The 72,089-nt window shown below is 32.0% G+C and overlaps 2 protein-coding genes and 1 long non-coding RNA gene across 3 annotated transcripts; 2 read left to right on the top strand and 1 right to left on the bottom strand.

The window, feature by feature from the left end:
* Positions 1-7,592: 7,592 nt before the first annotated feature.
* LOC131604833 (uncharacterized) lies at positions 7,593-8,067 on the bottom strand. The gene is made up of 3 exons (XR_009284648.1): positions 8,001-8,067; positions 7,826-7,882; positions 7,593-7,686 (listed from the first exon to the last, which is right to left on the bottom strand). It is a non-coding gene; the product is annotated as an uncharacterized LOC131604833 (long non-coding RNA).
* A 2,314-nt stretch (positions 8,068-10,381) lies between these two features.
* On the top strand, positions 10,382-12,066 carry LOC131604825 (myb-related protein 306-like). Its single transcript, XM_058877244.1, has 3 exons — positions 10,382-10,706; positions 10,795-10,924; positions 11,108-12,066. Exons 1-3 carry the CDS (start codon positions 10,574-10,576, stop codon positions 11,895-11,897), a joined length of 1,053 nt encoding a protein of 350 aa, XP_058733227.1. The 5' UTR covers positions 10,382-10,573; the 3' UTR covers positions 11,898-12,066.
* Positions 12,067-45,999: 33,933 nt separating this feature from the next.
* LOC131620095 (uncharacterized) lies at positions 46,000-47,320 on the top strand. Its single transcript, XM_058891136.1, has 2 exons — positions 46,000-46,518; positions 47,078-47,320. Exons 1-2 carry the CDS (start codon positions 46,000-46,002, stop codon positions 47,318-47,320), a joined length of 762 nt encoding a protein of 253 aa, XP_058747119.1.
* Positions 47,321-72,089: the final 24,769 nt, after the last annotated feature.

Here is a 72,089-nt window from a genome sequence, read left to right as displayed (position 1 = left end):
AAATGCTATAGGGATTTGTTATTATTTGTAGTTTATAATGTTTGTCGAGCCGAAGGGTAGAGATTGAGACATACGTATAACTGCTTTTTTTTATAGTTAAGAAAATGGGCTATTGGACTCATGAGATAAATCAATTGACATCAAAATGTCATAACATCAAACTCTATCCAATTCTATTTATTTATTATTATTAATTTAAATATTAAAATAAATTTTTTTAAAAAGTTTATAGGTTAGTTTTTAAGTGAAGATATCTTAACCTTTAAATTAGTAATAATAATAAACGGATAGGATTTTGTGTCCTGACACCTTGATGCTATCTCCACCTTATATATATATATATATAATTCGTCTATACATTCACTGAGCGCAGGAGAAATACTAAAAGAATATAGGCGATTCAAGTTTCAAATACATCAAACGACTCTACGCATCACACTCCTAGCATATTGCGGGTTGTTATAACGGTCTCATTATATATAGAGTAGGCGAGGTATTCAAGTACACAATTTCAAATTCAATTTTCATTTACTCTTCTTCTTTACATACTGACTTAAGCATTTCTAACCATGTGGGGCAACCCCCTCTCCACGGAAACAGAAGTTCAGATCTGTTGTAAATTGTAACCCTCCACACCCACTAATTCTCCATCTAATTCTAGTTCTGTAACAGAACAATGACGCCATTTGTGGGAATCGACTTCTGATTCCCGTGTTTTCCACAATTGAACATCCGTTCGTCGATTCATCAATTCGAAACCTTTACACTTTATCAGATCAAGAGTCATGAAAATCGAACACAAAGATCCTCCACGTTCAACCTGATCAAGTACCGTATCAACTTTGATTTCCTGAATTTTCAGATCCCTAACTTTCATACTTTTCAACAATGACTCGATCTAGAGTTGTCGTTGTCACTCAAGGGTGATCAATCAACCTCCTCTGCCCGGTCCTCAATGCGTAACAGGTCAAGTAGCAGACACTCCACTGCATCCAAATCTACTCCAACATCCTCAAATCGCAGGACCTCCAAATCTACTTCGGGGTCTCCGATCAGAACTCCGATACCGCCACCATCTTCACAACCAGAAGCATTGCTTGGCCAAGTGATTCAACTCTAGGTAGACACCCATTATAACCAAGAGGATGAAGATTAAAAACTCGAATCCCTCCCATTCCTTAAAGAAGAAACTACTGGAGAACCATATCTAGTGCTACTATAAATAACGCGTTTCACCTCGGAAGCGAAATGCATTTAATCTCGGCTACAAAAGCGAGGTAACGAAGAGCATCATGAAAAGTATCAACTTTACCCCTCGATTTTTAAAACACCGAGGGGAAAATGTTTATGCAAATGGGTTTGAAACCTAGCTTCTGGACTTTTAATATTTTCAAAACTAGTGCATCAAACCTCCCGGTTTTATCAATAACACCGAGGGGGTAAAATTGATATGTATATTTTTTTAACTCGTTACAAACTACAGAATGTTAATAAATCAATTGTTTACCCAAAATATTACATTGCTTACACAGAATATTTATGTAAATATATTTAAAAAAATTGATTTCGACTCATCGTTATTACTGTTGGTGAAGATCAGATGTTGGATCCTCGTTTCACTGAAATGTCAGGGAAAATAAAATGTTAGATGCAATATATTCCAGATCCCTTTTGCATTTATTTTTTTCTGATGTAAAACAAAAAAGGTTAGTTAAATGAATGAATATATGATTATTGAAGAACACTGTAAAAAAATGATTATTGAAGAACACAAAACTTAAACACGATTTATTTTCTTCTCTTGCAATCCATTTGTAGAGAAATTTACCAAGTTTTTTACAATTCGAAGTTTTATAATGGACGTTTGTTATATTTCACACAGATCACTAATGGAAGTGTCTGGAGCATTGATACTCATGAAATAGACGATAAAAATTTGTTTAAGGATGGTGATCAATATCCTCAATAATCACGCCAAAAATATACCATCGGTTTTGTCAAAAACCGTGGTAAAAAATGTTTATCCCTCGGTTTCATTAGAAATCCAATGTTTATAATCTTTCTTTTTAACATTACAATGTTTAAACAAAATATTAAATTACATTATTACAATAAATGCAATATTATCATAGTAGCTGTTATTTTTGAAGAACAACACATCTTTGATGTAATTCTGATCCTGTTGGATATATTTTCCGCTCATTATTTTAAATTTCTATGGATTGCATGCAATCAACTTCTAAGGAGCTATCCTCTCCAAGTAAGGGGTTATTAGTTCCAAAGATTGAAAATGTTTTTTTTTCCACTTGCAATCCATCATAGAGAACTTTTCTAAGTTTCTTTAAGTTCCATAATTTCATTATCTTAAGAAAATGTTATCAAGGCAAATGCTTTCACATGAAATATATATATATATATATATATATATATATATATATATATATATATATATATATATATATATATATATATATATATATATATATATATATGGTGGATATAGATAATATGTTATGGATTGATGTCTTGGCAATATCTTGAGTGTTGTTCAGTTAAGAATGTAGGATAAAGATTCGTTGTTATAGCTGTGTAACATATTCCCTCGATTTTTATTAAAAAACCGAGGAAAAACATATTTTCTTTTTTAAATAGAAAAATAAAATAAAATAAGCAAGCCTCTCGGTTTTAGAAGAACATCGAGGTGAATAATATTTATTTTTTAAAACATTACATTGTTCACACATAATATTAAAAAATTCAAATTCGTCATCGTCGCTGCAATTTCAAATTTTATTGCATATATCTTTTCAAAGGTTAAACAACCTTCTTTGTTTAACCTAGAAACATGAATAATTTTTACACTTGCAATCTATCATATGGAACTTTTCCAACATTCTTTAACAGAGAGTTGTTCCAAAATACAACATCAACACCATTATGTGAGATATATTGCAAGGGTAGAAAAAATGTTATGTTTAGGGATAGAAGAACATTGAAGGTTTAGAGCGACTAGTTTAGAGCGACCACATATAAGTTAGAATTAACGTAAAATCTGTTTAACGATTGTTTTTATAGCAAAATCTTATTATTTTATCCCTCGGTTATTAAGGAAATCAAAGGGATAAATTATTTAGTTTTCACTTATAAACAAATAAAAACATAAATTGCAATAGCTGAGATTCGAAAGATAAGCTAAGAGAAGAGTATTATCTGCATAATGAGGATGGAGCACAACTAAATTAGTGGTTCTTGTAACACCCCCAATTCTATACTACACAAATAAGGTATACATTCGCACAAATCAGAGTAAAGAAGCATGCGTCTCATGAGGGCATTACACATAATTACCATAATTATAAAACATTTTAAACTTTAACATGCAATGGTCACATATGAGTAGGGGTGGCAAACGGGCATGCCCGGCTCATTTAGGCATGCCCCTCAAAAGCCCAAAAAAACGGGGCGGGGCGAGATAGATATATTTGACAGTGCGGGTCTAAAACCTTGCCCTGCCCCACGAAAAAGTAAGGGCGGGGTGGGGAAAGCCCACGGGCATTGAACCTTTTAGGCCTAAAAATAGTAAAATTGTATGAAAAAACTCATACCCGCAAAAGCCCACAAAAAAGGGGCGGGGAGGGCACATTAAAGGGAGTGGGCCTAAAACCTTGTCCCGCCCCGCGAAAAAGTGCGGACAAAACGGGCTTTCCCCGCGGACCGGGCCCGTTTTGCCACCCCTACATACTAGTAACACAAAAATTAAGGATTTATAAATAACATGCAAAACCACAAGGGAATAATTAATCATTTCATCAATAAAATGGTAAAATCGGATGATTTCCATACATCATCCACCATATCTCAACATCTCGGCTCAAAGGCCGCTCATCAACAAAATAACATATCCAAATATGAAATACAATATGAGTAAACAAATATCTCATAACATCATGTCATAACAATATAAACCCAATCCCCATGTGTTACATATGACCAAAGCCCCATAAGACTACCTAGCCAAAACACGCTAAAGAGCTCTAAAACTCCAAGCTAAGCTTCCTCTGAAGCACCACTAATCTTCGAAACATGCGCGATGTCACAATGAACATCATTCAAACAGAAGGGTGAGAATTCAAATCATTATGAATAAGCATAATAATGGGAAATGTAAAACACAACAAGAATACATTTTAAGAATTCATCACTCTTCACATAAACATGCATCTTATATAATATATCAAGATTCACATGTTTAGCTCATTCGACAAAGTTCCATAATTCAAGTAATCATATCCAATTACTGCAATCAACCATTGTATCCAATGATGAATACAAATCGAATATACAATACCAAATCGCAACATCCACATATACACATATCAATCCAAAATCATATCCACACAATCATATCACATAATCACATAACAACAACAATTCACACCGACACGTGCGACTTAAGTGTGACTCAATGCGATATGCATGTGGATCCCTCGATCCGTTATCATTTCTGGCAAGCCGATTGTCCATCTCTCGAACTCAGTGTTTTAAAAACCAGACCGGTCATCAAACCAGTGAGGGTACTGGGTCACTGGTTCATTGGTCGAACCACTGGGTCACTGATTGAACCACATGATTAAACCGGTTAAACCGGATAATTCAATTAATAGACCGGTCACTATAACAAAATTATATAGGTATAAAATCGGTCGAACATGATGACTCGGTTTCTAAAATATATAAGTATCACTTAAATTTTTAGAATATATCATATCATAATTTTAAAAGTTCATAATTTAAATTCAAATTTTAAATATATGTATCATAAATAACAAAATAACTAGAGAACTTAGCAATGTAGATATAGTAATAAATTAAAATAACAAAATTGTATAAGTAAAAACCACTTTTACCCTCAAAAAGTAAATATCATTCCTCCGTTAATAAACTTAAAGATCTTATTGTCTTCTTGCAATTTGAATATGATAACCATCCTTGCTTAACATCTTCATCTTATTGCTTTGTAATGTGAAGATAAACTCCTTTTAAAAATTCATTTTTAAGGATTAAGATTCTGTAGACAAAGTGTGTAGCAGAAAATACAAAATACAATGAATGCCTTAGTAAAAAATTTGTGATGGTTTGATGCATCCAAATAAAGTGCAGCTGCTTTAAGTTTTTTAGAGATAAAAATTGAAAAACATGTGCAATGGAGGAAGAGGAACGTCACACAATATTGACTATCAGGTTTTTTTTTTATTAAAATAATAAAAAAAGTCATTTTGATTTTAAAAAATAAAATAAAAAAATAAAAAGCATTTAAACCGCCAGTTTAAGAAAACCGCCGATTTTTCCGGTTTTACCGGTTTTTTCCAGTTCACAACGGTTTGATGACATAAGCGATCCAACAATTGAACCAGGCCGGTTACTTGGCCGGTTCCCAGTTTAACCGGTCCGACCGGCCGGTCCGGTGCGATTTTTAAAACACTGCTCGAACTAGATAACCACCTCAAAGCCCCATACTCGTTAAGCTTTCAAATCCCATACTCGTTAGATTTGGGACAAGCAATTAATCTCAACGAGATTACCCGATATTTCCTCTTTCAAAGACTCATGCTAGTGTAAGTGTGCAACAAACAAGACTTATGCAAATAAGATGATTCTCAACCTCTTAAACTAAATAATCACATCTCTTCCAATATTGCACCATATTACACAACATGACTTCAAAGCAATCACCAAAGCATCAATTAGTATATAACAATTCAATCACATGTATTCAAGCATCTCATAACATGTACTGTGTCATTATTCATCAATTCACACCATAAATACATACATATTCAAGTATAATGTACATGTATAAATTCCATCCAAAACCTATCCAAACATCATTGAATAAATTATTAAAATACATGGAAACTCTTCTAAAATCACAAGTATACAGACCCCCTAGCCAAGAACCAAAATCACAAAATTTTCATAACAAACTATCGCGGCGCGTCACGCCTCTCCTGCGACGCGATGTCAAGTCAGAGAGTTTCGCGCGGCGCGATTGTGTGAATTCTGCATAAAATAACCCATTTTTGACAGCATACGGATTTCATTCCAATCCCACTAAAATCTCATTCCAAACAGAAATTCGACACATATATCAGGTTTCTAACATGTTACCACTCATGGGTTAACATTATAACATCATTAAACATATTTTTGATCCACAAAATCTCACAAATCTACAAAACCCTAACATATGAAATTGAGAGAATGAAGATTATACACATAGCATATCATTACCCACAACATTACCCAATCATACTACCCATAATCATTTGGATTCAAACCCTTACCTTGAATCTCTAGTCCTCCCTCTTAAAGAATCTCCTCCCATCTTTCTCTTCTCTTCTTTCTTGCCTCTTTTCTTTCTATCTCCTCTAATTCTAGGTTTTTTTCCTCATAATACTCTTACTAACTCTATTTTGTCATATTGGGCTTAACCCACTAAATTCTATATTCTACTTAATTAGGCCCATTAACTATTTACTAGTCTTAACATATCGATTCAATTATTCAAATATCGCACATATTCAAATAATCACAAAACACACCAATTCACTACAGAAAAAAAGGCCTCCTACCACGCCCAGGAAACCGAGGCTATATGCAAAATAACCGTGGCGTAACGCTGAGGCCACGGTTCGGCCACGGAAATCCAACGGTGGAGTATACGGCCGTGGCCAAAAGTAAAGTCCACGGTTTTTTGGTATAGACCACGCCATTTTTACAACCGTGGCATTTTTAGGCCACGGTTTAGGTAGCTTGATTAAGGCCATGGTTTGTATTTGCCATGACCTAATAACTGTGGCTATATTGTAAAGCCACGGTTTCATTTTAACGTTTACGATACAGTATTAGTTCAAGATATAGCCACAGTTTGATTATGACCACCTATTTAAAACCGTTGTTATATGTTATGCATTCTAGCCCATTTATCTTGCCACGATTTATTTCTGTATCATTACATAAATATGTCATTATATATATATATATATATAAAATTAACAATAAGGAGAACCCACTAATAAAGTTATGGTCAAGCAATAAGGAGAACCCACGATTAATCTCATCAGAACAATTGAGCTAATAAAGTAAAGGTACTGATAATCAGTATCTACCTTCAGAGTGAGATCTAATGCTCCACTGATAATCGTCGCCTCATCATCTGTGAGTTCACCTCCTTTACCAGCCTATAACAATCAACAGAATGAAAATTACCAAGATTGAAATAAAAGAACAACTTCCGAGTATGTCATATAGTATTTCTTATTGGACTTCTCAAATGCTATACAAGTGCTTATACCATAAGATAAGTTCAAATAAATAGTTTAATAAGAACTTCAATTAGAATATGAATACAAAAATATACCATTACCATCAATGCATATTAATAGTCATAATGAGTAAAAACAGACTAACAGACAGGGAGCCGTGACTATAATAACTAATAAATATTTATAATCCTTGAATGTGGGACAAGACGGAATGGCTATATAAGGGATACTACTAACACAGAGGAAAAGAAGTAGTAACCCAATAAATTTTGTTAATCACCTCTATTTTTTCCAAGAAAAATGGAACTTCATTTACCTCATCACCAGCTTCATCGTTGCCATCCTCTTCATCAAGCTCCTCCTGTTCCATTACAATCAACTACAGTTAGAAACACAATGGAAGAAAGATATGGCAAAGTAAAATGAAAATGATGTGAAATCCGAGAAAGTATTTGGTATTCATCAAATCAAAAAGATATAAAAACTAAAAGTTGACTTACATTGTTGAAATAAATAAGTGGGTTTGACCATAAATCATCCTTGATTAATTCTGCAACCTGCAATATAGAGTGAAAATTATACTAGGACTAATGTGAATATCAGAGACTGGCGGAAAACTAAGGCGGGAATGGATGTATCTAGAAACAACTCGAGAAGACCAAGAAAATGATATACCTCATCATGAATGTCAAGCAGATCATCGTCTTTCTGCTCGCAGTCACAAAACCAGCTAAGGAAACTGCATTCATTAGCAAAATAAATTGAAGACTTTAACCATTTGTTCCATGAAAGCTTCTATCCTCAAATATGAAAGTTTGATTGAAAACTGTGATATTTGCTTTGACTACTTTACTCTCTGTCTTGCTAAGTCACAACAATCATGTGGTTAGAAACTGATTTTTACATGACAGGGTTTTGGCAGAGAAATGCACAGTCAAGCATAAAGACTTTTCAATCAAATCCTGAAAGGTCACAGATTTTCAATCATATCGTTTAAAAAGTTTTAGATCGCTCTAAATTACTTCAAACATAAGATCCTCAATCTGGGAGTAATACAAATTAGCAGCCATCATTCTAGCCAATAGGCAAACATCTCTTGTCACTTCAGGAGTTACTCTTGGATTTCCTGCATCATTTTGTGCATAGTTAGACATGAGAGAAAGGACTTCGCTACAACAATAGAATCTCCAGCATCCAAACTATCAGGGTCAAAAGTAACTCCACGATGAACCTACACATCTGACATTGTTTAAAAGAAAATGCATTGTTACAAAATAAAACAAAACCATCATCTTCATTCTCAAACCCCAAACTACTCAACAACATTCTCAAACCCACAAATTCTCCACTCATTCAGTTTTCTCTTCAAATTCAACTCAGACCTCACAATAACACCCTCAACCTCACGAACCTAACACCAACAACCTCATTACTCAGCAAAGTAACAAACCCAGCAACAACAACAAAACCGACACAATAACCACTCAAAATACACAACCCTTAACTCAGTGTTCAACCTACCCTCACGACAACCCTCACACAACCGCAACACCACGCACACAGTATCCAAACACACAACACACACGAATCGCATACGCTGAGCAAGGAGAAGAAGAAATCAAACCCAGAAGCAAGTCGGAAGAGGAAGAAGGTTACCTGAGGTATTCAAGTCGTATTTTCGTTGATTTGTAATTGTTACTTTCAAATTTCACCATGTAACTTGTAAACTGTAACCCCATGAGCATAGTGAAATCGATTTGGGGCTTAGGTTATTTTGCTTGAGTGTTATTGTTTGTTGTGTTCAAATGGATGATGAACGAAGCGGCGAGAATGGTGAGAAGCAGAGAGAAATAGAAACGATTGAGAGAGTACGTGAAAGAGAGAATCCGAATCGATAGAGTGAGAGAGGTTTCACTTGTTATTTGTTTTCGTGAATCAGAGCAGATGGAGGAGAGAGTTTGTGAGTTCCTTCCATGAAATCGTCGATGGGTGATATGAAGGGGTTTGCGAGTAGGCGTGATGAAATTGATTGGAGGGTTTGTGGAGGGAGACTTGATTCAGCAAAAACGTATTTAGGTTTTCAATTTTTTTTCTTTTTTGTTAATCTAAAAAAAAATAGAAAAGAAAATAAATAATGGGAGGGAAACTTAAAAAAAAAAAGAGGGAAGTTTTAGGGGGTATATTTATTTGGATTCGGACCATAATTTTTAGTCAAAATTATAAGGCCGCGGTTTTCTTTTGCAGCTTAAAATATCCGCAGTTGTATAAAGGCCACAGTTTCATACTTTTTATTCAATATTTTACAACATAATTCTACGGTTTGAAAATCGTGGCCAAATCATATATGTGGCCACAGTTTCTGAGCTGTGGACAATTTTAGCGTGGCCGTAGGCCAAATTTCTAGTAGTGATTGATTAATTATCACGCAAACAATAATTAATAAAATAAAACATCTAATAAATAAATATAAAAAATAAAATTGGGTTGTTACAGTTCCCACTTCTACTCCGGAAAGAAGGTCCAGTTTAAAACTTTACTAATCAAACCACTAAGTCCCTCTATAAGAAAAACAAGAAAAGGAACTAAAGGATCACCTTAGTTTTGAATACTAATCTCTTACATTGGAAAATCATTCTTCAACATTGCAAGATTATTACAAACATTAAGCTCTCATTCACAAGCTTCACTTATCATTAAATCAAACTATCATATGCTTTCTTAAAATCTCCTTTTAAAAATGAGACAAGACTTTTTTAGATTTCTTAACCAAGTCAATCATCTCATTGACAACCACCACACCATCTACCAACATTATCATTCATTGGTACAAAATCATGTTACTTTACGGATCAATTAAACTATATAACTAATTAAGTGTGTAAAAGCACTACTAAAAACATAGTACTAGAAAGTCAATTTTGTACATTTTAAACATTAACATGTCTGTTAAAAGTAAAGTAAAAAACATTAATATGATTGCAAAGCAAGAAGAACATTAATAAAAGTGAGTTAACTTATTCTAACAAACTTTTTCCAGCTTTTATAATTTAAACTTGTCCTTTCTATGTCTCTCTCTTTATATATATACATGTACATAGAAGACAATTCATCAAGTTGAGGACGTTTTGTCTCTGCATTTATGAGAAGAAAGTAAGAACAAGAAGCTTATGGAGTCTTCTCCTTCTATATATAATCTATAAAGCAGATTCATCATCTCTTAGATCAGATCAAATCAATTATCTCAGAAAATGGGGAGACCACCATGTTGTGAGAAATATGGGATTAAGAAAGGACCTTGGACTCCTGAGGAAGATATCATCTTAGTTTCTTATATTCAACAACATGGTCCTGGAAATTGGAGATCAGTTCCTACCAATACTGGTATATTATTCATTTAATTTAATTAAACCTAGGTAGCTAGGTTTATATATTTAATTTGATTAATTTTGTTGTTTTTGTGGTATGCTAGGTTTGATGAGATGCAGTAAAAGCTGCAGACTTAGATGGACAAACTATCTTCGTCCCGGTATCAAACGAGGTAACTTCACAGATCATGAAGAGAAAATGATTCTTCATCTTCAAGCTCTTCTAGGCAACAGGTTATACCTAATTCCTCTCTCTCATCTTTTCTACATCTTAATATCTTTTTCTTACCTAATTTCGATATAATCATATGTATATGTATGATCGTGAAAGTGAAATGATAACTAAGTTATCAGATCATGTATTGCACGGATCTAAATACTAGTATATTTGATGGTTGGATTGGATGGATCTATCAGATGGGCGGCGATAGCTTCGTATCTTCCACAAAGGACGGATAATGATATAAAAAACTATTGGAATACACATTTAAAGAAGAAGATGAACAAAGATCAAGGTAATGATAATCATGAAGATGTTGATTCGGAAGGAAAAGCTCGGTCACAGCCGCTAAAGGGTCAATGGGAGAGAAGGCTACAAACAGATATTCAAATGGCCAAACAAGCCTTATCTGAGGCTTTATCCCTTCCACAAAACCCAACAACTTTTCCTCATGAGATGAAACCCTCATCAAGTTTTTGTCATGAAAATCATCCACCAAATTCTCATTTTAATATTCCATCTCCATATGCATCAAGCTATGAAAATATATCTAGATTGATGGAAAACTGGATGAAAACACCTAACTCGTCAGCTGAGACACTTTCCTCATCAATATTCAGCAACAACATGCACGTTACTACCACTGCGGGATCAAGTTCTAGTGAAGGAGCACAAAGCACAACACAAGATCATCATCATCATCAACATCCTCATCATCATGCTTTTGAATCCAATTTGTTCAACTTTAGTAACTCCTCCAAATCTGATCATGCATCTCGAATTAGGTCAACTTATGAAGAGAACAGCAGCTTAACAAAAGAGGGTCTAGATCTCTTCCACCAAGAGAAAAGAAATATGGAAACAAATGTCCCTCTTACTTTGTTGGAAAAATGGCTATTCGAAGATGGGGTAACAACAACTCATCATGAATGCAATGAAGATCTTATAAACATGTCATTGGAGGAAAGTACTTCAGATTTCTTTTAGAAATTGCAGGTTCTTGCAAAAGGAGTCTATTGATGGCACCGTCATTTTAATTATAATTACAAACAAGAAAGGTTGTACATTAGTACTTTTGTATTGTATTAATTAGCCATGTTATGTAGTACCAATTAATAATTAAGTTTAATGTGTGTTTTTTATATTAATTACTTTACCCTTTTGTGTTTGATTACATTTCTTTGCTTTGAATTAACTTTTTTTTTACTTAGTTCATCTAGGGTTACAAAAGATTACACTCTGTCAATGAAAGTAACTTAGAATTTTCAACCTAGCTGTCTCTCTCCTCTCTCAATATTCTTTAAAGAACTTCTTCTTCATAAACTGAATTCGAGACGGGCTGGTTTTGAGCTATTTTTGGCCTCAAATCACCCACATGTATCAGTTTTATTTCTTATTTTACTTAAACAACTAATATATATATATATATATATATATATATATATATATATATATATATATATATATATATATATATATATATATATATATATATATAACAAATCTCAACCGTTAATAGTACCCGATCAAATGGTCATATAAATAGTTACTTTTTAGGCAAAAAATAGGCTATATATATTTTCTATTATTTTAATTTATTTAATATAATTGTTTAATCAATTCTTTTAATGGTTGAGATTGTGTCAAATTAAACTTTAACACATTGATGTCATTTACTTCTATCCCATATATATATATATATATATATATATATATATATATATATATATATATATATATATATATATATATATATATATATATATATATATATGATTTCGTTGTCAAAATGGAGCTTTAGTGTCGTTTAGTTTTCCATTTTACTATGGTGTTTATTTGGTTGACTGATAGATCAACTTTGAGGTGAGAATTATCTATGATTATCTTGTAACTCTAACTTGTTGGATAATAGGTTTGAGCCAATGTTGTGGGGGCACATTAAGATTTGGAAGAGCTAGACGTCTATCATATTGCTTCAGAATAAGTTTGTCGTCTAGGCAAAGTCTTTTTCGGTGTCATATTGTGTCTAGAGTAGTGACGTGGGGTGTGTATCAGACATGTAGAGTAGGATGACCATCTTTTCGTCTTATTTGAGGTTGTTTAACTATCTGATATAGGGTGCTTAAGTGGGTAGGACAGTCCGAGCCTTTACCAAATTTAGTTTAGAGTTAGGTGGGACGAGGATGTTTGGGTTTGGGATCTTAAGTGGATTTTTGGATGTGACACCATATTGATAGTGGAACTTACTCTGTTGCTTTTGGTTATTCTTGCCTGTTGGCTCATGTATTTTCTTTTGACCGTCAGATCACTTCTATGGAGATTGTCCTCCATAGTGTGTTGAGTAGTTGGACTCTCTTTAAAGTTATTGTCTTCTCCTAACACCTCTTTTAGGATTAGATTCCTACTAGAAAAAACGTTCTTGAAAGGGGAGTCTCCATTGGCACAGAGTCACTCTCTTTCCCTTTCTATTTAGTTTCCTCTGAGTCGGTCTCTCATCTATTTGTTTCTTGGGAGGTAGTTGTTGTTGTTTGGTACAAAGTTTTAGGTGGTTGGGGTGATGTGTAGTCGTACCTAGGGATCTTCTGACCCGATTCTAGATGTTTTTCCCACTTAGTGGACTGTCTATGTCTTGAGGGGTTGATGATTTGGCATGATGTGGTAATGATTGATCTGGAAATCTCGTGACGATATAATGTTTTCTTGCTTATTAGTGAAAATAAAAAATATGGAAGACATGAGCATCCTCCTGGCTTGGAAATGTTATCTTGGTAGGTCCATGGGCGACTCTTGTGCTTTCTCGGTATGACTTGAGAACTCTAACCTGCATTTAAGCCAATAAGGACTTGAAAGTATCTGCCTTCCTTAGTTGTGTACTTGAGGTGTTCTCTTAAGGTGTTCTCTTTATTTGACTTTTGTTGGTCATTTTTGGAGAGGTCTAACCTTGCCCTAGTTTTGGTGGTATTCTTTTGTTTGCTTTTGTTTTATTTCCATCCCATTGTTGATGATGAGACTTTTGTGTCAGGATTTTTCATGCCTATTGGTTGGTTATTTTTCATTTTGTTTGATTTATGCGTGTCTGAGTTAGATATAGCTTGTGCTTTTCTCAGCCATTTGTTAGTACTTGGCCTTTGTGCCCCTTGGATATATATCTATATATATATATATATATATATATATATATATATATATATATATATTCTATTTGCGTTTAAGAAAAGTGTAGGAGTGTTCCAAATATTTGTAGGTTTATGTGATGGAAAGATGGCTTCTTTAGGTATGGTCTCGATATGACACTTTGCGGTCTGAACTATTTGAAAAATGTGGAACAAAATTATTTTTAAACTGGAACGCTTGTTGATTAATCACTAGGTATCTTTGATTATCAATTTGACGTGAAAGTGCGTTCAAATCCATGCTCCAAATTTCATCCTCCCTCTTGTTAGCTTTCTCAAGAGTTCTATTTTGCTTGTGGTCGAAGAATAGATCTGATATTGGTAGTTGGTCGACTTTTTTTTTGTAAATTAGTATGATGTCTATATTTATGATTTGTTGTTTTACTCTAATGATAATTTCCCTTCGCTAATTAAAAAATTATCTTGATAAAGTAAAATTTGTTTTATTTATAAAAGTTCCAAACACTTAAAATAATAAAAAAATATTAATATGACATCAGAGAAGTTTATAAATTTTAGAAAGAATAAAGATAATAGTAAAATATAAGAGAATATTATATTTGAGATAAAAAATAACAAATTTATAACTTATTAAAAGAAAAAAGTGAGATTTTTTTATACATAAATTCTATAAAAGAAAAATATTTGTCTCAAAAAATTGTTGAGAAAAGAGAAAAATAAGAGTCACACAGCTTTGAGAAGTCAAATGGAAAAAAAAATTAATTCAATTTTCTCTTCTATAGGAAAATAGAGAGAAGTCAAATGGAAAAAAAATGACTTAGTTTATTTAAAACCAAAACAAAGTCATCAATTATTAGTTGGTTCAGTGGTGATTGACGCTGAACTTAATAATGACTCTGAATTAAACTAAATCGGTGGTGGTGATAAAAAAAAATCTTAAATTTTAAAATTAGAAATAGTTATAAATATGTTTACATTGACTCCAAAGGTTAAAATCCTCCTCTTTCACTTCAATCAATCATACCTACTACTCCTTCCACCTCTCTTGGAATCATCATTACAAAAACGTACAATAGCATCCATATATAACACCTTACATGTTTGGAAACATATACATATCCCAAACACTACCAAATTAACCCCCAACCAACCAACAATCTACGCCTTGGATATCACGACCAAGAGTGGTTTCTGGTTGAAGTATTCACGGTGCATCGCAAGAGGCAGACATAATAATAATAATATTATGGTGGCATGATTTTATAGATATTTTTCTTTTTGGTGTAGTGCTGTCACTATAGGTGTGCTTCTTTGGTGAGTATATGAAATCTTGGCAAGATAGGTTAAGCTTAAAGTAACGTTGCCCAAACTCTCAACAACACATGAAGCCATGCAACAAAGCCAGGGTCAACACGTAGGATGTATAGTAGGCTATTTAAGACTTGCAAGTTAAAACAGAAAAAAGTAAAAAAAAATACCAAAACCATGGACTTGGATCCTCTCCTTCAATTTATTCTCTCCAACTATCTCTTTCACACTTTTCTCTCTATCTCATTCTAATATTTTCTCTCTCTTCTTCTTTTTATCATTTTTCTTAATACCATTAATTTAATTACACTTGCTTTTGATAAAGGAGAGAAAAGGAGGGAAGGAGAGGATCCATTGTGCCAAAACCATAGGCAAGTTAAACAAACTACGTGGAAACAAACAAATACAAATAATACACATAAAATATTGTAATTATTAGACACTTTCAAAGTAATTTATTTAAAATAATTTTGTTAATAATAGTTATTAATAAATTAATAAATAACCAGGATTAATTTTTTCTATTAAAACTCACTATAATTATTAAACTGGTTATTTCTATTAATGCTCTAATATTTATTTAGTAAAAAATTATTTTCAAAAATTATTTTGATCACATGCTTGTCCAACCATTTGTAAAAAGTGAAATGTAAATTACTATTGAATTCATATAATTACATGGTGTACAACAATGAGAGGGTTAATTGAATTTGTTATTTTAATGCCTTGCAATTGATGGTATGTTTAGATAGGACAAAAGTGTGAATTTGTATATATACTTAAAGGTACAACCATTATGATTTTGATTATGACAATAATATGAAATGAAATTTTCATCTATAAAAAAGAATGATAGATCAAAGATATTTTATTAAGAAAATTTCTTTAGCCACCTCCCTATTGGGGTCACCCCCAGCGAAAAACCTAAATTATCCCTGCTTTAGAAATGAACTTTCGAAGCTTTGATTTTTTTAAAAAATTTCCATAATTCGGAAGTGCATCTCCGAAAACACCTCATGGGGGGTGTCTTCGGAGATGAACTTCCGAAAACACCTTTGTTCAGATTTTAGGGGGTTTCGGAAATGCACTTCCGAATTATGCAGAAACAGAGATTTTTTTTTTATGTTTTTCTTAACAGTTTCGTATTTTTAATTAAAGGAAACCGGAAAATAAAATAAGCGACATATAAAGGTGAAAATACTAATATGATAAAAAAAGTAATATATACAACTGATCTGAATCCAAATAATAATAAGGGTTAATGAACTTTTTGGTCCCTCTAAATATTGCAGATTTCGTTTTTAGTCCCTCTAAAATTTTCCTTTAAGAAATCGTCCCTTCAAAATTTTTTGTCTAAACTATTGGTCCCTAACGTCAAATTTGCTAGAGATTAGCTACGACTTTAGCCACCGATTAGCTACGAAATTTGACGTTAGGGACCAATAATTCAGAAGAAAAATTTTGAAGGGACGATTTCTTGAAGGAAAATTTTGGAGGGACTAAAAACAAAATTTGAAATATTTAAAGGGACGAAAAAGTTCATTAACCCTAATAATAATAATGTGCGAAAGATACAATCCGAAAACAAAAAATAAATAAACCCGACCACTACTGGGTGTGCCTAACCCTCTCTCCCTGGGACCTCCTCTGCCGCCTGTATGCCGCCGCACGGCCCGCATCAGTGACGATCATCTCCATCACGGCCACTGTCTCTGGACCGCCTTGCTGAACGACACCTCAATCCAACGCGTCCCGCCCAAGCATCTCTATCCGCTGGCAGATCGGCATGAGATCAATGGCGTGGTCATCCTCGGCCTGCTGGTTCTCCAGGATCTCCTCGTGTGCTGGCCTAGGAGCGTCGGGAACGTCGGGTCTCAGCAGAGGATGTGACACCTGATAGAACCATGTGACGTATCCCTCCTCACTGTGCCAGTCCTGTGTGACCCGAGTGAGACGGTACTCCTGCGGTACCACATGATGCTGCCAGTCCTCCCATATGGCAGTGAGCTGCACTCGGGTCACTGTGTCGGGAGTAGCCTCAAAGGGTGACCTGGGTATCCGTTGCACGAATCCGAACTGACGCATGCACCGCTCAGGGAGATACCGGACCATGATGGTAGTCCCGCATGCCAACCAACCAGAATATAGAGATATGCCGTCAAAGGGGACAATCTGAGCGTAGTCGCTGAACGGCCTCCAGGTGACGTCGTCGTGCATCGTGCGGTCCAGGTATCCACGGTATGGTCCCATCGCATCGTTCCCCTTCTGGAGAACGTATCTGGCGGCCCTGGGCATGGCGTCCACGTACGCAGGATCGATGTGAAAGCCGTGGATGCGGGAGAAGTAGAAGATGATCCAGCTCTGAAACAGAAACACGATAATGTATTAAAAATAAATACGAAACATAAATAAATAAATAAATACGATAATGTATTAAAATAAAACGTACCGTAAGTAGTGTGCAGGATCCGACCAACTGCCTCGTCCTCCAGTTGTAGGCCTCATTCAGCTTCTGGTAGAGGTATGCCAGAGTAGCTGCCCCCCAGTTCCACTGGTGAACGGTATCCAGGTCCATGAAGTAGCGGAGGTAGGTCACGTCAACGTACCTTGCACTCTTGTCCACAAAGCATGCAGCGCCTACCACATGCATGTACCAACACCGAAGAGCGCAGTCGCGGTGATAGTGTGTGAATAGCTCGTCACCCGCCTCCTCAGCCTCGGCCGCCGCGTCCAAGTGGTGCTCAAAATAGCAGCTCAGTATGGTGAACCGGACATGAGGCCCAAATGTCGTGACGCACTCAAAGTGAGCAACCTCGTGCTCCATGCCCAAATAGAGTGTCATCCACTCAATGGCCTCGACCCTCTGGATCCGGGAGTGGTGCAACAGCGGCCCCCTAATCGGCAGGTGAAGAAGACATTGCACGTCATGCAAGGTGATCGTCATCTCCCCAATCGGCAAGTGGAAAGAGGACGTCTCCTTGTGCCAGCGCTCCACAAATGCCCCCTGCATGCCGGTGCTGATGGTGGTGTACCCCGTCATGCAGAGCCCGCTAAGCCCTGAACCTCGCACATGGTCGTTAAACCACTCAGCTGCTGGTTTAAACAGACTGAAAATCTTTCGGGCGTGGTTCACCATTTTCAATGGCTCTCTCTCATGTTACAAAAAAAACAAATAAGCGACATATATTAAATATGCGACAAATAAACGGTTAAATTATAAAAAATGGTGACAAATAAACGGTTAAATTATAAAAAATACCTCTCCCTCCCAGATACGCCGAGCGACGTGATCGTGGTAGTGAATCAGCACGGAAGTGTCAAAGGGCCCTCCCGGATAGCTGTCCTCCTGCTCATCCTCCTCCCCGGCTGAAGGGTCAACATCCGGTACCCCCTCCGGCTCGTGGTAGGACACTGCCGCCACCTCCTCCTCATCCTCCTCCTCCTCCTCTCGCTGCCGGGAAGAAGATACCCGAGCCAGCCGACTCCTAGATCCTGAAGCAGATGTACCCTCTCCCTCGCCCACGGGAACTTGCACACGTCGTCCCCGGCCCTGCCCCGTCCCTGTGTCGACGCCAGCTGCGCCGCCGCCCGCTCGCGTCTAGCCGACGCAGTCTGGGTCTCCCTACCCTGTCTGATGCGTGCTGGTTGGTTGCCTGACATGTTCCTGTAAACAATTGAAATCAATTAATATGCCACACAAAAGAAAAAACTAAACAAATTGAACTTCTGATACAATTCGAAAGTTCATTTCCGAAACTGGGAATGGAGGTGTTTTCGGAAATGAACTTCCGAAACACCCCTGCGAGGAAGTTTTCTGCAACTTCCATGGCAGACCCCTAAACCAAACATTAAACCTATGTCTACACATTCTAAACATCCTAAATATCAGTATAAATCTAACCTAATACATTTTTTGCTATTTGTAATCACCCTAATATACATTTTAATCATAAATCTTAAAATCAAAATGCTTACCGATTGAATAGATTGGAGGACTTTTGAATGTAATAGAGCAAGTAGATGGAGCCTTTGAGGTAGCTTGGAACTGGTTTGCACAAAAATCTCTTGGGGTTGAGTTTGGAAGAAGATTAGGGTAAATGATTAGGGGGAGGGGGCTGTTTTGCTTAATCTGCAAAACGCGCAGTATTTCGGAAATGAACTTCCGAAATGCTGTTTTCGGAAATGAACTTCCGAAATAAGACAATTTTTTTAAAAAAAAAGGCGCTTTCGGAGATGCATCTCCGAAAACACCTTTTTCTTGCATTTCGGAAATGCATTTCCGAAGTTAGGGGTAGTTTGGGTTTTTCACCAAAGGTGACCAAGAAGACATGGGGGTTGATAGAGAAATTTTCTTTATTAAAATCAAATTTTTTTATTCGAGAGATCAAGGTATCAAGTCAAATTTAAGACCTAACGTCAAACAATGTTTGGTGGAGTCTCTTAAGATCTTTAGTTATGCAATTTCTCATGATGATATCTATCGATAAGCTTTATCAAGTTTCATTAGTTAGAAGAAATAAGTCACATATGAAGTGTTGAATCAAGAAAAGAATCTTGAAGTTTCAAAGAATGTGAAAGAGAGAAAGTGTGAGAGTTCATCTGGTTCTTGTCCGAGTGATCAGTGTATTATATATTTATATGAGTAATTCTCAAATTACTAAGGCAACACATCGTTTACTAGTAAATTTGGTAAACAAAGATAAGTTTCAATTCACTTATGGGATCAAACTCGAAAAAAATCCCGAACATGTTGTGCGAAAGTTTAAGTTTGAATAATTGACCCTAAAGTCGAAAACTATACAAAAGGTAATGAAAATGAAAACTTTGAATGTAATAAAGAACTTTGAATGCAGAAGATGATTGAAAAATAAAGAACTTTAATTGATGAAATAGAACGCAGTCACATACATTGTAGATCACTTGTTTCTCTTAACCATTGATAATTTGAGTTTCTCAAGTATGTGCCAAATTGTGTACCCCACCCATAAAACCTTAATAAGCATTGATTATATAATAATCTTGATATAACCGTCCACAACGATCGACCTAGAAAACTTCGCCACGTTTCCAAAACCATGCAAACAAATTTCTACAAGCTTTACACGTATCTTCGAATAACTGTCTATCATTATCCATTCCATCCTTGTTCGACTATTCGTATTTGTTTACCACTTGGAGACTTCAATTTTGTCTAAGTCCCAAAAACATATATCTTTGGCCTGTAAAACCAAGAGTTTCGACCAAAGTCTTTTTCGTCCTTCGATGGGGACGAATAAAAAAAGGCCAAGATTGACCACTTCGATTTGAAGATCGATTTGTTGTTAAGTTAATTCTACTACTAAACCTTGAAGCCATGTGTCAAAAATATGTGATAACAAATTGCCCCTAAAAAATGCCATTTTCGACTAAGTCTTTGTTGTAACAGGAGAAAATTGGCGTTTTTTGAACTATTTTTCAACACTATTTGTCGCGCAGGAAAATTAAGATTAAGTTATTGATTAACTTAACTCGGGAAAAAGCAAGAGCCACCACTGATCTTTATTGTTTCCAAAGGAATGGGAAAAGAGCGAATAAAACCCAAAGAATTTTTAAAACAAAACTAATAAAACAAAGAGAAAAAGGGTATGAGGGTTGGTTATGCAAGGGGAAGATATTAGCACCCCTCACATCTATGGTATTCCACAAGAACCTTTTTGAAAAGCTGTGTTATGAAATAAAGAGTTGTGTGTAAAATATTGACGGGATCAGAAAAAACATTTTTTATGGTTTTTATTTATGCTCGGTAAGACATCGCATCTTGTGCCTACATACCTCCTTTGTGTAATGGAGAAGTCAGAGCATTTGTAGTTCCGTTTATAAAAAAGTAATTGAAGTTTGTTGATTGGTTTTGAATGAAAAGACACTTTGTCATTTTTAAGGAGACAACTCAACTATTCAACCATAAATATGAGAAAGATGGATCTTTGCGTCATAATGAAAGAAGAGCTCCAACTTGGATAGAGATTAACTAGTATGCCACTAGCTCTTTCAAGTGAAAAAGAATCGACACCATATCAATCAATATCATGGGGATAGGAGAATTACATCTAAAATATGATGATTGCTCATGTCTAATCTTTGAGAAAAGATTTTAAATGGAAAAGCCATGTTGCAAAATATTTTAATAAGGTTTTTGTTTTGTTTGGAGAACAATCTCAAGTAGCCCCCTTAGGCAAGGGGTACTTGAACCTTTCCTCCTTTAATTTTGAAGGAGTTTTGATATGCTTAAGATGTCTTAGCATTTATTCAAGAAAAATATTTGACGATCACTTGTGAAAAGTCGAGGTTTATTACAAAAGAGTTTAAATTTGAAAACAAGAAGATTTTTGAAAAGAGAGGAGACTTTGAAATTTAAGAAGATGAGCAAGAGATGAAAGGACTATCCTAAAGTATAAAGTAAAAGCTAAGAACAAGAAAGATCTAACCAAGAAGAAGTCAAACATATTAACACAAGAATTCTCTTCCTTTGGATTAACCTCAAAGCATAACATCAGATGAACCAAAGCACTTGAGCAGATGAATAACCAAAGCCATAAGTTTAAAATAACAATCCAATCAAGCATGTATCAGATAAAACTTGAACTTATCTCAGATGAACTCGCATCAGATGAAATTATATCAGATGAAATTATATATGATGAATTTTCAAAGTTTCAAACCAACAGAACACTTGTATACAAACAAAACAACTAGGCAATCCAACCGATAAAATTCCAAGGTCTCAGATACATTGGTATGAGATGAAATCTCCAAGCCAAGGTGTAGCAACCTGCCCTAAAAATTAAATTTAGAGTTGCCACCTATTCTGAAGGGCGAATAGGAAACCCTACGCAGTTAAGAAATCTGGGTAAGTTATTATAATCAGGTCGAGGGAAGGTGTTAGGCACCCTTAACCCTTTCCTATGGCTTTGAATCTAATGGTCAAGTTTTATGGCTAAAAGTTAAAGTTAATAGCTAATGAAGTGAAAAGGCGAAAATTGAGATTTTAAGTGAATTGAGATTTTAGGGAGGGGGACTCGCCTTGTTGCCAAGTGCCTTCGTATCTCCTTAGGGAGAATCAGAGTCAACGTAGTTCGGGGTAGGGTTGTACGCCTTAGAATTTGATTTGATATGGTTTGAAGGCTTTTTGAGTTACCTTATCGAAGTGATGAAAATCCGTAGTTTTTGAAATGCGAAGTTCACAAGGTATTTTGAATTACCTTATCGTAGTTTTGAAAATCGCAGTATTGAAGAGATGAATTTTGAGTGTTTTAAGTGGCGTACAACCCTGATTTAATATGTCACCATTAGATGCGATGACCAATAGATTTGGTCAGTATAGCTAACGGATTAATGGGGCATTGCTGGTTACTCAGATCGATAGATTCGATCGTCGCGGGCAGCCAATTAAATGTATTTTAAATTATATCTTTTATCTCTCGTCTAATGCGACCAATAGATTTAGTCGGGTCGAGGAGAGAATTAATCGAAGGTTATTGTTTTCGCCAAATGGGCAATGGGATTGGGCAAAACAACCTTTATAGGGTTTTTGTGATTTATAATGTTAATTAAATCAATCAAATCAATTAAATCGATTAAGTCTAAATAATCGAATAATCAGGACAATAATCGGGAAAATAATCATAGCCCTAACCCTACTTATATTATCTAATCCTAATTTTACTATCATAATCCTAATTGGTATTATAATCCTAATATTAAACATAATTATTTAATTTTTAATCTAAACAAATAAATAAATAAAAATATTAAATAGAACCTGGTTCTGATCATGTATGGTGAGCTTCTGAAGGTCTATGGTATGTGTCTCCATCTTGGTGCGTTGGATCTGGATCTGGCATAATCCTGTGTTCGATAACGAGGATGTACGGTGGGCTGGATGAGAATGTGCGCGCTGGATTATCCTGTAATTTTTAATCTAAACAAATAAATAAATAAAAATATTAAATAGAACCTGGTTCTGATCATGTATGGTGAGCTTCTGAAGGTCTATGGTATGTGTCTCCATCCTGGTGCGTTGGATCTGGATCTGGCATGATCCTGTGTTCGATAACGAGGATGTACGGTGGGCTGGATGAGAATGTGCGCGCTGGATCATCCTGTAATACTCATCAAGAAAATTGAATAAAAATATGGCCTCCAGTGAGAATCGAACCCACGTTTTTCCCCTTATACTCAATTGCTCTTTACCACTAAGGCTACATACATTAATTGTTATTGAAATACAACTAAAATTATATAATATAAACAAAAAAAATCACTAAATTTAAATGAAACTGGGTTCGCGCCCAACAATCTTCTTCTCCAATGGCTCTGCAATTTTTGCTACGAACGGGCTGCAATTTTGCTACGAGCTTCACCATAGCCAAAACCTGTGAGCTTCGATTTCAACACCTAAACCGTATAAATCTCAAACAAAAACCCAGATTGATTAAATGTTAGCCACTGAACGTGAAAACACCATTAATTTTGGTTAATTTGGTTCCAAATCATACAGCCCCAAATTTCAAATTCGGAACCCTAGCCATGGTGCTTTGCTAATCCTGCAATGAAACTATAATTAAACAACCCAGAAATCGCCTACCCACTTACCCAAGCACAGCCACACGAGCAAAATCTGTTTATAAAGCGTGAATGATCATGAACGAAAATAAAAAAAGAAAGACAAAATTTTGGCTATGGTGGAACCGATTCAAGATGCTCTGGGCGATGGAGATAAGCGGGAATTCTTCAGCAAGCCTTGATGAAGCTATTTGGAACCTTTGTACTGGTTTAAATCGAGCGAAACCTTGTTCCACGACCTCCTTGCATACCACGAATTTTTGCTCTTCCATGAAGGTCTTGAGGCTGCCGAATCCTTCCCCCTACTTCTGTTCTTGTGCCTATATATCTGAACAAATTAGGTTTACACATTTGATAAAAAAAATCTTCTTTCAATGCAATGATCTTTGATTTTGGAATCAATATCCAATCTTGTTATTTTTATCTTCAATCACTCGGTTCTCTTGCTTCCAATTTTGACTCTTTTGGACCTCCAAGTCATTCAAACAAGGCCCCATGAAAATCTTGTATTTGAATTTTATTTAATATTTTAAATGACTAAAAGGAAAATCAAATAATTAAAAAATAACAATGAAACTAATGATAATCCTATTAATAATAATTAGTACTAATAATATTTAATGATAATGGTAATCCTAATAATATTCTAACCTAAACAATAATATTAATAATATATAATTAATAAAAACCTAATTAATAATAGTAAACTTAATTAATTAAAACCTAATACTACCTAATAATCATTCTAATAATATTAATATTAATAATGAAATTTATAAATGCTAAAAAATAATGACAATAATCAAAACGAATGTCAATAAACCCGTAATACCCCCAAACGGTGATAAAACCCTTGTAACAGTCGGGCCCAACGTTCGGGTCCTAAACATATGTTAATTACGCCCTTGTGTTAACTCAACCTGATTTATAAGAGAGCGAGTTTGACAATAGAAATGTCAAACCCTATGGCTCTTAATTTTGAACCTTGATGGGTTAACGGACGTAGATTTGATCGGGCAAATTTTGGGTATGACACAAGGTTCTAACCCTAGGTCCAAAATTCCAATTCCATAAGTAAGGGATAGTAGCCATAGTCCAAGTCCACAATTAAGTTTTTTAAGGTTTTTTCCTTTAATAATGTTTTAAGACCAAAAAAGAAATGAAATGTCCAAGTGAAGAAAAGGAAAATTGCATAAACATAAACAAATAGAATGAAATATAATGCTAAATATAAATTGCATAAAGGCAGTAATTTAAATGACTAAAATTAAAGGCAAAAATTAAATTGTATTAAAGTAAAATTACTACAATAATATGATTAATTGTTAGCAAGATGATTAATCAACAGTTTTGGGACAATTTAGCGCTATGTTAAGAAATCGTAGATGTACTTATATAGAATTAGCATCTATGAAGTTGGTCAATAAAATTTATGTATCATATTAGTTAGAGAAATGATAGAAATCATTCTCCTAAAACAAATAGTACAAGTCAAATAATGTGATCAAGACTAAGTCAAGAAGATGAGATTATTAAGTCAATCAAATACTTCTTAATACCTTAGGACAAACTTATCATCAACCCAAAGTACTTCACATGATCCTTTGATCAAGTGGAAAGAAGATTTGAATTGTTGAAAGTTCATCAAGTACTTATCCAAACCTAATTGAACAAAATGAATCATCATCATCCAATTGATCCAAAAAAATAAAAAAAGAGAAGGAGAAAGAGAGATGAGACAAGATCAAGCAAAAGATCAAGAACCTAATTATATCACAACTAGGTCAAACTTCATCTAAATCAATAATCTATTTTGGTGGATTTAGTCTTTAGACCTATCAACACCCAAGTTCAATTGATGTTAATGAAATTCATGACCAAATAAGTCACAATCCAAGGCAAATAGCGACTAAACAAGTCCCAACATCATCAAATGCATTTAAACAATTAAAACTATTTTTAATGATTTTTTAAAAATGAAAATAAAGGAGAAAATAAAAAAGTATATTTAAAACATCAAACAAAATTCAAATAAAATCACCATTGGTCAGAGACCACCATTGGATCTTATAAAAAAATTTCAAAATTTTTTTAATGCATAAAAACATTTTTAAACCATTTAAAATGCATGGAAAAAAGATAAAAATATTAACAAAAAATAAAATTCTCAAAAATATAAAATCAGATGAATAAAAAGAAAAGGGAATTTTAGAAATTATATTGGTATTTTATGGAATTAAATGGATTTTATATAAATTTAAAAGTTAAAATAAAAATAAAAAAAGATAAATTGAAAAACCAGAAAAGATGAAAAAAAAACGTGAGTGTTGGATCTTTCTCATTTAATCCAGGTGGACTATCCAATGATCCATAAGTGTTGACTACCATGGAATTTAGTTGGAAAATAACACATGATCAGGAAAAATCACATGGAATTTCCTTTATCTTCACTGAAGCAAACACAATAAGAATCAAGCCTTGAAGTGCACTAAATCTCCCTAGCCAAGTCTATTTTAAGAGCTATTTCATCACACTTTATACATGTAGTTATAGACATCCATTTTCTTTAAACCTTTGGTCATTATGAAACTCTTGACTCCCTGATTCTCATGCTTCTTTTAAATTTGATTTTCATTGAGTTTTCATCATTTAATCTTGTTTTGAACTTTCAAAAATGTCATGAGTTTTCTTTAAATTCTCATAGCTCAGTTTATAAAAATTTATGTGGTTGATATGGTTGAATTCACAATAAAAACATGAATAAAATGATGTTAATCTGAGCATTTCATGTTTTGAGAGATCACAATTTTCAAACATTTTCTAGTTATTTTCGTTGGTGGGAGGTTAAAGATGATGAGGTGTCATCATCAACCAATGAGAACATTCCAAATGAAATGTTCTTATTGGCTTGACTCTTTTTACTTCCATATGTGCGCTTTGACTCAGCTCCACCATAGATCCTAGCCTTTGAGCCCTTGGATCCTCCACGTCATTTGATGAGGAGTGATCTAACGCGCTTGTTTTTTTTCTTTTTATTTCTTTTATTTTGTTTGAATTGATTTTATCTATAAAAAATTAATATCTCTATCTTTTTTAATCCAAAAAATACCAAAATTATTTCTAAAATTTCTACTTCTTTTTCTTCTTCTGATTCATATTTTTGTTTATTTTTTATTTTTTATTTTTTCATGTATTTTTTATTGCTTTCTTGATTTTAAATAGTTTAAATTTTTTCTTCATTTTAATATTCTGAAAAAAATTATTATATGATCCAATAATGGTCCTTGACATATGGTGATTTTTGTTTAATTTTTGCTTGATGATTTGATATACTTTGCTATTTTCATCTTTATTTCCATTTTAAAAAATCTTTAAAAATCTTTTCTATGATTTTAATTGTATTTTAATTCTTTTTATGCTCGATATTGTTGTTTGTCTTGGATCTTGATTATATTTTGATCCAGTTTAGTCTCTCTCTTCATCTCCGTTTTCTTTTTTCCTTTTTTGATCAATGGAATGATTGCTGATTCATCTAGTTCAATTAGGTCTGGACTAGTATCTGATGAACCTTCACCAATTCAAATCTACTTTCCACTTGACCAAAGGATCATGTGAAGTAATTTGGGGTGATGATAAGTTTGTCCCAAGGTATTAAGAAGGACTTGATTGATGTAATGATCTCATCTCCTTGACTTAGTCTTGATCACCTTTGTTTTGACTTGTGCTATCTGTTTTAGGAGAATGATCGCTTTCATTTATCTAACAAATATGGTATATAAATTTTATTGACCGGCCTCATAGATGTTACTTCTATATAAGTGCATCTACGATTGCTTAACATAATGCTAAATTTGTCCCGAATCGAATCATTAACTCTAACACTGACTATTAACAATATTATTGTGCTAACTTTTACTTTATGCACTTTAACTTTTTCCTTTACTTATGCAATTTATCTTTAGCATTACATTTCATTCTATTTGTTTATGTTTATGCTATTTTCCTTTTTTTCCACTTGGACATTTTATTTTCTTTGTCCTAAAATATTAATAAAGGTAAAAGCTAAAAAACTTAACTTCTTCTTTGACTATGGTTACTATCCCTTGCTCAAGGAGTTGGACTTTTGGACTTACGACTAGAACCTTGACTTGGATCTTTTCATCCGATACCAATGTGTCTGAGACCTTGGATTTTTATCTGTTGGTGTTTTTGTCTGGTTGTCTTGTCTGCGTGCAGGGGTTCTATTGATTTGAAACTTTGAAAGTTCATCTGATACTATTTCATTTGATGCAAATTCATTTGAGACAAGTTCAAGTTTTAGTTGATACATGCTTTATTGGATTGTTATTTTAAACTCATGGCTATTGGTTATTCACCTGCTCGAGTGCTTTGATTCATCTGATGTTATGCTTTGAGGTTAATCCAAAGGAAGGGAATTCTTGTGTTAATTTGTTTGACTTCTTCTTGGTTAGATCTTTCTATTCCTTAAATTTTACTATGTACTTTAGGATAGTCCCTTCATCTCTTGCCCATGTTCTTAAATTTCAAAATCCCCTCCCTCTTTTCAAAAATCTTATTGTTTTCAAACTTAAACTCTTTTGCAATAAACCTTGACTTTGTCAAGTGATCATCAAATCTTTTTCTTGAATAAATTCTAAGACACTTAATCATATCAAAACTCTTTCAAAATTAAGGGAGGAAACGTTCAAGTACCTCTTGCCTAAGGGGCTCACTTGAGATTGCTCTCATAATAAAACACAAACCTCATTCAAATCTCTTGCCATTTGGCTTTTCCTTTTAAAATTCTTTTCTCAAAGATTAGACATGAGTAATCATCATAGTTAAGATTTAATTCTCCTATCTCCATGATATTGATTGATATGCTGTTGATTATTTTCCACTTGAAAGAGCTAGTGGCATACTTGTTGATCTCTATCCAAGTTAGAGTCCTTCTTTCATTGTGATACAAAGATCCATTTGTTCTCATGTTTATGGTGGATAGTTGAGTTTTCTCCTTTAAGATGAAAAAGTGTATCTTCATTTAAAATCAATCAAAACAAACCATCGTGTTTTCTTTGTGAGAAAAACTACAAATGTTTTGACTTCTCTATTGCATTCAAGGGGTATGTAGGCACAAGATGCAACATCTTGCCGAGCATAAATAAAAACCATAAAATATGTTATTTTCTCATCCCATCAATATTTTTCACATAAATATTTATTTTACACACAGATTTTCAAAAAGGTTCCCCTGGAGTATCATGGATGTGAGGGGGTGTTAATACCTTCCCCTTGCATAACAAACCCCCGAACCCTTATCTCTTTATTCTATTAGTTTTATTTTAAAAAATCTTTGAGTTGTATTCGCTCTTTTCCAATTCCTTTTGAAATATTAAAGATCGATGACGACTCTTGCTTTAATTCTGAGTTAAGTTAATGAATAGCTTAATCTCAAATTTTCCTCCGCGACACAGTGTGTATTTATCATAGAAATAGACTAAGTAGAAACAATGTAAATTCTAGAAAATAAATAACATACGTATACTATAATAAGAAGGAAAAATGATTAGTGGAAATATTTGGCTCAAATATTACTAGCTGAGGTATCTGGAGATTGAGTACAAGCAGTCAACTTCCCTTTTCTTCATCAAATATCAATGTGCAAGGGAAATTCCATGTTGATCACTTTTATTCTTCCTTTTCTAGTGACTTTTTCTTTTCTTTTTCATATTGGAACTTGGTAAGGTAGCAAATCATAACGGGAAGAAACAATAGAAACAAGAATGTTCATTAATTAAAGCATAGAGAATTAGTTCAGAAAAAGGAAGAGCGTTCTTCTGGTTAGCTACTGCTCTTACTTGGATCATAATACAAAAAGAGAAATAACTGAAATAAAACTAAAATTGAAAAACTCCTAAATCATATGTTGTCGAAGTTGAAGTAGTTTTTCAAACCATTCATGTCATCCTTGAAGTGTTGGTTTTATATTCTCTAGTTGGTCCTCTTCTCATCTTTCCTATGAGCTAAGATTTAACCTTTCTCATTGAAGTAGGTCTCCATATTAGTAGTACTGGTAAAATTCTCCTGCAAGTTTTAGGCCAGCATGTGATCTTTGTGCTCACCATAAAAGGCCTAATAACTCGGTCCAAATCTTGGTGGTTAAGCATAAAAGTTAGGTTAAATCTCATTGACCTAACTCGCCATGCCCATCAAATACTCTTCAAGCCTTTTGAAGTAATCGGGTGCTTATTATTGTTGTTGAGGATGTCCTTCCAGTTGATGAATCTCAGGATGGTAGAATTGATTTGGTTCTTTTTCTTGTGTTTCTTGTTGGCCACTATCATAACTATTTTGTAACACTGAAAGTCCTCTTTTTGATGCTTCAGTGTTTCAAACACAATGAATACATCTTTTTCATTGTTAAACCTCAATATCAACTCTCCCATTGCCACATTGATGAGAGCCTTACCGGTTTCCAAGGAGTAGGTGTTTCAGAATCCTTTAGCATGTCTAAAATTACAAAGTCTGCTTGGAACACTAAGTCATAAAATCTAACGAGAACATCTTCAAGAATCCCATATGGGTATGTGATCGATCGATCCACTAATGTTAGTGTCATCTGAGTAGGTTTTGGTTCACCACAATGTAAATTTATTATCATGGATAGCGACATTAGATTAATGGTAACTCATAAATCACATAGAGCATGACCAATAGTTAGTGAACCAATGGAACAAGGAATATTTGACCTATTTGGATCCGTGAGTTTAGGTGGGAGATTTCTTTGTATGATGGTGCTACATTCTTGTGCCAAATTGATGTTTTCGTCATGCTTTAACTTACACTTCCCTAATAAGAGCTCTTTCATGAATTTAGCATAAACATGCATTTTCTCAAGAGCCTCACAAAAAGGATGTTAACATGTATCTTTGTCAGTGTTTCCATAAACTTTTTGAATTGACCCACTTCCATCTATTTCCCAGGTTTCTTCTTTAGAATCAGGGTATAGTGGTTTAATGTAATCAAGTAGCTTCATATTTGGTTCATTCAAGCTTTGTATCTTGGTTCTTCTAAAAGGTGAGTTCATATCTATGAATTAGTCAAAGGATATATCTTTTAAACCCAATTTCTTTGCAACTTTCATCTGAAATAGCTTGGGTTGACCATTGTTGAGTCAATTCACCGATTTACATCTCTAAATTATTTATTGAAGCTTCGGTTTTTTGTTCACGGTGATTTGATTTTGGGCCATCTTGCGCTTAGTTTTAAATATGTCTTCTTGAGTTTTACTCACCTATTCAAAATATGACTAAGTTGCTTTCATGAAGTTGGACAATGTTTCTTCTAGTGGTGAAGGTTTTCATTGAGGTGTTGGCGGAACCTGTTGAACTCCTTGATTAACATTCAAGGCCTGATTATTGCTCCATTTTAAATTTGGATAATCCTTCCAACCAAGATTGTAGGTATTGGAGTAAGGATTATTCTTTTGAAAGTTAGCATATTGAACTTCATCATTCTTGACCATGGGTACATAATTCCCGTTTGCATGTCCTTCCACACAAAATCAATCTAAGTATTTGCACTTGACTCACATTTGATTGGGATAATTGAGATGAAATTAAGTGTTTGAAAAATGCTTCCACTTAAGCTCGTAATGTTGTGTGAGAATTAATCACGGGAACACCTTTTTGTTTCATTGCTTGATCATTTGAGCGATATTCATTTCCGCAGATATTATAAATTAGTGCTTTTAACTAATCTTTATTCTTTTCTCTCAGTGTACCTCTAGTTGAGGCATTAAGAATCATTCTCATTGGTGTTTTTAGTCTATTAATGAAATGTGTCATCTGCTCCATAGAACACATATTATGATTCAGACACTTACGGAGTAACAAATTGAATCTCTCCCATGAATCAAACAATGACTCTGACTCGTCCTGGTCAAAGGTGGATACTGCGACATTTCTTTCCACAAATTAAGCGTTTGTGTAATACCGCTCTAAAAACTTATCTTCTAGTTCTTTCTAGATCTGAGTAGTACCATTTGGTATGCATTACAACCTATCTTTAGTGTGACCTATCAAAGAAAAACCAAACAAACATAGCTTTACCTGATTGTCAATAATGTTATTCGATAGTTTGCACATTGAGCACATCTCTTAAATTTTTTCAAGATGCTCCCAAAGATTTTTGATTGCTAGCTAGCCCGTCGAATGGGTTATCCTTCAAACCTGAAAGTACAAAACTAATATAGTCATATGATCTATATTTAGATGAAAACACAATGGATTAAAAAAATCATATTTTATTTAAATTATAAATAAAAATAAATATAGAAAACATGATATAAAAATATTTTGTAGAAATTTGGCTCATTGAAGTTTAGTTTTTCGTGTTTTTTACTCCTACCCTCCTCGATTTATCGAAAAATTCATATCATTCAATAAAAGGTAGTAATTCTTTGAACAATTTCAACAATATTAATAACAAAGTGTTTTAATTAATAACAATCAACAATATTTTATCACTAAAATAGGTTAAAAATTATGCTAGAATAGGTTCAAAAATCTTTTAAATCAAATAACTTTATTAATTTATTTAATTTATTTAATAATACTTTAAGTAAAAAAAATAATAATAAATTTACTAAAGTTTTTTAAAAGATAATTGGAAAACAATAGCTACAAATAATATAAGACTGTGTTTCATCATAAACAAGTAATAATAATTGAGATGGGTTATATAATAAATTTTTAAATATTTAATTATAACACTCGTCAAAATGTTAGTATTTAGAATTTGAAGAAATTGAAATAAAATAAAAATTAAAAGATTTTTAAGGTATAAAATATTTATTTCAATAATTTATATTCATATCATTTAATAAAGGAAATGAATTGACTAAGTGGATTGTGTGTGCATATTAAATTTTAAAACAGAATTGGGAGGGTTTGAAACTAGGGGCATAGCAAAATGGGCCGTGACCGGCCTCGCCGGTTTGTGCGCCCGTAAAAAATTAGCGGGTTGAATTAGGATTTAGTGTCCGATGCCCATCAAAATTCGCCCTGCCAAAATCCTCCTTTCGCCAAAGTTCACTACGCCAAAACCCGCCGCCTAAAAACTCGCATTGCCTATTCGTTCAGCCCGACTCGCCTTAAGTCCGCTTTTTTAGTTAATTCTAGTAATTTCAATTCTTGATAATTTTATTTTACATTTATTTGTAAATATATGTATTATTTTTTAAGTAAAATTTGTTATAAAAGCTGCTTTTATAAAAAAAAATTAAAAATAAGTCAATTATAATTAAAAGGTAAAAAAAGTCTATTAATTTATTAAAAAATGAAAAAATATAAATAAAAAATAGGTGCGCAAGACCGCCGCCCAACAATCCGCCATCTTGGCGGCACATACATGATTTTTATGTTCATTTTATTTGGTGGATTTGTCCGCCCCGCTCTTATTTTGACGGACTTAAGGCAAATGAATAGATACAACTACGATCCGGAGAGGGTTGAAACTACTTAATATATAATATATAAACTGATCTTCAAATTAGATTAGACATATTTATGCGGAAAACCAAAAAAAAAAACTTAAAAATTAAAGTTGAAATTTGAACCTGCATAATGCTAACACACGCTCTTAATCACTTGGCTATAATTAAACTAGTGATAAAAATTGGCACAAACCTTATATAATATTTAATTTTATATTTATATGAAGCCCTTAAAATTTGGATACTATGTGCGGTGGCCATGGACCTAATGATCATCCAATGTCTGAGTTCTTGGGTTCATATCCGACACGGAAGAAGACCGGAATGTACAAATACAGAATGCAATCGTGCCAATATCGACATTGTTTATTGTTTGTACCAGAAGTACCGTTTGAAATCCCTGGTGCCAATATCGACATTGTTTATTGGATCCAAGTCGTATGGGAACTAATTAAGGTACCATCGAGCTACTTATGTTTTATTTTATTTTTTCCATAGTTTGCCACCAATCATACTTCAAACTATTATGTGCTTTATTTCGATATGAAGCAGGTTCTGGTGCATGAATGAAGGTTAATTTTTTTCCAAAATTTGGAAGAATAAACCAAACCTCAACTTGCTTTTTAGATATTATTCAGATGGGCTGAACTTCTATACAATCTACAAGTTCAACATCGACTGTATACTTTCAAATAGCAGTGGGATAATGGCAGATGCTGAAGCTCAACAATCATATTCTTCAGAATTGTCATTTATTTAGAAGCTGCTTAATTTCTTGGCACACTAAGAAGTAGCATAGCGTTGCTATTTCTACCGCTGAGGTTGAATATGTAGCCGTTGGTGGTTGTTGTGCACACAAGTTTTATGGATAATGTAACAATTACTAGATTATGGTTTAAAACTTGGTCTCATTCTAATTAAGTGTGATAGTACAAGTGTGATTAGCCTCACTAAGAATACGATACTTCATTCATGAAATAATCACATTGAGGTCGAACACCATTTTCATAGAGATCATGTTTAAAAATGGGATGTTATTTTTTAATACGACATTGACATTAAAAGTCAGCTTGTTGATATTTTTACAAAATCATTATCATCGGAATCTTTTCACAAGATCTGTAGGGAGTTAGGAATCTTACATTCCTAGTACTTTAAATAGAATGAGGATTCTATTTAGTTCCGCTCAATATATATATATATATATATATATATATATATATATATATATATATATATATATATATATATATATATATATATATATATATATATATATATATATATATATATATATATATATATATATATATATATATATATATATATATATATGCTATTTCCACTAACACTATTTTGTATCCAATCATACTTTTGCCGACTACATTAGTATGTATTTATAACTCTTGTATCTAGCTTTATATCACTGTGATGAAATTGGTGAATCTTCGGCCCACTCTCTTTTGTTTTACCGTAAGGTGGGTGATGTTTGGAAAGAAATGGCAATTTGGATATGATTGTTAATTACAAATCGGTCGATTTAAAAAAAAAAAAAAACTTTTGGAGATGAAGTTCCTTTTGTTTATATAAGAAAGTAAAAAGAGGTAAGGTATGGTGTGTGTGGTTGGCTATCATTTAGAGTTTGTGGTTATGTATGAACGATATCATTTTCAAGAATATTGTGTGGAATGTCCGAGATGTTGTTTGGGGTTGCAAAGCGTTGATTCGGAAGTGATCATTTATAGGGACAATCTTTTATCTCAATTGTAACTTTAATGAATTTAGTAAAAACTCATTATTTTACTTAAGCTAGGTTTCAATTGAAAAATAATTTTTCTCTTGAAATCTTTAACTTTTTTTTTAATTAAGCTGAGAACTTTTATTATTTTATCAATAACTTGCTTAAAAATAAATTAAAAACAATATACATTTATCAAAAGAAAAGTTCACACAGGAAAATTTAATTTTCAAGTATATGAATTTATTTCTCAACTCAGCCTTTAGAGTCTGTTTGGATGAAGCATTTTAATGAGGGAAAATAATTTTTTTAGGGAATTTAAAATGATTTGACCAAAATTCATTGTTTGGATACAAAAATGAAAAATTGTTAAAATGATGGAAATTTATGGAGTATTTCATCTAAGTTAAATTTAATCATTTTGAAATGACACCAAAAACCAAAGAATTTGAAATTTCTCTCATGTTCCATAGAATGTATTTGTTATTATTATTTCTTCAAATTTTACAAATTAGTCCTCATATTTTCCAAAATTATAAAATTGACCCCAAATATTTTCAAAAAATTACAAATTGGTCCTTAATAAATTTTAAAATTTACAATTTGGTCCTTCAAATTTTTAAAATTTGCAAATTAGTCTCTACTTTTTCATTTTTTAATTTGGTCCAAAAAATTTAAATTTTATAAAAAATGACACTAAAAATCTAACAATGAATTATCTTAATAATCCATCCAAATAAAATAATTTAAAAATGAATGAATTTGAATTGACTCATTTAAATTGCTTTGAATTTTAAATTACTTTAAAATTTCTAATTACGTCATCCAAACACACACTCGTATGGCATGCTATTCAAACAAATAGCAAAGTAATTGAACAGAACCACTTGTCAAACTATGAAACCTCTTGCTGTCCAACTAGACATCAGATTAAGTAAATCATGTGGCGCAAGGACATCCATTATAAAAGTTGCCTTGTCCAGATGGGTCAAGCACATAATTATACATATCGCCTTCTTGTGTACATATTAACTATATAGGGTATAGAGCCTTAATTATATGCGTTAAAGTCGTCGTTGCCTTACGACCACGACATTTGGCTACATGCACAAGCTAATGTATTAGAGGCCTATATTACATGCTGACTTAATTCAAAATGAAAGACATTAACTATAAGAACTATTTTGGACCCCAGCTAGTACCATGCATTAACTTCTTTTTTTCTTTTGATTTATCTAAACATTAACTTTGGTTCACAAAAGGAATTTTTTTTATTTTAATATGAATGAATGTTTAATGCTGGATATTGTAAACATTACGCATAATTTACATTCAATAGTGTCACATCTGGTCATGTGTGCGAAACGGCTTTGCATCTTTTACGTGACTGCAAGTATGCTACTCGGCTTTGGAAGAATAGAGTTCCGGCTGGTATCATGACTGAGTTCTATAGAGCTGAGTTGAAGGAATGGATTGTTCTTAATATTAGTGCCATTGATCAAGGGAATGAAGACTGGTGTAATTATTGGGCTGTTGGTTGTCACACGCTTTGGGAATGGAGGAACAAGGATATTCATGGGGAAAATTTCACAAGACCGCTTGATGAATGGAAGTTGATAGAAGGCCGTGTTAAAGATTATGCTGCAGCTGTTTTGATTAATAAAAAAGTCATGAATAGCTGCCATGATGATAGCTATGTTGCTTGGTACAGACCGAGGGTAGGATTTGTGAAGCTCAATAGTGATGGTGCGCATGGTAGTGATGGTTTATCAGGTTGTGGAGGTTGTTTACGTAATGATCTTGGCGGTTGGCTAGGGGGTTTTGCTAAGTCTATTGGTAGAAGCAGTCCGCTTATGGCTGAATTATGGGGTGTTCTTGTGGGAATGAAGTATGCGTTTCAATTTGGTCACAAGAAACTTGAGATTGAGACTGATTCTTTAATGGCGGTTAATCTCATCAAGAAGGGAATCAAGGAAAAGAATGGAAATTGTAGCTTGGTAAATCAAATTATTGCTTGGATGGATAAGTTTGAGATGGTTGACTTGCATCATATCTTTAGGGAAACTAACAATTGTGCCCATATGTTAGCCAAAGAAGGGAAGAAAATGATGGCAAGAGAGACCTTTTATCAGGAAGCTCCTGGATGGTTGGGGAAGTATCTTGAAAAAGATAGGGTTGGTATTGTTTCCTCTAGAAGGGTTGTTTTGTAGTTTTGTTGTTTTGGGCTTCGGCCCTCCTTTGTACCAAAAAAAAAAAAAAATAGTGTCACATCTAGGGTATTTTTAATTTTTTTATTAAAGAAAATATTAGAAAAATATATGTAGGATGAATTTTAGCTTTTTTATTTAAAAATAAAGCTATGAAATCATTTTAAAAATAAATAAAATCCATAACTTTTAGTGTTTTATATTTATATTTTATTTAGACTATTATACCACCTTTGTAAAAAAATAAAATGTTAAATCTAATTTCGTTAAGTCAACTCAGTTGGTAGTTGTGCAACGATATCAAATGTAGGGATGTGGGTTCAAACCTGCGACATCTCACGTCACTCTTTAAATAGTTGATAGTTGTGCAGGGATATTAGATGTAGGGATATGAGTCCAAACTCACGACATCTCACTTCACTCTTTAAAAAATGGTGAATTCCAATCACTAGACTACTTAACAAAAAAAATACTAAATCTAAAAACATGCATTTTAAAAATCCTAGTATGTTGAAATTTATAACACTTTGTTGGGGCTATCAATTCAGGAGGTTCACATGAGAGAGCATTTACATTGGGCCTTTTCTATTTTATGAGCAATACATCTTTGTGAGAGACACACCACATATTACCCAAAACCTTAAGATAATGGGTGTGTTGGTTTTCTCACTTATAAATACTCAAGTCTCCACTTTTCTAATTAATAAGGGACTTTCTCACGCTTTGTTTCTAAAAGTTTTCAGCTCACACTCGTTATTCTTAACACTTTCCCTCAAGTGTGAGTCTATCCACAATGATCTCCTTCAAGCGGAAGTTCTTTCATCACATACATTTGTACTGCCGTTGACACTCTTCAACAGAACACTTCTACCCATGACCATGGGGGGATACATTCAATACAAGTAAGTCGGTCTTTTCACTCAAACCAATGACTCATGATACCACTGTTGGGGCTATCAATTCGAGGGGTTCACATGAAGGAGCATTTATGTTGGAGCTTTTTCTTTTTTATGAGCAACACACCTTTGTGAGAGACGCACCACATATTCACCCAAAATTTTAAGGTGATAAGTGTGTGAGTTCTCCCATTTATAAATGCTTAAGTCTCCACTTTCCTAATCAACGTGAAACTTCCCCACACTTAATTTCTCAAAGTTTCTTACTTACACTTGTTATTCTCAACACACTTTAAAATAAAGGCATAAATATTTTTACTTAACTCCTTAGCAGCACAAAACCCATCATTAAAAACTTAATATTTATAGCGTTGTATAAATAATTTACTGGCTTTTAAAACAAAAAAAGTAAAGAACTTCATATTTATAGTATTGTATAAAATATTTATTTTAAAATGATTGGTATAATGTATATTGTTTAATTAGAGAAAGATTTATATGAGCGGTTAGGAGTGAAGCAATTAGTCGTTTCTGGCTTAACTTGAAGATCAAAGAGAATATGATTCTATAAAAACCTAGGTTGAAGTGGGATAATGATGGGGATTCTAATAGTAGTTACTTTCACATATTCATGAAGGAAAGACGTCGTAGAAACTTTATTGGATCAATTCCGTCTTCTAAGGGTATGGTGGATTTAGTGGGGGAGGTTAAGAAGAAGGTTTGGAGACATTTATCTGAGATGTTTAAGGAGTCCAATTTTCATCGCCCGGTCTTAGAGGGGATTCACTTTAAAGAGTTAACGCAGGTGGAGTCCGAATCTCTAGAAGTTAAGTTTTCTGATTTTGAAATCAAAGATTACTTCCCTATCTGTATGGTGGGTTGTATGTATAAGGTTCTTTCGAAGTTGGTTGCTGCTAGGATGAAAAAGGTGATTGGTTATATTGTTTCTTCTTGCCAAAGTGTTTTTATACCTGGTAGGCAGTTGTTGGATGAAGTTCTTGAAAATTCTAGTAACACACGCTCGATGTCAAACTGGATGTTATGACAATCCATAATTACGCAGCACAGATAGTAATAACAGAACAGCATAAAAATAATAAAGAACACACAGAATTGTTTACCCAGTTCGGTTCAAACAACCTACTCTGGGGGCTACCAAGCCAGGGATGAAGTCCACTATTAGTAGTATCAATTCAAAGCTAAACTCCCCGTTTACAACTTCTCACTTAGTCACTACCCAATGACCCTTCTACCTAGGTTCTCCCTAGATATGGAATATCTCCATTCCACTCCCCCTCAATCACAACAGTGATTGCACATAAACAAATAACAATTACAGATAGAAGACACTCTTCAAAGACACACCTTGATCTGCTTAAAAGCTTCAATCAAGAGACACACACTCGTGCTTAAAAGCTTAGAGTGACATCAAACAAACACAAACTATTCCAACGCAATCATCAAGGACAATTGCTTGGATCACACGAGACAGCTACAGAACAACAGTTCTTCACAATACAAAATCTTCTGTCTGCGTTCCAAAATAGGATTGCAGTCCTTTTATATGCAGTCTTGGGCCTTGGGCTTTTTAAGAAACAAATTAGGGTTAACCAAGTTAACCTAATTCACACGCCATCTGTCTGTTACAAAATGTGCTGTCAACAGGATCTTCTGGACGAAATATTCAGCACTCAATAAAAGGTTTCCTAAACTGCTAATTGAGATAAATCAGGAAACACATTTTATAAATAATAACAGCTCCTGCTGTCACACACGGATGTCATGACATCAATCATGACATTCACTACAAAACCTGTATTAGCTTCACACATATGCAACCTGCATAATACAATATAACCAGGTATGTTTTACCATTAATGCAGCCAACATGAAAAACACCTTCAATCTCCCCCTTTGGCAAATTTTTGGCTAAAACAACCTGTCACACCATACCAGAGAAATACTTGCAGCGGACACAAAATAACCAAAACACAATAAAAATAAGCTAATACACAACAGACAACATACATCACCAGTATGCACACAGTGCTTAGACAAACCATACAAACAGCCACAAGAGTAGCACAAGCACAAACAGATCAACACAAAAATAAGCAAATTAGTATTGTTGATCACACACAACCACCATTCTTGTTGTTTTGGGGTGACATGTATTACTTCTCTCCTGTTTGGCCACAAAAGTTGCCAAAGCAAAAAAAAAGTCTTCTCCCCCACCAAGTTTAAATAAGTTCAACAAAAATTTAAACTGAACTAAATCAAATAAAACAGACGGAACTAAATGAAAGAGAACAAATCAAACAAAAACAAAACAAAACAAACAGGACTCCAGCTGCAATTACTTCCCAGATTCAGACCCACTTGAGGTGTCTGAAGAACTTTCTTTCTCAGAGTCATCAGCCGGACTGGCACTTTCTTCTTCCAATTCTTGTTCATCCTTATATTCCATCTCTTCAGTATATGCAAATTCCTCATTCTCATCCATTTCCAGAGTTTTTATCATTTTTTCAAGAGATATTTTTCTAGATTCCAGTTCTTTGCAAGTCTCTTTTAGCATTGCTATGACTTCTGCTTTGCTGACTGATGCTCCAGATTTGGAAGTTTCAGCTGATGTCATGACAATGTCTGGAATATGCTTACCCTGAAACAATTTCTAATGGAAGGCCAAGGGACTTTCTCTTTTGCACACTACATCATGTTCATTGAGAATGTTTGAATACTGATCCAGAATTATACCACACAAGAGGGATGGAAAAGCAACTGGACCCTTAATATTGAAGCTTCCAGCATGCTTCATGGTTTGGTCAAAAATATATGCTCCATAATCAAACTTTGCCTTTGTTCCTACAACATACAGAAATCTACCAAGCACGGTTGAGATAGTGGACTTGTGATTTGTTGGAACCCAATTAGCTGCTCATATCTTGTGAAGCATTGCATACTTGATGCTCAGCTTACTTGCAGTTAGCTTCTCTTTCAGGGGCCAGTTGTTTACCTGCTTGGCTGTGATCAATTGACAGACTTGGTTGTCTGTTACTTCCAGCTCAGTTTGAGCTTCATCTGTTCTTCCCAAGAATTTATTAATCACAGACGGAGAGAATGATACACGCTTACCTCTTACAAACACCTTTATGTAGTCTACACTCCTGCTGTTGCCACAATCTTCAGATAGGTTCACCACAAATTCGTTGACACACTTCTCAGAACATTTGGGAAGATTGCAAACAGTTTTTAGCAGTCCAGCTTCTTGAATCAGCTCTAAGACCTCCTTGTTCTCAATAGCATTTGGAGCCAATTCCCTTTCAACAGCCAATCTCTTTTGGAGAACGTACTTCCATCTGCTGGCACTATAGGCATAGTGGAATGACACATTATTAATGGGAACTTCAGGAATACTAGCAGCAAGCTTGCTGGTTGTAGGCTTCTTCCTCGATGGAATGTCAGGGACACTCACTTCAACATCAGATTTAGGTTCAACAATTTACCGCTCCTTTCTTTTCTTTGGAATGACCTTGCTCCAATATTTTGATGGACCAACCCCTTTACTCTTGGTTACAGCTTTGCTCTTGATAGGACCTGCAGAAGTACTCTTCTTCCTGACATTGTCTTTGGCAGGGTTGTTCACTTGAGTTCTCTTTTGAGGTGATCTTTGGACAACAACTTTGCCTTTTCTTCTTGTCATTAGCATGTTGGCTACACTAGGATTCAAGGAGGTAAGTAATTCATCGTCAGAGTACTCATCTAAGTCTACCACATTAGTATCATATTTAGTATTGGCCTTAGGGTGCTCATTATCATCGATGTCATTGACATCCTTAGTAACATTGGTATTCTTAGCAAACCCTTGTTCATCCTTGTTGTTTTCCTCTTCAGCTAGGTCACTATCAACGGTGTGAACAGCCTCAGCCTTACTGGTGTTTTTGAGGGGATCATCCATTATGGTTTGAAGAGGAATAGATATTCCAGGCACTTGATGATTTTCCTTCAAAACACGAGTAACAATCCTGGTAATTGCGCTATTGACATATTTGGATCCTTCTTTAGTAAGTTCCTCCATGGTAGTAGATGCAGAGGGTTTGGTACCCTTGTTGTGAATACCCTCCTTGGGTCGTTTTGCATGAGTTGTTTTAGGCTTTGTGGCCTTTACTTCGTCACTACTAATCGTCCTTAAAGGTACAACCTTAAGAATCCTATTAGGGTTAGAGGACTCTTTCGGTGTTGCCGAGTCTGAAACGGGAGATTCATCACTCGATTGCTGAGACATTCTGAAACTTTGAGAGCCAGAACCTGTTTCACGCCTGTGAGAACAATTTGAGTAGTTCAACCTCAAAGAGTAGCTAGCAGAACTAATAGGAAAGTTTGCCGTTTTTATAATACTAGGAGATCGAGGGAGCTTTATATGCACACTGATTGAGGGAAATTTCAAACCACGGATTTTTACAAAGCCCAAAAAGTATTCCCTCACGTGGGTTAATTGCTATAATATGTTTTGGTAGCAGATACCCAACATACCCTTTTCTTTCACAATGTCTTTAGATGTTGTTGCAACATTCTCTGCGACATTGCTTTCAGATAGTCTTTTAGGATCGTTGCTCAGATTTGACTTTTCTAGTTTTCTTTCCCGGTCTGTAATGTCCATCACAAGGCTTACTCTTTCTTCTAGCAGAAATATATTGATACTTCTGTACTCCCTTACTTTTGTACACAGTTTCTCATTCATTAAATAGTTCTCAGTAAAACCAGTAGACAGTTCACTTAGGGTGAGATCTCCAACATAGGATTCTTCATCAGATTCATCAGACTCATCAGATTCATCAGATTCATGACGGTAAACTTTTAATTCTTCTTTGATCATGGAATAGTCAGAGGGGTGGACAGGTGTGTCAGGCTTCCATAGATAGCAATTATCCTTAGACCTAAATCCCTTCATGACTTCCTCATTTGCTTCATTAGTGATGATGCACTCCTCTTTGGTGAACCTGACATTAAATCCTTCATCACACAGCTGACTGATGCTTATAAGGTTTGCAGCCTGTCCCTGTACAAGTAGAACATTGTTTAGATTAGGGATACCCACCCCTTCTGTCTTCCCAACAGCTGTGACTTCTCTTATTTCTCCATTACCCAGAGTTACATAGTTGTTTCCTTACAATTTGAGATCTTCTAGAGAGTTCTTCCTCCCGGTCATATGATTTGAACAACCACTGTCAAGGTACCAATCTTCTTTTGCTGGCATCCTTAGAGAAGAGTGTGCTACCAGAGCAACATTCTTAGCTGCCCATCGTTGCTTTCTGTTGTAGGTATTTAATTCAGGTTTGGCTAGATGAGTGTGGTCTGGATTACAACTAGTCTGAAGCAGAACGGTTTTATGTGACCAAATCTCCCACAGTGATGACACTTCCATTTTTGGAATTTCTTCTTTGAATGCCTCCTTCTTCTGTTGTCTTAAAGTTGTGACATTGGTGCTGACATCTGGTCGGTCACACAGGTCTCAGACTTTGCTCTCCTGAATCCAGAGATGAGTTCCTCTTTAGCCACAAATCCCACTCCAGACATGTCTCCTGTTCTTTGTCCAGATTCCAGAGTTTCTTCTAGAGTATCAGATCCATTGTTCAGAATTTTGAATGACTTGGTCATTTGATCAAGTTTGTGGTTCAACATGCTTACTTCACCACTGAGGGAGTCTATGGTTGCAAGATGTTTATTCTTCTCAGTTTCTAGCTCTCTTATGATTATCTCTTGCTTCTCCACTTGTCTGCAAACTTCAGCATTCTTCATAGACAACTTCTTGTATGAGGAAGCTAGTTCATCAAAAGTTAGCTCATCATCACTGGAATCATCATCAGATTCATAGATTCTTGTTGAAACTGTGACATGTCTTGCAGTTTCTTCTTCTGAATCTGAGTCTTCGTCAGACCAAGTAACAATCAGTCCTTTCTTTTGCTCTTTGTGGTAGGTAGGACATTCAGCTCTAATGTGTCCGAATCCTTCACATCCATGACACTGAACTCCTTTCCCTATATTGGGCTTCTCCTCAGATTTGAATCTTTTGCTTGAGTCATAGGTCTGACTGATGTCATTGGAAGTGTTCTTGACATTGGGTCTGGACTTCTGATCAACTCTTTTAATAAGTCTGTTGAATTGTTTTCCAAGCATGGCTATGGCGTCTGATAAATTATCATCACTTCCACCATTGCTTTCTTTTGGATTATCACCTGTGTTGGTGACAAAAGCGATGCTTTTGTTCTTCTTTTCAACAGGCTCACAGATGCTTGACTCAAAGGTTTGTAGAGAACCAATAAGTTCGTCCAACTTTATGTTGCTGATGTCTTGAGCTTCCTCTATGGCAGTTACCTTCATATTAAATCGCTTAGGCAGTGATCTGAGGATCTTCCTTACCAGTTTTTCTTCAGTCATTTTTTCTCCTAAGGCTGCTGAGTTGTTTGAAATCTCGCGGACATTCATGTAAAATTCATAAATGGTTTCATCCTCTTTCATCTTGAGATTTTCAAACTTGGTGGTAAGTATTTGGAGTTTCAACATCTTTACCTTGGACGTGCCTTCATGTGCTGTTTTGAGAATATCCCAAGCTTCTTTAGCCAGCTCACAGTGTTGCACAAGTCTGAATATGTTCTTGTCAATACCATTGAACAGTGCACTTAGGGCCTTGGAATTGCCCAAAGCTAACTCTTCTTCATATTTGCTCCATTGAGTTTCAGGAATTAGAATAGTGGTTCCATCTTCCAAAATTTTATCAGGATGTTTCCATCCGCTTTCAACAGCTCTCCAGACCTTGCTGTCCACTAACTTAATGACTGCTATCATACGAGGTTTCCAGTAGTCATAGTTAGAGCCATCCAGGATAGGTGGTCTGTTTCCAAACACTAACAGTTCCTTCTCCATAGTACCAGAATTTTGTTATCCCTAGATCTCACCCAGATGTAAACAGGCAGGGTGTATGCTCTGATGCCAATTGAAAATTCTAGTAACACACTCTCGATGTCAAACTAGATGTTATGACATCCACAATTACGTAGCACAGATAGTAATAATAGAACAACATAAAAACAATAAAGAACACACAGAATTGTTTACCCAGTTCGGTTCAAACAACCTACTCTGGGGGCTACCAAGCCAGGGATGAAGTCCACTATTAGTAGTATCAATTCAAAGCTAAACTCCCCCGTTTACAACTTCTCACTTAATCACTACCCAATGACCCTTCTACCTAGGTTCTCCCTAGATATAGAATATCTTCATTCCACTCCCCCTCAATCACAACAGTGATTACACATAAACAAATAACAATTACAGATAGAAGACACTCTTCAAAGACACACCTTGATCTGATTAAAAGCTTCAATCAAGAGACACACGTCGTGCTTAAAAGCTTAGAGTGACATTAAACAAACACAAACTATTCCAACGCAATCATCAAGGACAATTTCTTGGATCACACGAGAAAGCCAACATGAAAAACACCTTCAGTTCTTATTGCCAATGAGAAAGAGCATTATGCTTTGAAGGAGAAGAATGAGTGTTTTCTCTTTAAGGTCGATTTTGAGAAGGTGTACGGCAAAATTAGTTGGGAGTTTCTTAGGTTCATTATGAAAATGATGGGGTTCGGTGATCGTTGGTTGAAGTAGATGGAGGTTACTATTTTCTCTAGCCATATGTCGGTCTTGGTGAACATGAGTCCTACAAAGGAGTTTATTATGGAAAGAAGGCTCGGACAGGGAGACCCATTTTCTCCCTTTTTGTTTCTGATAGTTGTTGAAGAGCTGTCAGGCATGGTCAAGAAAGTGATGGAAATTGGAGAATTCTCTGGGTTCATGATTAAGGAGGAACGTGTTATCGATATATTGAAGTTTGTAGACGATACCTTGCTGGTTGATAATGGTAATTGTAGTCAAGTGTGGTCTCTTAAAGCGATTTACATATGGTTCAAATTGGTGTCGGGTCTCAGAGTCAATTTTCTTAAGAGTAAGCTGATTGGTATTAATACTAGCCCTCATTTCATATCTGCTGCTGCAAACTTTTTGTTTTTTAGGATTGAAGAAACAAAATTTTCTTTTCTTGGTTTACCTATCGTTTCAATACCAAGGAGAATCTCATCGTGGCTTCCGTTGATTAGAAAGATAAAGGCTCGCCTATCTTGTTGCAAATGGAGGTTTCTCTCTCTGGGAGGTAGAATTACTTTGCTGAAATTGGTTCTTTGCAGTCTTTCTATTTTTCATCTGCCTTTCTAAAAAGCTCCAAAGAAGGTGTGCCATGACATTAATATGATTCAAAGCAGTTTCTCTGGGGAGGATTAGAAGGAAGGAAAAAGATACACTGGGTAGGTTGGAAGCATCTTTGATAACCTTTAGAGGAGGGGTTGTATGTTTGAAGAACATTTCGGAGTTCATTCGACTTTATTGTCAAAGTGAATGTGGAGTATATAAGAGGGAAAAGATTTCAAGTGGATGGACATTCTTAGGGAAAGGTATGGTAATCTTAGTCTTCACATTCAGAATGAATGAATCCTGTATGGTTCTTCTCCTAAATATTTGTGGTGGAAGGACTATTACTTTATAAAATAGTTATCCAAGGGAGGCTTTCCTTGGCTCCTGCAGGTTCTTGTTAGGCAGCGGAGTTTCAACTTCGTTTTGGAACACAGTTTGGTATAAGGACAAGTGTTTGAAAGTTGTGTTTCCAGATTTGTTTCGTCTTAGTTCTGGTAAGAAGTTCAACATCACAGATTCGGGTTGTTATATTAACGATGTTTAGGTTTGGGGCGACTTCGAGATTTATGATGAGTTTAGTCCGGCAGTGTCGGGTAGTTTGCATGATTTACGGCAACTCTTCTCAGCGGTATCCTTGACGAGAGAAGGTGCCAACTCTGTGGTTTGGAAGTACAACGTGTTGATAGGTTATACAGTTAAATTAGGATATGCTTCCCTGAATGGATTCGTTACAACGTATGATACAAATTATGTTTCTATTAGGCAGAAGGTGTATGGTAAGACTTGAAAAATTTTGGTTCTGTTTAGGATCAAAGCATTTTGAAATTCTCTGGTACAGGGTCAACACATGTTAATACTGATGTTCCACCATAAGAACATGACATCAAGATAGATGTTAGGGCATATGCTCCTGATACAGAATAATAGCATTCACCTGTAAATTTTGCAAACAGATAAATCAAATAATGGAAACCAGCACAAATCACAAGTTAATATCAATGTCTCAACTCAAACAACAATGTCAGGACATATGTCTTGACATCATCTGCTGACAGAACACATATTTACCAAACAAAAAGATATGTTGAAAACAATTGTAGAATGGTAAATAACACAGAGGAATTGTTAATCCAGTTCAGTGCAATAACACCTAATTTGGGGGTGTAGCAACCTGCCCTAAAAATTAAAGTTATTTTAGAGTCGCCACCTATCCTACCAGGGCGAATAGGAAACCCTTCAAAGTTATAGAGATCGGGGTAAGATACTATATTCAGGTCGAGGGAAGGTGTTAGGCACCCTCAACCCTTTCCTAAGGTTTACATTATAAAGTTAAGGTTCATGGCTAAAATAAAGAAAGGTAACAGACAGTTAATAGAGTTAAAGGCTAATTATTTGAACATGATTAGAGTTTGGAGGAGGGGGACTCGCCTTGTTGCCAAGTGCCTACGTATCTCTTAGGGAGAATCAGAGTCAACGTAGTTCGGGAAAAGGGTTGTACACCCTTTGAATTTGATATGATATGGTTTGAAGGCTTTTTGAGTTGCCTTATCGTAGTTATGATAAATCGTAGTTTTTGAAAGGGTTTTAGGATTGGGCGTACAACCCTGAGTTTTAAATATGTACTATTAATCGCAATGATCAATAGATTTGATCACCATAATTAATATATTAGTGGTGTATTATTACCAATTCTAATTGATAGGTCCAATTATCACTAATAACAAATGAATATGTTTTATAGAATTAATTATTTAATTTTTATCATTATCCCTCGTAATCGATAGATTTGATTATAAATAATAATGAATTTTTAGAGAAAAAATAGGCTAATCATCGCAACCAATAAGATGGTTGAAACCCTTTAACCAAATAAAACTTATTTTTATTTAAATAAAAAAATATTCAAGAAATCGATTATTACCCATCACGATTAATAGATTTAATCGGAACGAATAATAAATTAAAATTTAACATTTATAATATTTTAATTTAAAAAGAATTTTAGATTTTATTATTATAAATAAATGTCAAAAGGTAATTTAAGAAATATTTAAATAAATAAAATAAAATAAGAAAATTAGTGGTTTTAATTCAAGGTGGCAATCTTGGAGGTTCATGGTATAAGGATTAGGCCTGGGGTGTTAGATCTAAAGGGTTTGAAGATCCAAGGGCTAGATCATGAGGAATATGGTAGATTGCTATACTAGCGCAGCAGGTAATCAGGAAGCAAATGCGTTCATAAAAATATGTTGAAGGGGGGTTCGAACCCACGCCCTTTTGTCTACACACACCCACACCAACCACTCAACCAAACGCGCCCTTTGATATAGTAAACGCATTCAATGAATAATATATAAAAAACAAGAAGATATGGAAACCAAACGCGCGCGAAGTTTAAACAAACCAATGACACGCTGCCACGCAATCATCTTCTCCACAAAGACCTGTAAATTTCTGAAACTTTTAGCTACGAATTAGCTATGGTTTCGTTTGTAGCCAAAACACCTGCACATTTTAAATTCCACATACGCACTTATAAACGTTTCGCGACCCCATCAATCCCTTCGTCCAAAATTCCTAAACCCAGATATAGCCCTAATTTCATCTAATTTCACCCCTAATGGAATGCCCCAAACCAAGCTCGTTAACCCTAACATGACCATTGGCCGTAAACACACATGGAAACCAAATTAAACAACCAGATAGCATCTAAATATCATCACAATCCAGAATATACCATTAAATTTCATTGAGAATGGACATATGGGTGCAATCGAGTTCAAGAAGATCACGACATACCTGGGCTTATACGGAGATAATTTGGGAGTGTTGACGCAGAGCAATGATCCATACACCTTCAGAATGCTTTAAGGAATCTTTTGCAATCCTTAAATCTCTTTACCACTTCTTAATTCTCCAGAACCGAATTCAAGGTTCTTGATGAATTTTTGAGTTCTTGAATATACTTTTCTGCCCAGAATTTCGTTCCCTAATTCATTGCTTTATGTTGTATATTTATAGAGGCATAAATTAGGTCAAATGAAAAGCCCAAAAAGATCCTTGAATCCCTTCTTGCAATTTTGTGAAAATTTGATTTGTAACTTTCTATTTTTGATCAAATTTGCTTCAATCCTTTCCAATTAAATCATGCACGAATTTATATGGGGAATATGGTGTAATTGCTAATTAGATTTGATTGGAATAAGCCTTTAAATCATATCTTGGATTTTCTCTTGATTTATTTGACTTTTAATCACCATTTAAATGAATAAAAATCATATAAAATCAAATAAAACTCTAAAATTCGTGGCAAGTGATTTTAGCAACTTGGATAACTTGTGGACCAAGGTTGAGTCATAAAAAGCTAGGCCCATTTACAAAAAATTCCAATTTGAACCTCTTTTATTTCACATTTTACCTCCAAAATTACCCAACTTTGACAAGGCATATCTCTCTCAATTTTTAAGCTATGAAGAAGTTCTTGGACTTTTTGGAAACCTCAAGATGTCCTCTATAAGCCACTTTGGAACATATTTTTCATTTGGGGATTTTATCTTGATGACATGCCCTTTGACAAAAAACTGTCTTTGGTTGACTTTTGAAAAGGACCTATAATATTTTGTACTATATCTTCCAAATGAAGCATTTCTGGCTTTGGCTTGTGAGAGACAGAGTTGTAGAGAATCCAATTTCATTCAAAATAGGCTTTGAGTGAGGAATTTTTGATGTTCCATGTGAAAGTTATGGCCAGTCAAAGTTGAGTTGACTTTCTCCTGTAAAAACCCTAATTTGAACCTTTTGAGTTTGTTCATTTCTGAGTTTTTATTGATGAATCATGAACAAACCTTGATCAAATGATGGATATAATCTCCCATACTTGATGTTGACCAAAAGTCAGGAGCTTTGATTGTACTTTGACCATGGTTGACTTTTAGGTCAACCTAGTCGACTGTGGATCATCTGAGCCATTGAATGAGCAAACATTGGAATTGAACCTTGATTTTTGACATGGAGGTGCCTTGAAACATAATGAACCATGGGGAACTTCATTGGAGACCATATTTTGTTAATTTCCTCAAGAGAGTGCCAAACCCTAGTTTTAGGAGATCTTTGCTTAGGAGAATGCCTTGATGAAACTCTTGACCTTTGAATCATTGTGAATGAAATGTGGAAAGCAAATTTTGGGGTATGATAGGGGGCTACCAAGCTTGGAAGGAAATTCACTATTAGCAGTATTAGTTCAAAGCCTAAATAGTCCCAATTTACAACTTCTCGCCTAATCTCTACCCAGTGCAACTTCTACCTAAAAATCAACATCTAGATATGAGAAAACGACATCTCACCTCCAATCACCGCAAATATAAACAAAAAGTCCCAATCCCAGTTACTGTTATAATATAAGTCAAAATCTCAGTGACGAAATTAATCACCAACTAGTGATAAAAGAATATCACCCTTCCCATAAAATATACTTAGTCTTGCTTCACAGCTTCAACTAAGAACAATATTTGATCTTACTTAAAAGCTTTGATCAAGAAAAATACTCAACTCTATGCTTAAAAGCTTAAAGAGTGAGAATAAAAACTTGACAAACAATCAAGTAACAAACAGTCTACCATGCTGTATCAAAAGATACATGGGTGACATACACACACAAGAGACTCTCAAAACTTCAGACCCAAGACTTCTCCTAATTTTACAATTTTGGAAGTTTTTTATACGTTAGGTTAGGGTTCTCTTTAAACAATCTTTAGCAGTCCATGGGCTTCATAACCTTTTTCCAAATGTTACTTGATCCACAAGCTGAGAGCTGCAGTAAATCTGTAGAGAGATCTTTTTGAATCTTGGAACAAATCTTCAAGTTTCCTAAATTGTTCAATCATTCTATTTTAGAAACTTTAATTCTGTCTTGATTTGATTCTATAGTTTCTGATTAAATCTTCTTGACCTACGAATATAATTGAGATATATCTGAAAGAAATATCACAAAATCAAATAAAATCTATCAAGATTTAAAATAGCCTATACTGATAATCTGGTTCAGAATGTCATGACATCTGTAAGAACATTTGTCTTCAATATAAGCTCACACTCTACTGTATCAATATAATCAAGATGTTATGACATCTTGCTTAGCATTTGTCAAGAACCATGTTTTAGAAAACTTTTTGCAAACCCCAACACCATAGAACTAACAATCTACCCATTTGTCAAATTTTGGCTAAAACAACCAAAGCACAATTAATCCCAGATTTATGAATAAAACACAATCAAAACAACACAAGCTTTCATGAAACTATGTAAATTTTGTAAATTCTATAATCATATAATTACATCATCATCATTAACACAACTTAAGAGCTTGTACAGTTAATACAGCTCAATATCTTGTACAATTAGGCAGTTTCTTTAACACAGCTTAATAGCTTGTACAAAAATTTAGAAACTTATTTCAGGGATTACATGTTGTTTCAGATTTATCCTTAAACACCAACGCTCCCCTATCTTTCAGAACCACTTCTTGTCATAGAGAACTAATTCTCCCCCTTAATTGAAAGAAGAAACTTTTCCCGAGGCACAAGAAAACCCACTTGAACTCAGACTTGAACTATCCAAGTTCACCATATTAGAAGAACATGCAGCAGAAGCAGCAGATATAACTCAGAGCATAATAGCCAAGGTTCTTCATAAACCTTAAGATTCTTGTTCTTCCTAAATTGTTCAATAATCCTATTTTAGAAAATTTAATTATGTTTTGATTTGACTCTATATTTCTAGATTAAATCTTCTTGACCTGCAAATATTATTGAGATATATCTGAAAGAAATATCACAAAATCAAATATGTCAAGATTTAAAATAGCCTGTACTGATGTTCTGGTACAGAATGTCATAACATCTATTAGAACATCTGTATTCAATATAAGCTCACACTGTTGTATCAGTATAATCAAGATGTTACGACATCTTGCTCAGCATCTGTCAAGAACCATGTTTTAGCAAAATTGTTGCCAACCTTAAAAACCATGGAACTAACACATTTGGTTGGAGATACCTTTTAAATAGGCTGCCGCTGAAGGATCTTATTTTTATCAGAGGTATTATCTCTTCCCCACTAGATCTTACCTGTTTATTTTTTTCATCTTCAGAAGAATCCTTGGAGCATATTCTTCTTCTTTATATGACTACTAAGAAAGTTTGGGGAGATGTAGTGGCGTGGTTTGGGACCAAGGTGGAATCAGTTGTCACTATGAAGAGTAGTTTTATATTTTAGTTTGCTTTTTTTTAGGAAAGAGAAAGTAAAATCAAGTAAGGAAGGTTGTATATGGTTGGTAGTTTGTTGGTGCATTTGGTCTATGAGGAACGCCGTTTTGTTTAACAATGAATCTTGTATTGTCTCTGACTTAGTTTGGAACATTAAGCTTTTGGCATGGAAATGGTCTTTCATAGTTGATATTACTAAACACATAATGTAACTTTTATGAATTTTGCAAAGATCCTTTGCATTCTTTAGTTTAAGTTTCTGTTGGTTAGTAATCTTTCCTTCTTCCAGGCTTTTTATTGTCTTTTGTATCATGGTTGAAGTACCCTTAGTACTCGTTATATATATTATCCTTGCTTACAAAAAAAGAGAAAATTTTGTATGTTGTGATATTTATGGATGGTGTGGGTAAATTTTATTGATGTCTTTGTTTATAGAATTGACTATAATATAAACACTAACCTTTTAAATTAGCATCACAACTTCACAAAGTATTTTATGTCACTTATCTTTATGAAAAAGTTATATAATGTATTTCTAACTAAAAAATTTAACAATCACAATAATCAGGAGTCTGTAAATATTAATAATATTAAGGATGATTCTTTCATTGAGACAACGCTTGATATTGATTCAACAATAGATAATATTCTCTGAATGAGCAATGATCATGATGAGAGGATTTGAATACATCCATAAGTAATAAATTTTAAATAAATAAAAAAGTAAAGGAAGGTTATCATAAGAAAGAGTATCACGACTAAGAGAAAATGAACAACTTAACTATTGTGAAATACAATAATATTTAGCCACACCAAGACTTTTGATATGTGGGACAAAGAACAATGCCAATCAAAATTATTGGTCACAGGAAAAATTAATCAATATAGGAAACAATGGAAGCAAATTTACACAAGTAAGGAAAAAAAACGAGAAAACAAATAATTTATTTATTCAGTTCAATCAAATTGATATACTTTGGAGGGAGAAAGTAAATATTTGATTTACAATACTTCAATAGTTGTTATAAGAGGTTAAAAGATGAGTTACCAAAAAATAGTTTTCCAAGTTCCCAAGAACAAGGAGGTTCGCTGATGACCTCAATGTAGATGCTCGGGAGGTGACTGTGATAATTGGATTAGAGAATGCCATCGCAGATTGTATGAGATCATTGATAGTGAGATGTGGCTTTCGAAACCTAAGGTATCTGATGCGAAAAATTTGTAAGAATCAAAATTTGATTCCCATGGGTGACGTTATTGTTCAGGAGTGGAACAAAAATTACATGTGCTGAGGGATCGAGCTCTTTGGTGCGACAACGAGAGCTTCTAGTGCAACCGAACAAGGAGGACTTGCAGGTTAACATTATAATGTCTAATTCAGTGAAGTTTATGATATATAGCTTTAGGATGAGAATGAGAAAATACATGTGTCCAATGCGTATGAAAGTTTATATACGTCCCTTAGTTAGAACTGCCTCCATTTGACCTGGTGTGCGATGCGCAAGGTTGTCTGATCATTAGTATAAAATATTTTGAGAGTTGTGATTAGGCATCTCGTTTCTTCGTGAAGCTTCCCCTTTCCATATGTCTTACTTAGAAAAATTATGAATTAGGCGTTTGTGATTGAGTTTATTACCTTAGACTTTTTGGCTAACCCAAAACAGACTGCACCATATAATAATGTTAAATATATTTTGAATTCTTATAAGTCTACACTTTCATAACTTTTACATGTTTAGTTTCTATTAAAATTTAATTGAAATTAATATCATAATATTTCAGTATGTTAGAATAATCTCTATTTTAAAAATATTTTATATTTTATATATAATTTTAGTGCTCAAGATAATTTATAACAAGTGCAAATAGAGATTACAAGTATAAGTTAATTTTAAAATTAAACTTAAAACTCGTAATTCTATAGATATTCATTCCAAACATATTTAATCAATATACCATCATATACAATTATACATGACCAATTCTAAAAATAAAATAAAAGACAATCCGAACAAATAATGAAACTCAAAGGACCACACATATAATTTTTGCTAAAATAAATATATAATTTAGGCACGACATGATTGATGAAGACTGCTGAAAGATCTCTTATCTATCATATTGCTTTATACCGGAAAGTTGGGAATCATTTAAAGGATAGAATGCCAGATACAAAGATTTAAAGAACTTTTGCTAAATGATACTCAAGAACATGCAAGTTTAGTGACCCCTATAGGTTTTGGTCCTTTAATAGAACAAAAAACTTCCATTAGCATTTTGACATTAGCCAAAAAGACATATTGCTATACAACTAAGCATCACACTACATTGTTGTTGTACACGATTCACCTTTCTACGCTGGCAAGCTTATGCCATTGTCTTGCAAACCCCCACGTGTCTTCTTTTGTTAAGTTCTCTTTAGGAGTGTTGAATTTGACTCCGGTTTCAAACCATTTCATAGGGTCAGATTCGGCTAGATCTATGTAAATGGGCCAAGTCGAACAGACCAACCCAAGTTTAATATGTCTTATGTCTCTGACTAATATATTTTAACATGTAAATATAGTATTTAAGGTTGTACAATTCACTGTCTTTCATAAAACATCTCTCCTAGGTGCATAAATAATTTTGTAGATACTAAAACATGACTTTGTTTATAAGAACTAAAAATCAAATTTACTAATTTTATAGGGACCAAAAAGATTTAACCCTAATATTTCACAAAATGGAATGTCCAAACAGAAATGGACCAGCAAGTATTGAACTGATATCTCACAAAATGGAATTCTCACTAGGAAAATAGTTTATTTTTCTCTTTACTCCTCCAATTATATCTCCTAAAATATATCAAGTTGACTGCTTATATTAATATATAAATATATTATTTGACATACTTTGATTGAGTTATAATTTACATTTAAAATATTCAATTACAATAAATTACAAAAAAATAGAGTTATACGTTTTTTAAATGATAGAAATGGTAGAGTTAAAATTTTAATTGAAAGATGAATATTTATAATAAATAGTAATGATTAAGGTTTCAAAATTTTAAATATGCACTAATTAGAATTAGAATTGAATTATATATAATTATTGATATTAAATAACGAGTAATGGTATTTTAAATGTACAATATACATATTTTTTATATAATTAATAGTGAGAAACTAAACTTTACTTTTAGAGACAAAGTAAAATCATCATACTAAATTATAATCCTACAACTTCTTCCATCAAAACTTCCCGCCAAAACTCTCTTTTAATTAATTCACTAATAAATCTATTAAATATTATTATTCTTAATTCTTAATTAATTAATTATATCATATATTAATATAATTCACTAACTAAAAAAAACCAACCCACTAACTCATTTACTCACTTTATGACACATTTCAAATTAACTAATCAAATAAATACATCACAACTTCTCCACAATCCCACTAACTCATTTATTCACTTCCCATTATCCCATTTATCAATATTTTTATTTATTATTAATAAATATGTAAGTAATCTTATAAATAAAAAATTAATCTTCACTTTTCAAGTTACTCTCACGACTATTACAATTAATTATTTCACTTCCTTTTCCAATATGCTTTCGTACTTACTGATAATTGTTTGTTGTATTATTGTTGTTTTTATGTATCAGGGTCATCATCTAGAGAAAAACTTGCATGGATACGCACATAAATCATTAGTGTTAGGAACAACCAATAAAAAAAAGAGAAATTTTTAAATTTATTTAAAATTTAACTTCTTTTTTAATTGGATTCATGAGGTCGTTGTGATTTAGTAGGAGAGAGGAAAAAATATTTTTATATTTTAATTAATAAAAATTTGTGATTGGCTGTTTGTAAAGCCACCTGTTATGTTTGTGTTCATGCAAGTATTTTCCCATCATCTATTAGCTTCAACATCGAGTGACCTTGAAAGAGTAATTAAACGTAAAAATGAGGTAATTTGAAGTTTTTTTTTTCAATTTGCTTTTATGTATTTGCTAATGATTGTATGTTGCATTTTTGTTGTTTTTAGGTGTATTAAGGTCATCATCTTTTAACTCTAACATGGAGTTACTTTAAAAGAATAATTAAACGAGAAAATGAGGTAATTTAAAGATTTTTTTTGTCTGAAGTATTTATGTTAGAGTGTTAAGCATTATTTCTGTTTTGAGATCATCTTTCAAGTAATAACTATCACCAACTTCAAGTTAGCGGTGATTCAAAAAGATTGTAATAAAAAAGTATATGATACAATTACAAAAGAGAATCACAAGATGCCAGCAAGGTTGACTCTTTCAACATGTGAGACATGTTTTTTAACACTTAAAAATGTTTTTATTAACTTTTACGATAAATATTCACAAAATATGTTTGGTATTTATGTGGCCAATTTTATGTTTAGGCTAGATTTTCTTTTATTATATATATTAAATCAAATGAAGCAAATTACAATAGGTCTGCACTCTTCTCTATTCTACTGTTATTTAAGCATAAAATATTATTGGGATAAAAATATTGTTGAAGAAATTCGCCATATAATCTCTATTATATTGTTCTTTCTCTTATATTATTTTTATCTTTTTTATTCACATTTTAGGTAGTGGTGAAGCATCACAAAAAGCATTATTAAAATAAAAGATAAGATCATGAATAGAAGTATCTCATTTTCTAAATTTATGGATTTTATCTCTTTTTTTCATAAAAAATATTTAGTTTATATAATAATTTAGAGGTTAACAAAATGCATGCAAAAATTATATTATTTATTGTTTTTACAAATCTTATTTTCTTATCATCTAATGTTATATAGTTTTAGTTTTTGCTACTTTTATACTTTTTTCAATTAAATGCTTTCCATTTTATCTATTGTCTATTATAACACGACTTAGAATCGTCTCAATTTTTTAAAGACAAATTAATCTTAGTTTAATCATAATCTAATAAATAGAGGTTTTCAAAAATAAATTTTTATGTTAATTTTTTTTTTTTATATTTAAAATATTTTTTATTTTTTTCTAAATCATATTAAAAAGTATTTAAAATATTTTTATTTTTTCATAAAATACTAACTGTTAAATTATTAATATTTTTATAACAAAAATATTCAATATGAAATGCTTAAATAATATTTTTGAACATATAGATATTATTAATAATAATTCGATAAAATTAACCGCGCATCGCACGGGTAGATGACTAGTTTAAATGGATAGATAATCATTGATAATAAATAGTGAAAAATTGACTTTCAATTATTATTTTCTAGATGTAAATCTTTTTTACCATTGTAGATTTAATAACAAATAAATAACTCAATAAATATTATTTTACATATTTTTATTGAGTTCAAATTGGAATTAAGAGATAATTTTTTACGGTAAATATTCAAAAATAAAAAAATAATTATATGATACTAATTATTTAGTTAGAATTTTCATGCCTAAATAAATATTTAAATAAAATAGTTAGAAATAGGTTTTCAATATTTAATGCAACAGTTTTAAAATATTTTTATTATTAAATTTAGTAATTATAAGGATTTTCTTTTTTACTACAACTTCAAAATGATTATGAGATAATTTTTTTTAATTGTATCACAATGTATATTCATATATATTCTACATGAATTCTAAAATAAGGATAGAATTGACATAATACAGTTATATTTGGATATTTAAATATTTTATTACCAATTTAGTATTTATTTTTACTTGTTAATTTAAGATTTTCACGACAAATTAGTGACATATCCGCGGTCCACACCAGTAACCGTGTGAACATACAATTTGTAATGAGATTTATTACTATGCATCTTACTGTAGCCTCTTAGGACAATTTAAATTTGAATTTAAAGAAGATTTGAATTTTCTTAAATAAAAAATATTATTTAAATGTTGATTTTCTCTTGACCAATTGTTTTTTGACTATCAAATATACCAATAGACATAATAATATCATGTTTTTGTTTGGTTTCTTTTGTTATTTTAGATATGGATGAATATCATATTTATTTTAGGGTTATATTTTATTTATTTTATTATTATTTGCTATTTATTTATTTATTAGACTTTATGAGTAAAATAAATATTTTAAATACTTTATCAGATATTATCATTCACCAAACTAATTATATTTTTAATCTATCAATAAATAAAATAATTGTAATAAATTTATTGAACATACTTTTTTCCCATTTCTTTGTAATATATAAGGTTCTGTTTGGCAAACCCTTTTTATACACGAGAATAAATTTACTATTAATTCAAAAAATTAAAATTTATATACGGGAATAAATTTACTATTGATTCCAATAATTTTATAAAGAATGTCAAAACAAAAATAATATTTACATACGAGAAATAAATACAGGAAAACATATTTTTATATACAGAAAAATAATAATTATTGTTCAAAAAAATGTCTTTTTAAAAATATTATGAATTACTCAAGGTGCCCGACAAAAACCTAAATATTAGTGGTTTATAAAAAACTCCTATATTATATTGGAACACATTTAATATTTTAAATTTTAACTTATATATTAATCTTAGACCTCTTTTTTATCCTTTTTTTATAATTTATTTTAATTTTTTCTATTATTTTTGAATTCCATATTCTAACTGGTAAGATAAAATCGGTCCACACCAAAACCCGTGCGGCGGCACGGGTTTCACACTAGTTTATTAGAGAAAACATATTTGGTAGAGATAAGTTAGTAAATGTCATTATTTTTTATAAAAAATAAAGAAAATTAATTATATTTAATTGTTTTCATTAATAAATATTAAAAAATAAATTTTATTTATAATAGTTGAGTCTAAATAGAATATTATTCTCTTTGTCCTCTTTATAATCAATTTGCACTCTTCGTGTATAATAATTATTAAATAACATTTTAAGTATAAATATATTTAATATTAATTTTATATTTAAAATAAACTAAAATATTAATTAAATATATATTTTGAAAAATAATAACTTAAGAGCTGAATTATATATAAATATTTTTTAAAAAAATAATTAGAGAGGAATGAAATATTTAACAAAACTAACTATAAGTTAGTAAATAAAATTATTTTTTATATAAATCAAAGTAGAATATTACTTTCTTATTCTTATATAGTTGTTTTGTACATTTCATGCATAATAATTATTAAATTACATTTTATGCATATTTTAATATAAATTAATAATATTAATTGAAGTTATATTTTGAAAAATAATAATAAATTAAAAGCTGATTAATATAACATCTTTTAGTAACTTTAAATATGTAAAAAAAATCTTTTGGTAACGACTATGAGGATGGTACTTGATCGAATAAGACAGCAATAATTATTGTTGTAAAAACATTTGTTATGACAGCGACATCAAATGTCGCTGCAAAACTTTTTACAACGCCACTTATACCAACGATATGCAACAACATTTTTTTTGTTGCAAAAGATACATTTTGCAACAACTTCGTATTTTTCTCAACAACTTTTGTCGCTGCAAAAACTCATTTTTCTTGTAGTGCCTCTACAGGCCTCATGCTTGAGAAAATGTGCATATGGCCGAAAACTTGGGTTGGATCTATACCCAGGCTCAAAAAAACCCACCCCGATCTCCAAACATCCTATAGAGTAGCACCGATGTGGTTCAATATAAATGGGCATGCACCTTCTATGTTCTTAAGATGTATTCTTGAACCTTCACCTAAAGCATATCTGTTAGAACATAGTTTGGTTCTAATCATATTATTAGTGTTTTGATGATAACAAGCAAATAAATTTTGTATAAGCAAATGGTACTCTAATTATATGTTTCTGATTTCAGAAGGTGATTCAATACAAGTACCATCAGAACTTGATGTGCAAAGATGAACAAATGCAAAGATGAACAAATGCAAAGAGAATAAAGTCTTAAAGCAACTTCTGATCAAGCACCAAATCGCTGCAAACACGCAAGCATTTATTGCTCTCTCCAATAACCAAAATTAAACGGGCAAAAGTCTGAAGATATATATATATATATATATATATATATATATATATATATATATATATATATATATATATATATATATATATATATATACACACACAAAACACTCCTTCAAGTGTGTGTGTGGTGTGGGCCTCAAACAAAGAATTGATACATACAAAAAGAACACCAACACAACACGATGAACTCATGCATTGAAGAATAACCAAATCCTTGAATTCAAATATTATATACTAAATATTAGTGAAATATCACAGTTGTGATTAATGCTTTATAGAAGCAATCTTAAACATTATCTTTTGCAGTTACATTGCAACAGTTTCTTGAGAGACCAGTTGGGTCAGATTTCTTAAGGGGTCTAGGACTAGTTTAGTCTTAGAGGTTTTTGAATTAATAAACGTTATATCTCGTGGAGATCCCTGAACGGTTTATTATTCAGGTTGTTAGTCACGAGCAGTTGGCTTGTGCAGGGTTAGTCACGAGCAGTTAGCTTGTGCAGGGTTAGTCACGAGCAGTTGGCTTGAACAGGTGTTGCTAGGTTGATGAAAGTTAGATCTTGTTGAGATCACTGAACGATTCATCAACTAGGGTTAGTCACTCGCGGGTAGCTTGTGCAGGAAGTCAACCACGACAGTTGATCGTGCAGTTGTAATCAGTTTGGTTATAGTGGATTAACTCCTCGATTGAGAGAGGCAAAATCACCTGAGGAGGGTGGACTGGAGGTAGCCTTATTGAGAAGGTGAACCAGGATAAAAATGAATCTGTCTTTTATCTTCTGCATCTTTCATTTAACTCAGAACATTCACACTGATTATCTTTAGAACTGTCCTTAACCTAGTCAGAAGTTCTGATGGAGTTAAGAAGTTAAATTGAATATGTATCTCATTGGTTATGTCGTGTTATCTCTAACATGCTTCCGCAACAACAATCTAAACATATCCAGAAAATGAGATACTAAGAAGAAAGAAAAGATTTATAGAAAGGGAAATAAAATTTTAAAGAACACAATTCAAACCCCCCTTTCTTATGTTTTTCTCCACCTTCAATATCACCTCTATGAGGTTCATACTAGGGGATTGTGTATATTCTAGGCTCTCCTCTAAAACATCTTCCCCCTACAAGTCTTATGCTTGAGGGATTGTGTATATTCTAATATTTTTCCTAAAATCATCTCCCCCTATGAACCTCACCTAAAAAAACATATCGGTCGGATTTGAACCCAGACTTAACATAGGCGTCCCGACCTAATTCATTCACATCAAATGACTAAGCCATAGAACCCTTATTGGGCCAGTTTGGGAAGGTAGACCCATGAGCAAATGCAAATCATTTATGATGAATATCCACTATAAGCGTAGACAAAGCATTAAAGCCATTGAAAAACCTTATAAGGCTAGCCTCAAACAAGGGGAGAGAGAGCTTAACTAATTTTATTACTTTCAACTAGACAATGGAACACGTATCATAATGACAATTAAATCAACATAAAAACTCATGTCTAAGAAAGTTTCATAAAAACTAAAGTAATTAAAATCGAACAAAGGGTATCGAACCGGTGTACCTACAAATTTAAGATTTTAAAGTTAGACCGGAGTTGGACCTCAGTTGAAATGTTTATAAAAAAAGTAAATATTTTTTTATTTATATATAAAAATAGTAATACAAATGAATAATTATATTTTTAAAATATGGTATAAAATTTTTATAGATAATGTCATAATAATTAATATTTAATAGTGTATTTACTTTTTATAGTCTTTTATATTTTTAAAATTTGAAATTTAATTATTTTAAATTATTTCATGGTGTTCGAAGAAACAACCTGTGGTGGCATTATCATCGTGTAAAGGTGAATATATAGCAGGATCCTATGTTGCATGTCAAGCAATTTGGATCAGATCAGTACTTGAAGAAATGGAGGTCGAAGTGAAGAAACCTCTTGTGTTGCAAATCGACAACAAGCCAGCCATAAATCTGGCGAAGAATTCAGTTCTGCATGGAAGGAGTAAGCATATCGAAGCTAGATTTCACTTCCTGAGGGAAAAGGTAAATCGAGGTGAACTTGAAGTTAGATATTGCTCGAGTAAAGCACAGTTGGTCGACATTTTCACCAAAAGATTGAAGATCGACAAATTCCTAAATTTGACAAAAAAATTAAGAATAGTTCAAATTGACTATTTTTAGAGTTGTTCGACATCTTGGATTATAGGGGATATGTTGAGATATTATTGGAATTTGTTAAGATATTATTAGGATTGATATTATTAATACTAGCGTCTAAACGGGCACTCTCGTACCCGTTTTTCCACTTTTTTAATGCGCGGAACATCAAAATGTAAATGAAATTTTTTTTGGTAAAATTTGTGATCTGCAATCTCTCTCCCCCTCCCTCTCCCTCTTTCTCTCTCTCCCTCTCCCATCTCTCTCTCTCTCTCTCTCTCTCTCTCTCTCTCTCTCTCTCTCTCTCTCTCTCTCATGTGACTGTCTGTTCGCTTAGTTAATGCCCATATATGTGAATTGAAGGAGAAGCAAAGCAAAAATGTGCTTCTTTTATGATGTTTTTCACATGTATCCTCTAAAAAAAGAATATTAGTAAGAATATAAGTATTCACTTTAAATATGTTTTAGTAATTTATTATCAAAGTCACATTATTCAACACTAAATATAAGTATTTTCAAGATCAATTTAACAATGCAAAAAGTTGATAATTATATTTAAAATTTATGAAAAATACAATAACTCTAGTTTACTAAAGACTAAAAACTCTCTGTCTCTCTCCCTCCTTCTCTCTCTCTCCCTCTTATATGATCAAATTTTAATGTTGTATTTTGTTTCTATTACTTGCATGAATGAAAGAAAGCGAGTAGAGGAAAAAGAATAATTTGTTCCTTTTTCTATCGTTCCAACTTTTTACATTGCTATTCATAATTAGATATATCTATTTTTGTTATTCTTTGTATTTTCTTTTCTTATGTGAAATTGAATTTTTTAGTGTAAATCTTCATCAATTTCAAATATATTCAACTTTATTTTTAAAATGTTAATTCAATGTGTTTTGATTTGGTGATGATAATGATAACATGTATGATCTATCTATTGTTAACTATTTATATAATATTAACTTATTTTTAAATACATGTTAATATGATATACACAACAATAAAAGATGGTATTAAAAATTATTTCAATCCTTAATTAAAAAAATCATTAAATTTACAAATTTATAAATTCATACAACCTGACTGAAATGATGAAAGAGAAAAAAAAGAACTGGAATTAAAATGCAGAATTAAAAAGTAAATAAATTACTACTTATCAAGAAACTAAATTTCATATTGTGTGAGATACTATGAATTGTCTCTAAATATATCAATATATACATTAATACTTTAATATATTAAATTGATTATGTAAAAATATTTCACGTTAGTACGTTAAAAAATCTGCATCGCAATTTTTAAAGACTAATTTCAATCTCATATCATTATATAGAAGTTATTTTTCTTGAAACGTGAATATTTAAGAAAACATACGAACAAATATAATAAATTGTAAATTAAATGCATCCTCTTTCTGATTTTTGTTAGTTTATTCTGTCAAATAATAAAAATGAAAGATGGTTAAGAGCAAGAAACAATACAACAAATTTGTATCATAATTTTGTTTCATAATACACTGTAAAAGATGATAATTAAAAGTGAAAGTAATGTCCAAATCAATGCATTGTGATAATTAAAAGTGAAAGTAATGTTCAAATCAATGCATTAAAAAAAGAGGATGGAAAGTGATTGTGAATTTATGAGAAAATTTTGGTGGTATGATATATGCAGAATGAAACTATAGTATTAGGATTAGGATAATGAATAAAAATAGAGAAAAATTAAAAAAAAAAAAAAAAGATTCAGACATAATAATGGAAGAAAAATAAATAAAAATATTAGATTAAGAAAGTACATAATATTGGGAGAAAATGGCCGGAGAATTTTCTGTTTGTGTTTTAGAAGCATGTTTATGAGAATGCTCTATTTGCATTAACAGTGACTTTATAGATAAAAACTCCTATGTATCAATTATAGGAAGAAAAACATCCATGTCTCAATTATAAAAAAAAGAATAATGGTTTATGTCTCCAATTGTTAGTGTTTGCCGTTGCAAGTAAGAAAGCAATTCACCCATGAAAAAACTAACTTTTTTTTGGAAATATGCAGTAGTCTTTGTAGAGTTTATATGATATTAGTGGCATCTGTCTTTGTAACTCGACAGTTATTGTAGTGGGTTTTTAGTAAATACATCAGAGGTTAAAGGGCAGTTTAGGGAGAAAAATAGGCCAGTCCATTTTCTTCTATCACCTTTATATATAAGTTTACGTAATATCAAATATAATCTAATTTAATAATATCAAATATAATCTAAGTTGTGTAAGTTCAAATCCAATCAGGATTGTATATAAATAATTATAGTCTGTATTAATATTTATACATTTCAATTCAATAATATAATCTTTATTTTCTTTATTCTCTCTATTCTCTTTTCATTAAACTAGTAAACTACTCGTGCTGCCGCACGGGTACATTTATTTGATATTATATATATATATATATATAGTTTGTTTAGATATTTAGAATATTGAATGATAAGTATAATTATATAAAAAATTAGATATTCATGAGTTTGTATAGGTTAAAATAATTTTGTATAGTTAATTTGTATTCAAATGCATATTGAAAGCAATTTTTATCAAAAAAAATTTGTGTGAATTTAACTAATCGTGTTCCGTTACAAATAAGAATTGTTAATTAAAATAAAATGGTTATTTAATTGATAGTGCCCCGTGAGAAAAATAGAAAATTTTGACATTTGAAAATAAGAATTTTGTGTCTCAAATAAGTATAATGTCAACTAAAACAAAATATGTATTTTGTTCATAGTGATCCGTGAGAAAAGTAGAAATTTTGACATGTGAAAATAATTTTTTTAATAATTATGAATAATTTTGACATTTGAAAATAATTTTTTAATAATTATGTTAATTCAATTTATTAAAATTGTGAGTGAAAAAATAATTTGTATAAAAAATTAATGATATTCATGAGTTTGTATAGGTTAAAATAATTTTGTATAGTAAATTTGTATTCAAATGCATATTGAAAGCAATATTTATCAAAAAAAAATTGCGTAAATTTAACTGATCGTGTCCTGTTACAAAATTTGAAATGAGTTATTTAATTATAAAATGAATAATAATAAATTAAATTTAATTTGAATATTTGAAAATAAAAATTTTGTGTCTCAAATAAAGATAATTATTAATTAAAATAAAATGATTATTTTATTGATAGTGCCCCGTGAGAAAAATAGAAAATTTTGACATTTGAAAATAAGAATTTTGTATCTCAAATAAGTATAATGTCAACTAAAACAAAATATGTATTTTGTTCATAGTGATCCGTGAGAAAAGTAGAAATTTTGACATGTGAAAATAATTTTTTTAATAATTATGAATCATTTTGACATTTGAAAATAATTTTTTTAATAATTATGTTAATTCAATTTATTAAAATTGTGAGTGAAAAATAATTTGTATAAAAAATTAATGATATTCATGAGTTTGTATAGGTTAAAATAATTTTGTATAGTAAATTTGTATTCAAATGCATATTGAAAGCAATATTTATCAAAAAAATTTGCGTAAATTTAACTGATCGTGTCCTGTTACAAAATTTGAAATGAGTTATTTAATTATAAAATGAATAATAATAAATTAAATTTAATTTGAATATTTGAAAATAAAAATTTTGTGTCTCAAATAAAGATAATTATTAATTAAAATAAAATGATTATTTTATTGATAGTGCCCCGTGAGAAAAATAGAAAATTTTGACATTTGAAAATAAGAATTTTGTGTCTCAAATAAGTATAATGTCAACTAAAACAAAATATGTATTTTGTTCATAGTGATCCGTGAGAAAAGTAGAAATTTTGACATGTGAAAATAATTTTTTTAATAATTATGAATCATTTTGACATTTGAAAATAATTTTTTTAATAATTATGTTAATTCAATTTATTAAAATTGTGAGTGGAAAAATTAAAATAAAAGTGAAAATATTGGAGAGAAAAATGCAAGAGAGAAAGAGAGAGAAAAGTAAGTAGAAATGAAAAATAAATGTGGAGAGAGAAGTGAGATAGAATAAGAGTAGTGTAAGAAAAATAAGAAAATAAATATGAATAAGAAAGTTGAAATGTAAGAAAGTAAGTGTAAGAAAAAGAAATGTGGGGGGAAATTTGAAATTTGAATGAAAAGAAGAAAAGGAAAAGGTGAGGATATGTGGGAAGTGTAGAAAAATAGTTGGTTTATGAAATGACCAAACTAACCTTGAGTAGAAAATTAGTTATAAAGGAAGGGCAATAATGTAATTGTGCAGGACTATTGTTTTGATTGCTAGATAGTAGATGTATCCCACATATTAACACCATATTCCTCTATCTTTCTCCCCATCCACATTCAGAAATGGACTTACTAGTGTCAATGAATCTTTCTCCCCATCCACATTCAGAAATGAATTTACTAGTGTCAGTGAGATTCTGCAGCTACTTAAAAAAAATCACACTTACCATCATTTATATATAAATTTAATTTGCACTTTAATTTTATTTTCATATTTTTACATATGTCCCAAGTCACACTCTAAGGTAGTATAGTATGATTTATATTCAATTTAATAATATAATTGTTCACAGATAAACATAATTTTATGCTAGACTAAGTTTAAAGCTTAAGCTTGAAATATTATGTTGTAAATAAGATTATATTATAAAAGAACTCAAGAATAAATGTTTTAAAACATGTAAATAAGTCTACATCTAAAATAAATGTACTAGCTAATATTCATTTTTCTAAACAAGTTTCTAAAATAGTTATTACTTATTAATGCTTTTAAAACTAGTTAGCTTTTTGAACTCTAAATCTTGGCTCTTAAACGTGTCATCTCTATAATTCAAGGAACTCATCTTTGATTCACATGCTTTAAGATTCTTCAAGATTAAAATAGAATTTTTCTTTACCCACCTCACTATGGGGGTCACCCCCTGCGAAAACCCAATTTTACTCCGCTTCGGAAATGCATTTCCGAAATTTTTTTTTTCAAAATTTTTTCAGACTTCGGAAGTGCATTTCCGAAAAAATCCCAAAAATTGAGATTTTGACAAATTCGGAGATGCATCTCCGAAACAAAAAAAAATTTAAAAAAAATTCCAAAAATTAATTTTATGATATTAATTAATTCATATATCATAAATTTGATATAATTTATGAGTAATGAATAATAATTATATATTTTGATATAATTTATGAGTTATGAATAATAATAATTATATATTTCTATTCTGATTCATATTTTAAAATTTAAAATAATTTTAATTAAAAAAATTAAAATAATTTCACTTACAAAATGAGTTATAATTTTTTATTTATATATTTATAATAATTATTATATATTTACAAAAAAATTAAAAAAATGAGTGTTTTAATTTATATATTTATATATTTATATAATAATTATAATAATTATTATATATTTATAAAAATTATTATATATTTATATAATAATTATTATATATTAATTATAAATATATTTATATATTTATATAATAATTAAAAAAATTAAAAAAATAGTGTTTTAATTTATAATAATTATTATATTATTATATATTTATATAATAATTATTATATATTTATATATTTCACTTATAAAATTAATAATTATTATTATATATTTATATATTTCTATTCTGATTCATAATTAAAAATGAGTTATAAATTTTTATTTAATTTAAAAAAATTAAAAAAAGATTTTGTATTAATGAGACTCACTTAAGATATTCTCTCAATAATTTTTATTATAAAACATGTCTCTCAAAATGTTAATTGTCGAAGGTAGTTCCGCATTTCATAAGTCATCACATAAAATTTAAAATTCTCAAAATACATTCAAAAGTATATGTTAGTGCAGTGTTTTAAAAACCGGACCGTATCGGTCGGTCGGATCGGGAACTGGCCTGGTAACCAGTCTGGTTTAATAGTCAGATCGAGTATACCATCAAACCGGTGGGAACCGGTGAAAACCGAAAAAACCGAGAAAACTGGGAAAACCGGCGATTTAATTGTTTTTTTTTTTTAACTTTTTTTTTAACATTTCTTTTAAACTTTTTTTTTAACTTTTTTTTTAATATATTTAGTAGTGTATTACTTAAATAGCATTCTCACATAGTTTTTTTCGTTAGTGACAAATTAAAAACTTTATTGTCTATTTGTTATCTTTGCTAATAAATTTTGTTAAATAGCATAAACATATTGAATTTTATTTGATTTTCTTTTTAGGAGGATCCTATTTTGAATTAAATTTGGTACACATTGGAATTATTTTGTTATAAACTATTCAATTAGATTATGTTGTAATTAGACTTTGTTTGCAATTAGACTTTGTAATTTTTTACTATTTTATGTGTGATACCTTTGTTTAAAAGTTGAATTTAAGTTATGAAATTGTGAATTTATGATATGATATTTTTAAAAAATTTAAAAGCTAGTTATATTTTTTTAGAGACTGAATCATCCGGTTCAACCGGTTTGATACCTATATAATGACAGGTCTATTCAACCGAGTTATGCAGTTTAATCCGGTTTGGTAGTGCGGTTTAACCAATGACCCAGTGATTCGACCGATAAACCTGCAGTGACCCAGTACTCTCACCGGTTCGATGACCGGTCTAATTTTTAAAACACTGTGTTAGTGTTTGATCAATCGCTACACACACATGCACATGCATGGTCGCATGGACCATGAAATAAGAAACTAAATTTTCTTATTCAACCTACATGTATTGGCTTTCATGACAATTATTCTGTTTCAATTTGAATTATACATTGATAGGTACACAATCCTATTATCTCTATCTTTTTTAAGTAATTAAAATTAATTTTTGTGAGCCAAAGCAAAATAATAAAATAATTGTCCCACCTCTCTCAATCTTTCTCCCTCATCCACATTCAAGAGTAGACTTAGTCAAGTGTTAATGAGAATCTGCACCTTAACTTTTAACAAAATAAAATCCCATTTACGAACGTATATATAAATTTAACATGCACTCAAAATTTTAAATCTATGCAAATTTATTATTATGTTGTTTTAGAATTAAAACTATTTAATCAATTTAAAATATTTATATGCATGGCATATCTGATTTGGGGTTAGGCTATTTCTTGTATGGTGTGGGTAATATATGACTGATGGTATATTGCCGCTTCAATTGAATGTCGAAATTATAGGCCATTTGTCAAAATTATTAACCCATTGTATAGGATAATATTAAAGAATTTAACTCCACCCTCAAATTAAATCTGACACCTTTTTATATTTTACTACTATTTTTTAAAATGTATATCGATAAATTTGAGTCAAAAGTATAAATGAAATATCCGATAATCCATTATTTTTTATAATCAATCAAAATTTAGTTCATTTTTAAGTTGCTAATATTAATATATACTGTTTTTTTAATAAAAAATATAACATCGGTAAATTAATACTGATAATTTTGAAATTGTTTATATTGTACCGAAAATTTCAACAAAAATGAAATTTTGATAGTGTTACTTTTTCAACTGTAATATTTTCAAAGATGATTCTAATTAAATTTTGAAATACATTGACCGGAATTTTGTAAAGAAGGAAATTTTAAAAAGAATAAAGTTAACATATACCTCAATGATACATGTTAAGAAATCTATAATATAAGAAAATTAATGACTGTGAAAAAATCAAAAATACCCTTATTTGATTTTTTGCCACCACATTAAAATTGTGGTTTTTTGGTCTTTGTACCCTAAAGTTCTTAATTTTATTATTAAAATAATACAACTCTTATATTTTATCAAACTTATCAAATATCTCTCTATTCTCTATTTTTTTTCTCTTTCATCACTTTCTCACTTCTTTCTTCCAAAAAAAAATCTATCAATTATTATATCAGAAAATTAATGATTGTGGAAAAGTCCAAAATACCCCCTTATTTAATTTTTTGTCACCACATTAAAATTTTGGTTTTTTGGTCTTTTTACAATAAAGTTCTTAATTTTATTATTAAAATAACACAACTCTTATATTTTATCAAACTTATCAAATCTCTCTCTATTTTCTATTTTTTTCTCTTTCATCACTTTCTCACTTCTTTCTTCCAAAAAAAAAATCTATCAATCTATAATATAAGAAAATTAATGGTTGTGGAAAAATTCAAAATACCCTTATTTGATTTTTTGCCACCACATTAAAATTGTGGTTTTTTTGTCTTTGTACCATAAAGTTCTTAATTTTATTATTACGAAAAATGTTATTTATGATCCAAATATTTTTTATTCAAAAATAGAATAGGCCAAAAAATCTATTATTGATCTAAATATTTTTATATACGAAAATTTGATATTGATTCAAATATTTTTGTAAATGACACCTTAACAAAAAATAATATTTGTATATGGAAAAAATCTATTATTTACGAAAAATTATATTTATGATCCAAATATTTTTATTCCAAGATGGTATACGGGAGAAGAATCTATTATTGATCTAAATATTTTTATATACGAAATTTACTATTGATCCAAATATTTTTGTAAATGATACTAAACAAAAGTGCGGTCTGTATACGGGAAAAAAATCTATTATTAATCTAAATATTTTTATATACGAGAGATGGTATTTATGTTTAAATATTTTTGATCCAAAAATGGTATACGGAAAAAATCTATTATTGATCTAAAATTTTTTTTATACAAAAATTTAATATTGATCCAAATATTTTTGTAAATTATACGTAAATAGAAATAATATTTGTATTATTATTTACGAAAAATGTTATTTATGATGCAAATATTTTTTATTCAAAAATGGTATACGGGAAAAAATCTACTATTGATGTAAATATTTTTATATACGAAATTTAATATTGATCCAAATATTTTTGCAAATGATACCTAAACAAAAATGAAGTTTGTATGTGGGAAAAAATCTATTATTAACCAAAATATTTTTGTATATGAGAAATGGTATTTATGATCAAATATTTTTTATCCAAAAATGGTATACGGGAAAAAATATATTATTAATCTAAATATTTTAATATACGAAAATTTAATATTGATCCAAATATTTTTATAAATGATACATAAACAAAAATAATATTTGTATACGGAAAAAATCTATTATTTACAAAAAATGGAATTTATGACCCAAATATTTT

This window comes from Vicia villosa, linkage group LG1 (genome assembly GCF_029867415.1).
Source record: "Vicia villosa cultivar HV-30 ecotype Madison, WI linkage group LG1, Vvil1.0, whole genome shotgun sequence".
In the NCBI taxonomy this organism is placed as follows: domain Eukaryota; kingdom Viridiplantae; phylum Streptophyta; class Magnoliopsida; order Fabales; family Fabaceae; genus Vicia; species Vicia villosa.
Note: the sequence above shows the minus strand (reverse complement) of the source record. Positions and strands in the feature narration are given on the sequence as shown.

What these genes read in the sequence shown, in the direction of transcription:
- LOC131604825 (XM_058877244.1), top strand. Translation starts at nt 10,574, where the DNA reads ATGGGGAGACCACCATGTTGTGAGAAATATGGGATTAAGAAAGGACCT. An exon ending in ATCAGTTCCTACCAATACTG is followed by an intron (nt 10,707 to 10,794) that starts GTATATTATTCA and finishes GTGGTATGCTAG; the next exon opens with GTTTGATGAGATGCAGTAAA. An exon ending in CAAGCTCTTCTAGGCAACAG is followed by an intron (nt 10,925 to 11,107) that starts GTTATACCTAAT and finishes TGGATCTATCAG; the next exon opens with ATGGGCGGCGATAGCTTCGT.
- LOC131620095 (XM_058891136.1), top strand. Translation starts at nt 46,000, where the DNA reads ATGAGTCCTACAAAGGAGTTTATTATGGAAAGAAGGCTCGGACAGGGA. An exon ending in GAATTACTTTGCTGAAATTG is followed by an intron (nt 46,519 to 47,077) that starts GTTCTTTGCAGT and finishes AACGATGTTTAG; the next exon opens with GTTTGGGGCGACTTCGAGAT.